Raw genomic sequence first — 71139 nt, 5'->3', positions numbered from 1 at the left:
CTTCAGAGAGAGCAGGCAGTATGCGAACAGGCAGGAAATGAAATCACGAGGCTGGTCATTTCCCTCTTTTCTTTCCTCTCCCCTCCCCTCCTCCTTGCCCCCTCCCCACCCTTGGGGCTGCTTGTCAGATGTTTCCACTGTGATGAGCAGCGCCTGTGTGGACGGTGCCATTACGTGTTATAGATTTTTGCCGTGAGCCTTCGGGCTTCTCCTTGCAGCCCTCACAAGGGAAATCCCATAATGAAGGATTTCACGGAGCTTGCCGGCTGGGCGAGGCTTTTCTTTCCATCTGTCATCTTACTTCACGCCTTGACCTTTCTGTTCCCACGTAGGGTGGTACCAGGAAGAAGCTTGGGCCGAGGAGCGAATATCTGGGTTGGGCTGTGGACAGGCAGTGCTTTGGCCGTAACCAAAGCAAGTAGCCTGGGGTCAGATGACCTTGAAAGGGTGCATTAAGGACCAGAGTGCATCCTTAAGGGCTGTGGATAGAGGCAGTGGGGGAGGGGGTGGTGAGGAGAAGTGTTTAAAGAAAGGAGAGAGGCTCAGGTGAGAAGGAGGTCCTCCGTGGAAGTGGGACCACAGAAGAGCCTAAGAGCCCCTGTCCGGCCTCCCTGGCCAGACACCCAGGGATGCCACTTTTACCAAAGAAGCTGAGGCTTTGGGCTCCCCCAGATCTGGGTTTAAATGCTGGCTCCTGGGAGACTGGGATTGACATATACACAGTACTACATATGAAATAGATAACTAATGAGAACCGACTGTATAGCACAGGGAATTCTACTCAATGCTCTGTGGTGACCTAAATGAGAAGGAAATCCAAAAAAGAGGGGATACATGTATACATATAGCTGATTCACTTTGCTGTACAGCAGAAACTAACATAACATTGTAAAGCACATATACTAAAAAAAAAAAGATGATGCAAATAAGTAAGTAAGTAAGTAAGTAAGTAAATAAATAAATAAATAAATAAATAAATGCTGGCTACATTCCTTGCTTGCTAGGACCTTGGACCAGTCCCTTAACTTCCCCAAGCCGCTGTTTCCTCATTTGAAAGGCAGGGGTGGGGACACGGACGTCACCAGCTGCTCTGTCTGGGGCTTAGCCTGGCACCTGCAGGTGGGCAGCATGTAACCGAGGATGCTGGGCACGCTTTGGGGGAGGACAGACCCTCAACACTTCCATCTGGAAGATCACAGAAACCAGAAAGCCCAGCCGTGGCCTCTGTGCTGACGGAACACCCGTAACCCCACCCCCAAACGGGGCCTCAGCCCCTAACAAGCAGCGGTGGGAAAGCAGCTCGGGGCTTTGATGACAGCGAAAAGGCCACCTTCCAACCAACTTTCCCATGTCAGGTCGAGACGGAGGCTGAAAAAAATCCCAGTCTCCGAGGCTCCACCACCAAATACCCACCCGGTCCGTTGCTTTGCAAAGGCCAAAGCCTTCGAGATGTACAAGGCTTGTGATTGTCTGCAATGCTGGTAACATTTCATCTTCCCAAGGACCTTGTTCATTTATCAGGGTTCTTAAAACCCTTTTGTTCCTAAGCCCGTGGTGAGCATAGAAAACATTCTATCTAATATCTGAGCACAGCTGTTCCCTGACAGACTTGGGGAGAAAGCCCTTAAAAAAAAGAAAAGGAAGGGGGGGTTCTCCCACCAGGGACAGAAACATGGGAGAAGCAGCCCGGTCAGCTGCCTGACAAGAATGCACTGTGAGGGGACTCGCGAAAAAGTCGCCTCAGCGACCGTGGACCCTCGGGGACCTCAGCACTGAGATGGAGGCTAGGCCCCAAGTCAGGGCTCCATCTCCCATAGGGTTCCTGGCAGTCATACCCGAGGCCCCAGCCAGGCCCCCTAAAAACGTCTGAAGTAGGTGTGCAGTCTTGAGTAACATCTTCTTAACGGCCAGTGTGGCTGGAAAAAAAAAAAAAAAAAGCCTAGTGGAAAACTGTCCATCCAAGGCCACAGACGACCAGGAAATATTTTCTAAAAAGGGCTTTCATTGCTCCTGAAAGCCCAAGACAGAGTAAGCAGGGCCAGGCCAAGGCGGGGTCTCCGTGACCTTAGCCATTGGCTGGGGGAGGTGGGGGCAGACAGGTCCGGAGTCTAGGGTTTATTTTCAGCTCTTAATGATTTAGTTGGGAGTCGTGTAAAACTTCATGAATTTGGATAAAGGAAAAATCACATCCGTGTTGATGAAATGTCTGAAGAGTCAAAATTGCCTTAAATGGCATTTTATTTCATAAATCAAAGCCACATTCTAAAAGGGAAAAGAGATAAAGTTAGTCAAGGTGACTTTTCAACACTGACAATCACAGTTGCCTTATAATCTATACTAGTATATGACAGAGGTGGGTTTAAATGCTGGTGCTGTGTGACCTTGAGGAAATGTCTCAGCCCCTCTGTGCCTGGGGTGCCTCAGCAGAATGAAAATGAAGGCACCTACTTCATAGGGTTGCTGAGAAGGTTATAGGAGCTTCTCTGTAAGTGTGTCAAAGAGGGTGAGACTCTTCAGCCTCCCCTTTTAAAAGCAGAGGCTAGAATTTTAATGAGATGGAGATTATCATGTTACTTTGTTGTCATCAGGAAATCGGTGGTCTCAGCTTGACCACTAATTGGATCCCATCGCATCTCCAGGCTTCGATTTCCCCTGCAGGAGGCAAATGACACTGGTGTACTCCACCTGACATGAAGGTCATGGGTCAAAGAAGCTTAGGAAGTGTAAAGGCATAGATAACCGTGATCTATAATTATTATAAAGTATCATTTTACCTGATACCTGCAACCCAACCTCCTGCTGGATCCTTATTCTAACAAATCAGTTGCAAAAGAGTAACAGATAGACAGTTGGGGAAATTGGGTATTAAGGCATTATTGTTCATTCTTCTTAGTCATGATCACTGTGTCGTATGTATATATGCGTGTATGAGAACGGTTCTTTCGTGGGTACACATGGCATGTTTATAGATGAAATTACACGATGTTTGGATTTGTTTTAAAATCATCTGTGCAGGAGGGGAGTCTGGGGCTAGGTACAGATAAAGAGGATTGGCCATATGTTAATAATTGTAGAAGCTGGATGAGAGCACGTGGGAGTTATTTATATTATATTCTCTACCTTTATGTTTGACACTTTTCCATAAAAACAGGAAAAGGTAATACAAAAAAAAAAAAAAATCCAGAAGGGAATTAATGATTAAGCATCCGGGATAGCAGCTGAGGACCAGGTAGAGAGTCCTAACGAGGGACAGTCAGGTAGTTGGAGGCAGAGAAGGCACCCAGTAACAGTAGAAAGCTGGAAACTGGATGGCCTGCTGCAGACAAAGCCTTGTGATGCCACCAAGTCACTTAATTTCTCCAGGTCACTGTGTCACCTCCTTTAAAGGGAGGAGGTAAGATGCAAGTGTCCGTTTCAGCCTGAACATGATACGATTTTCGGAGGATTTCAAAATCAAGTACACTCCACCAGATTTTCTGAATGGAACAGACAAATCTCACTTTCAAGTGACTGGAGCCATTTAAAATGTGTCCGAAATGGTCTCAATTTAAAGAAGCACTGTGGTAGAGAGTCTAGCTCGACAACAAATCTTCTGGTGAAGCATGTGCCTTCTTCCCCAATTTATTTCTGGCTTCCGATGTGCTTGTTACGGTAAGAGGTCCAATAACCAACACCTAGAGAGTTTGGAGAAGTTCTTCTAAACTCCACCTCTAGGAGCTGAAGGATAATTTGAAAAAAAAAATCCTTTAGGTTTCAATTCTTATTACAAAAAACCTCTCAAGGCCAGGCTTTCCTAGCTTAGCCAGCACAGAGAAACAAATGCCACCTTCTTGGTGATCTTGGCGAGAGGCTTCTTCTGGCTTGAGGTCATCACTGGGCACCAGATATCATTGCCCAGGACTGGAGATGTAGACAGAGGGGGTAGAGATCAAGTCCAGCCTACACGGATGCCTGGGCATCTTCTGGAAGGTGAATTTTCAACATCGATTCTTGTAGGAGCCAGGTTTGTCATATAGCCTCCTACAAGTGGAGGACAGAAGAGAAGAAGAGCAGTTAATAGAGTGTTCTGGATTGGCTGAGTCAATCGACTGATGTGGGCTGTCTTCCCACAACCCTCACATTTCTCTTTGCTACTATGAACTGTGTTCACTCACAGCACTTCTGACGCCAAATACGTGGGCCTTATCCCCACACCAACCAAACCTCCAACTCTCTGGACACAAACTGGGTGTCTGACAATTCGATTCAGTTCTGACGGTGATCACCTGGACTGAGTGCAGACCCCGCATGTGCAGGGCTCAGCCAACAAGACTTGCGCACCTCGGATACCAGTCCCAGTCCCAGGTCACCACCTGGACTCCTGACCAATGGGCCGTAAATTCAGGGGTTCCCATGACCCCCTCCTTGGGTTCGATCATTGCTAGAACAGCTCGTAGAAGTCAGGAACAGTTTACTTGCTATTAGCAGTTTACTATAAAGGATTTTATAGAGGATACAAATGGACAGCCGGATGAAGAGGTCCAGAGGGTGAGGCTGGAAGGACCCCGGGTACAGGACCTTCTGTCCCCATGGAGCTGGGATTCACTGCCTTTCCAGGTATGATTGATAACATCATCTGTCATTGGTGATGAACTCAACCTCCAGCCCCTCTCCCCTCTCAGGAGGTAGGGGGATGGGACACAAAGTTCCAACCCTCTGACTGTGCCTTGGTCTTCCTGTTGACTATCGACCATCCTAAAGCGTTCAAGGGACCCACCAAAAGTGGCCTCATTAGAACAAAAGACACTCCTATCACTCAAGAAATTTCAAGGGAGTGAGGAGCTCTGTGTCAGGAACCAGGGACAAAGACTGAATATATACATTTTTATGGTGTCACAGTTACCCTGAAGGCTTGAAATAAAATTTTCTAGGGCTCTGCTTACAAATCTCTCACTTCTCCCAAGAAGTACCTGGTTTTTGTCTAACAAAGATTCAACACTATTTTGTCCTCTCAAAAGCACCTAAACTCACAGATCATCAAAAAAGCAGACTAGAAACATCTTTGAACAATCAATTAGCCAACATTTCTTCCTTTCTTTTTTTTTTTTTTTGGCTGCATTGGGTCTTTGTTGCTGCGCATGGGCTTTCTCTAGTTGTGGCAAGCAGAGGCCACTCTTCGTTGTAGTGCATGGGCTTCTCATTGCGGTGGCTTCTCTTGTTGGGGAGCACGGGCTCTAGGCGCACAGGCTTCAGTAGTTGTGGTACAGGGGCTCAGTAGTTGTGGCTCACGGCCTCTAGAGCACAGGCTCAGTAGCTGTGACACATGTGCTTAGTTGCACGCGGCCTGTGGGATGTTCCTGGACCAGGGATTGAACCTGTGCATTGGCAGGCGGATTCTTAACCACTGCACCACCAGGGAAGTCCTAGCCAACATTTCTTGAGCAACCACTCTGTAGAGACACTCGCTAGGAGCTACAAGAGGTACAAAGCAGCAAGAAAGTCCTTGACATCGTCTTGTTGAGGACAAGTCAGAGACAAATCTCAGACTCTGATGCCGGCCTGGGGTTTCAACATTGTGGTCCAGTGCCAGCTAGCTCCTTAGCTGCTGAGCACTGGGGCCTCTGGTTCCTCCTCTGCAATACAGTAATAATAATAACACCGACTTATAAGGTTGTTGGGGGGATTAAATGAGAGAATCCCTGGAAGTAGTTCCTGGTACATGCTAAGTGCTCTATAAGTGTCTTGTGAGCATCTAAGAGATGCAGTTGTGCAAGAAGCTGCGATGGCCAGGAGACACCCAACCAGAGAGGCAGCAAGACATCCAATGTCCCAGGCCAGATGGCCGATAGGGAGGGTATGTCTGCTGTAAGACTGGGGTTACTGGGGAGAAGGGTCCTGGAACTGACTGGGCTGGCTTCCAGAGTATCTGAGGTTTTAACCACCCGAATGTCTGGTCTGAACCTCAGTCCACTGGGGACTCCTGCTCTGAATGAATGTGGACTGGCCTGGACCTCAGAGTACCTAGGTTTTGTACCCCTGGAACAGAACTGTGAATTCTATGGGTGTGCGGGGGAAGGTCAGTCAGGGAGGGCTTCACAGAGGAGGTGGCCATGGAGCCAAGTCTTCAAAGATAGATGGGGTCTCAGAAGGCAGAGGTCAGCTTCAGGGTGGCCCATGTCCTCTCTCTAGAGGCCCCTCCTCTGGACAAGGTCCGTGGCCACACCGCCAGGGTTGAACGCTATACACTGTCAGGGATGTATCCCTCCTTCTGCCTGAAATCCTACTGCTGCTCAAACAGAAACCTACTTTTTCTTGCCTGGCTCTTGGGAGAGCCACTCCCTACAGCCCCTCATCCACAGAACAGCCCTTCTCAGATCTGAAGGCTGAGGTCGTGTCAGCCCTTCCCCCAGGCTTTCTCTTCTCCCGAGGACCATGTTCTGCTGGTCTCCTCGAAGCCACGACTCATCTTGGTGTGCTGCCCAGCTCGGGGGTGCCAACCCACCAGTGGGCTTTGAGGTCTTCCCTGGCAAAACCCCAGGCTTGTGGCCGCTGTCTCATCACCCTCCCCACTGCTCTCCATCTCCAGAGCTGCAGGGACGTGGCCATCCCTGGCACCCCTTCCCAGTTCAGCTCAGAGACTCTATTCTCAGAACCCTGGCATCCCACCCTGGGCCCTCGCAGGAGATTTCAAGGGAAAAAACAAAACCCAAACTGAAGAGTGTCTTCCTATTTCATCACAAAATATAAGCAGTGAAACATAATCCCAGCTTTGCCACTTACCAGCCGGATGAGCATGGGCCAATGACATACCCGTTCTGTGCCTCGGTTTCACCATCTGTTAAACAGGGGTAACAGCACTCGTGTATACTGTTGTTGTGAGGACTGAACGAGTTACTATAAAAGAAGTATTTGGACAGTGCCTTGTGCAGAGTGAAGGTCCTGTTAGTATATGATGTGCTTGTGATCATGGTTAAGAGGGCAGAGGACTGAATCAGGCATCCCTGGAGACATCACTTAACCTCTCTGAGCCCCTGTTTCTTCATCTTCTTAAAATGAGGATAATCACATCACCTACTTCACCCTGCTGTTGGAGGACCAAAGGAGATGCTGCCGCTAATGGTTTTATGTTAGTGATTTAGCACCGTAATTGACATGTAGCAAGTCAGATAAAGGTTTATAGCATAAAAAGAAGAATTTTGAAGGAAAGAAAAAAAGGAAGGCTGATCAACCCTGGCTAGAAAAGTAATGACCAAACTCAAGAGAGATGTAAAAATGTCTGCAACTCAGCCCCCATCCCCTCACAGGGAGTGGCCCCCATCCCGGCATCCTCACATCCCCTCGCTGGGCTAACCCAGGGGTTTTAAAGGAAACCAGGGTTCAATGAGCAGCACATTTAAGCATGTCTACCTGACCCCCAGGAAGCCAGGGGAGTAAAAAGAATCCCTTGAAGGATTTTTCTCTACCTGGTCAACACGCAGGTCTCCTCCATCTGGGAGGCTGACTGCTGTGGGTACCACGGAGTTCGTGGACCTGCCACGTGGCTTTGAATGCTGTGGTCAGGAGCCCAGGCTTTGTTTCTGAAAGACTGTGGTTCAAGTCCATGATTCTACCAGTTACTGGTTATGGAATTTGGGTAAATTTGTTACTCCTTCCCAGCCTCGGTTTCCACCTTCCTCAAGTGGGATTTATGAAAAGTACCTCACCATGGAGCAGTGAGAAGGAAATGAATTATTCATAAGATGCCCAGCACGCTGTCTGGTAGATGTGAGTGCTTAACGAATTTGGGCCATGATTATGCACTCTGGGTTTTTCAAAGCCCTGAAGATGGCAGACCACTGCGTTCAGGAAGTATTTTTAGGGAAAATCTGCTATCTTCTTAATTTTTCTGGTTGGGGGTCAGGAGAAGAAGGGGGTGGCCTTGGCCTGAGCCCCAGGATGCTTCTGTCCAGTGTCGGCATCCCTGATCTGTGTGCGCATCTTGCTTCGGGGTCATGGTCCCCCTCTGGCTGCAACTGTCATTCCCATCACCATCAACACCGCTCCTTCTGCAGAGATGTGAGCATGCTGGCATTGTTTCTCCTGGCCAATGGCTTCTCTCTGGCCTGTGATTGGTACCCCCGAGATTCCACTGCGGTCCAGGCATGCCAGTTATGTCAGCGTGACTCCGGCTGTGTGCGTCTGACATCCACATGGCCCCGTAGAAGGCAGGCTCCAGCATAAGGTTATTTGGAATGCTGCTGAATGTTTGATGGCTGTCAGGTTATCTTTTTGGGGTTAGGCCATTAAACTTGCATCTAATGTTTTATGGAATAAAGGAGATAAACTGCATGTTGAAATTCATGGGGCTCGGAGAGAATTTTTAACGGATGCAGACACAGCGAAAAGTAGGTGGGGTTTTTTTCCCCTAAAACTTTGTAGTTTGTCTTCCACGTGGCTATTTCACTTGACTTCAAAGCAGAGACAACCCCACAAAGTGAGGCAGAGAGATGCCACAGTAATGGATTCACTAAAACTGGGCTGCAGGGTCACTTAGAAAGAACATGGACCCATCTGTCTGGTTCATTCCATCATCCTCATCAGAGAGCTGTCTGCTCTGTCCTTATACTCTCTGCTCAACCTTCAGCACGCATCTTGAAGAAAAATCCTTTTCCAGGCAAACTGAAATCCCACCTGGGTGCCTTTTAGTCCATACTCCTGACATCCTTCTATCTCTGCACTGCCTGGATGTGGCCGGTGCTCAGATGCTCCGGCCACAGCAGCCAGTATTTGGCCCTCTGAGAAACCAGGCACTTCGTCACTTTAATTCCTAGACTACGTGTCCTTTCCTCAAAGCATCCTTCCCCTCCATCCCCACTGTTATTCATCCAACCAAATGGCTTAATGAATAATCCAACCAAATGACAAGCACATTTCCAGCCCATGATAGGAAGATGAGCAGACCAAGCATCAGAGCCTTCCCATCCTCCACAACTGGACTCAAGTGCCACCTCCTCCATGCAGCCTTCCCTGTCATCCACTCACCTGAGCCCCTCAGTCGCCCTTTCCTGCACTCCCATAACATTGAGGGGATTCCTATCTCCCTCACTCATATTAAAGGGAAAGCTATGTGTGTACATGTCTGCTCCCCTATAGACCGTGAGATCATTGAAGATAGGGACTTTAAAGTGTTCGTTTTCTATCTTGGATCATTTCTGAGGCTGTGAAATCAAGATCTCCTGTGGACACCTGAATGCACAAAGAAGTAAAGCATGATGGTGCTCAATGGCACATTATTTATGAAAGCAAAAAAAGTGGTGAGGGAGGGCGCCCAAATGCCCATTAATTGTAGGCAGTGGTTAAATTATGATACACTGTAACTATTAAAAAACATTCTGCATTTACAATGAATGAAGCAGATCTATACTAACTGGCACAGAAAGACTCCGAGAGATTACTGTTCACTGAATAAAATCAAGTTACAGAACAATGTGGTTGGCATGATCCTATTTAGGTTTTTCAATTCTGATGCTCAAAAAAGGAAAACCAAAAAGTAAAGATCTCTCTGATGTGACTGCGAAGGTGGTGGGTTATCTAAAAATGTTGAGAAGGTGAGAAATTGTTAGAAAACGAATTATACATACCTAAACAGGTATTTGAAGTGAATGTACCTTTATTTACTAATCTCTTGATGTCAATTGAAAGCTGATTTTTTAGCATGGGTCTGATGATGTAGCTTTCCATCATCTTTCCTGTGTAAGCCACACCCATAAAGCATTGTCTATGATTGCCAGTTTTATTTTCTATAAAGTGGAATGAGAACTTGAAGACAGAAATGCAGTCAATTGAGTGCAGGACCCTGAATTTTGGCATGCAGAAGCTGCGTGTCCTATACAAGTTGAATAACCTCTGTAAGCCTTCATTTCTCATCTGTAACATAGCGCTGGTAATAGTAACCATCTGTAACTGAGAAGAAAAAAGATGATTCTGTGTTCAACGCCTTGTGCACAATAAGGTTTAGCTAATCTATGAAGCATTTTACTTTCCTGTTATCTTAGCACAGTAAGAAGATGAAGAAGTAGCAGGGACCACCCTACCTAGGACTCTGGCCACCTTCTGTTTCTGCTGCAAAGACACTCAAAGTGCATAGATACCTGGGGGGGGGGGGGGGCGGGGGCGGGGGGGGCGGCATGAGAATTGTGGCTTGAAGCACAGATGATGTGAGAGAACCATGCAAGGTGGCACGGCAACACAGAGCTTAGGAAGTTAGTCTCTGTTCCAAAGGACATCACAATCTAATGACAAAGGGTTGGATATACATGGGAAGGTAATAATAATAAGTATCGATTAGGATATCTTCAGTTGCAAATGATAAAATAAGCCGAACAAAGTAGCTGAAATACAACACTTTTTAATTGGCTTAAGCAATGGAAAATTCCAGAGGTCGGAGGGACTTCAGGAGATACTTGATCAGGTCTCTAGCTCTAGTTCTCTTTGATTTTTCTCAGCTCTGCCTTACTCTCTGTGTCAGCTTTGTTTCAGGCTGGCTTCCTGCTAGTAAAACAAAATGGCTATAGTAATTCCACACACATCTGAGACCACATTCTGGCCTAGTCAAGTTCATGTACCTAGGTCTCACTCAATCACTCTGCCAAGATGGATTGCATTATGTCAATCAGCTTGGGCCAGTCAGGGTTTACCCCTAGATCTGGTGATGGAATCAACTCACATTTATCCTCACAACCACCCTAGGAAGTAAGTGCTACTATCATCTCTAGTTTGTAATTGAGGAAACTGAGGCCCAGAGAGGTTAAGTAATTTTCCCAAGGTTGCACAGCTTACAAGTAATAGGGTTGGGATTCCTATTTTGGCCTTCTGACTCCAGACCCCCATTCATAACCACTAAGCCATAGCATCTCCCAAGGCGTAAGTCCCAAGGTGGTGCCTGATGTGTAGTACAGACAACATCTTCAGGGTAAATTGAGAGGAATGAGCAGCTGGCCAGGCTGAGTTGGTGGAGAAGGCAAAGCTTGAGCTAGGTCTTAAGCAAGGGTGGGAAAATTAGATCAAATGAACTGTCAGAGACAGGAATCATATTACACCAGGAATAACAAAGGCAGCGAGGCCAGAGAGCTGCCAACTCAGCCATTTATATACAAGGTGAGTGACATTTTCTAAATTATTTGACTTCTCTGAGCCCACAGGTGAAATAAGAAGCCACCAGAGTGAATCCAAGACCCATGGGGAGAATCTAAAGAGAGAAGAGGCCAGAGAATACAGTCCTGGAAATCCTGAAAGGGACCAGCAAGAGTCAAGCCAAATCCTAAAATGGAAAGTCTCTTGGGAGGGTAGAGTAGGACATTACAACTCATGGACTCACTGTAGAGACAAGTCTAGAGCAATTATTCTACAGCAACACTGCCACTGCCAGCTAGGATACAGGAAGGAGGGGATGCAGATGAACCCTCAGGAACTACAAGACTATCCTAATAGCTCCTTACAGTCATGCAATTCTTGCAGCTTGATGGGACAACGGTATATGGTATAACCTGATTATTTTACAGATAAGAAGGGAACACCTCTGAACACATATATGAGTCTTGTAGATAAAGTGCCTAGCATAGTGCCTAGTAAACAGTAGGTGCTCCATAGATAGTATTTCTTATTATTTTTTTGAAGTGACTTATCCAAGGTATTAGAAATTGGTTAGTGATCAAACAAGATGAGAATCCATGTCTCTTAATACCCAACGCAGTTCCTTCCATTATTCTCAGCTTTCTTTTTCTATAGTAAATTCAAGATGAAGGATGCCAGATACCACTAAAAGAGGGGAGAAGAAAGAAGAGTTATTTAGTCTCTCTCTCACCCAAGGCGAGCAACCCTCCTTAGTACCAAAGTGGGGGAAACTATCATGGAAGGAAGATGTTGGGATAGGCACTAGACAAGCAGTCTAGAAACCAAGATTATTGATGGACTGCCATTAATCAGCTCAATGATATAACCAGCTTGAGCCCCAGCTTACTTATCTATAAAATTAGAGGTTTGGAAAAAAATATTCTCAGTTTCCTGCCAACCCTGAAATTCTATGAAAGTAGGTTCTACGCTTGCAATTGTTCTACACTGCAGTAGATTTCTTTGTAAGAGAGCGTAATTGAGTTCTAGGGAAAATTTTATAAGGCAAAGGTCACATAAAAATTGAAACTGAGAAAATACATGAGAGCTGGCTTCAAGTATTTGGAGATCTCTCCAGACACATGGGAGTTAGACTTACTTCAGGAGGCTCCAGAGGGCAGAAAAAAGTACATGGTGTAAAAGCAACAGAGGCAGTTTCCTGCTCAATATAAAACAGATCTTTTTCATATATCTGGGGGCTCATTTATTAGGGGCACATAATGTTTACAATTGTTATGTCTTCCAGACGAATTAACCCTTTTATAAATTGTTCTTTTTGTCTCTAGTAGCAATTTTTGTCTTAAAGTCTATTTTGTCTGGTGTTAGTGTAATGGCTTTAGCTCTCTTTTGGTTAGCATTTGGATGATATATATTTTTTCATCTTTTTACTTTAAATTTATTCATGTCCTTGAATTTAAAGTTTGTCTCTTGTAGATAGCATATAGTTGGATCACGTTTTCTTTATTCTGCCAACCACTTCCTTTTTATTGAACTGTTTAGTTCATTCACATTTAATGTAATTCCTGTACAGTAGAATTGACATCTGCCATTTTGCTATTTTTTATATTATGCCTTTTTTGTTCTTCTATTTTCCATTGATGGATTCTTGTGTTGAATAGTGTTATCAAGTGTGCCATTTAAATTCTCTTATTGTTTCACTTCTTTTTTTAAAAGAAAATTATTTTCTTAGTGGGTGTCCTGGGGATTACAATTAACATCTTAACTTAAAACAATGGATTAATACCAACTTAATGTCAATAGTATGCAAAAATTTTACTCCAGTACAGCACTGTTCCCTGTCACTCCTTTGTGATATTATTGTCATACAAATTTCATCTTTAAACATTATAAGCCTATCAACAAAGTTTTATAATTATTGCTTTATGCCATTGGCTTTTAAATTGGATAGGAGAAGAAAATTGTTACCAAAAAAGAAACTACACCTATATTGTCTTTTACATTTGTCTGTGTAGTTACATTAACCTGTGCTTTTCATTTGTGTGGATTTGACGTGTATCTAGTGGCCTTTCACTTAAACCACAAGAACTCTCTTTTGTGTTTCTTGTAAAGAAAGTCTGCTAGCAACAAACTCAGTTTTTGCTTATTTGAAAACATCTTAATTGCTCCTTCATTTTTGAAGGATAATTTTATCAGATATAGAATTCCTGGTTGACAGACTTTTGCTTTCAGCACTTTGAATATGTCATCCTACTGCCTTCTGGGCTATGTGATTTCTGATGAGAAGTCAGTTGTTAAAATTACTGAGAATCCTTGGATGTGATGAGTTGCTTTTTTCTTGCTATTTTCAAGATGCTCTCTGTCTTTTGAAAGTTTGATTATTATGAGCATAGGTGTGACTATCCTTGAGTTTATACTAATTAGAGTTTATTGCGCTTTGTGTAGATTACTGTTTTAAAATAAATTTGGTAAGTTTTTGGCCAATATTTCTTCACATATTTTCCTACCCCTTTATCTCTCCCCTCTCCTTCTGGAACTCCCATTACATGTATGTTGGTATGCTTGATGGTGTCCCACAGATCTCTGAGGCTGTTCATTTTTCATCATTTTTTTTCTTTCTGTTTCTCAGACTGGATAATTTCAATTGGTTTATCTTCAAGTTAGCTGATTCTTTCTTCAGCTACTTCAAATTTGCTGTTGCACCCCCCACCAGTGAAATTTTCATTGTTATTATATTTTTCAAATTCACAATTTATATTTTGTTTTTTTAAATTGTCTCTTTATTGATATTCTCTATTTCTTTTTCCCCCCCATTCTGTGTGGCATGCAGATCTTAATTCTCTGACTAGGGATCAAACCCACACCTCCTGAAGTGGAAGGGCAGAGTCTTAACCACTGGACTGCCAGGGAAGTCCCAATATTCTCTATTTCCTATACTTTAATTATTCAGAGGTGGTTTCCTTTACTGCTTTGAACATATTCCTATTTAAATAACTGATTTAAAGTGTTTGTGTAGTAAGTGCAACATCTGGGCTGCCTCAGGGATGATTTCTATTCACTGCTTTTTTTCCCTGTGTTGAGGCAGTACTTTTCTGTTTTTCTCTGTGTTTCATAATTTTTTATTGAAAACTAGATGTTTTAAATAATTCAAGGTGCCAACTCTGCAAATCAGATTCACACACACACACACACACACACACACACACACACACACACACTGTAGGGGTTATTGTTTTTATTGCTGTTGTTGTTGCTATTTGCTTACTTAATGACTTTTCTGAACTAATTCTATAAAGTCTGTATTCTTGGTCATATATAACCACTGAAGTCTCTGTTTAGTTTGCTTCATGGTCAACTAATGATTAGACAGAGATTTCCCTAAATGCCTTGAACCAGTATGTCTCCTAGCCAAGAGACCATGTGTGTGTGTGTGTGTTTTGGGGAGCGGGGGGGGGGGGGCATGCCTTCAGCAAGTGGCAGACAGCTTTAAACTCTTAACTATCACTTTCTGTTTGCACAGAGGCTCTAGGTCTGCTGGTAGTGATTAATTAGGGCTTTCTCAGGTCTTCCCTGTGTACATGCAAAACCATGCACATGCATGTGATCTTCTAGATTCCCAAGAATATGTCAGAGCTGTTCAAAGCCCATATGGACAGCACATTTCTCAGTGTTTCCTTTTACTTTTCTTAGCCAGCCTCGTTAGCCCCAATGGGTATCACCACCTCAGGCAGTAGAATGTTAAACAATTGCCACTGATTGTTTTGGGCAAACACACTGAGGATAAGGCTGTTCACAGAAGCAAGCTCTGAGTCAGGTCAAATAATGACAACTCTGAGAAAGAAGCTTTTCCAGACAATTGATAGATAAGTCAAATAATATTTCTCGGCCCTTAAAACGGCAGAGAAGTTTGGAATGGTGAGAGGACAAAAGGAAAACCTACTGGGAGATGCAAAAGTAACAGGCAGGGTGGTCTGGTAAAAAGCAAGGCACCCAGTCCAAAAGTTCAAAGTAGGGAAAATCATTAAAACAGAAACAATGCATAACAGGAAGTATCTAAAACCATTCAGAAAACAGAATCCATTTGTGAGCCACAATAAAATACTGACAGAAGAAACAAGAAGAATGGGTAAATTGTAATGATATAGTTTAAATGAAAGAATCCATCAAAGTCTTAACTTCTTTAGTTTCAGAAGTGAGGGGTGCTATTTTAGTCCCAGAGTGCCACTGAGAGGCTGTGTGATTATGGGTATAAGTGAGATGCTCTCCCTTAGTTTTCTAAGGAAGAATTGGAGTCTATTTTCTAAATTTTAATAATTTGCATACAACCTTCCAGATGTTTTAAAACCATATCTATGTATCACTTCAACGTACTTAACTTTTTATTTATTTATTTTTTATTTTTTGGGGGGTACACCAAGTTCAATCATCTGTTTTTACACACATATCCCCGTATTCCCTCCCTCCCTCGACTCCCCCCCACCCTCCCTGTCCCAGTCCTCTAAGGCATCATCCATCCTCGAGTTGAACTCCCTTTGTTATACAGCAACTTCCCACTGGCTATCTATTTTACAGTTGGTAGTATATATATGTCTATGCTACTCTCTCACTTCGTCTCAGCTTCCCCTTCACCCCCTGCCCCTCCAAACCACGAGATCTCCAGTCCATTTTCTGCATCTGCATCCTTGTTCTTGTCTTGTCACTGAGTTCATCAGTACCAATTTTAGATTACGTATATATGAGTTAGCATACAATATTTGTCTTTCTCTTTCTGACTTACTTCACTCTGTATGACAGACTCTAGATCTATCCACCTCATTACATATAGCTCCATCTCATTCCTTTTTATAGCTGAGTAATATTCCATGTATATATATGCCACATCATCTTTATCCAACATACTTAACTTTTTTAAAATGGACTCCTTTTTTAAACTTAAACACCATCATAATATTTGTGAACCTATGAGTTTAATATATTGCATTTTTTCTGATACTCATGAAAATAAACCTCAAAGCATTTAAATACAAAATGTTCCTTCATGTACCAACTACCTCACATTGATAATGCATTCAATGTGCAAGGTTCTTTCCACTTTTATGACTGTATAGATGGGTTTTCCCTTGTTCCTTGCACAGGTTGGAAAATCACTAAGGTTGGAAGATTACCTCTGAGTACATGTCTCTCTGGGGACGAGGTAATACAAAGTTTAGAATTGACTGGTTTGAGATTAAACCATGTTGGCAGTAACTGACCAACAGTGGTATAAACAGTGGGTAGAGACTCTCCAGAGCCAAGATCTGGTACAGAAATGTCCATACAGTCACAGAATGTATGAAGTACATTAATAATTCCATGGACTCCTAGAGCTGCACTGATTCTGAGAGAACACAACACAGCAGAGTTTAACAATAACAATAACCCTGCTTATTAGCTTTATCTCAGTGCTTAATGCACGCCAGGGCACTGTGCTAAGCACACTACAAGCATTTATTCCTTACAGCCACTCTGCTAGGTAGATATTATTACCCCCATGTCACCGAGGAGCACATCTAGGCTCAGAGCCAATAAGTGACTCATCCATCCCCTTGTAACATCCCTAATGAGTTACCACTATAGGTCCTTTATATGATCACTGAAGGTAACCGTTGCTATGTTGCAGAAGAAGCTCTTTAAGTGAGCAGAAATATGCCTCCTTCTAATGTTTTATCAGAATCACTCACATTGGGCCAGAGAACAAAGGTAAGGTAAGATCATCCACAATTTAATTCACCCAATTTATAGGTAAGAAAATGGAGGGGACTTCCTAGGTGGCGCAGTGGTTAAGAATCTGCCTGCCAAAGCAGGGAACATGGGTTCGATCCCTGCTCCAGAAAGATCCCAGATGCCAAGGAGCAACGAAGCCTGTGAGCCACAACTATTGAGCCCGTGTGCCGCAACTACTGAGCCATGTGCCTAGAGTCTGTGCTCTCAACCAGAGAAGCCACCACAGTGAGGAGCCTGCACACCACAATGAAGAGTAGCCCCTGCTCACCACAATTAGAGAAAGCCCCCCTGCAGCATTGAAGACCCAAAGCAGACAATAAATAAATAAATAAATTTATTAAAAAAAAAAGAAAAAGAAAAAGGAGTGGAATTTTGGGTTTCATTAATAAAATCAGCCTCCAGGAGATGGGACAGCCGTTTTCTCTTTCCTGTCTAGACCAGTATGTCCTCAGTGGTACTGGGGGATGCCTCAGTGGTACCAGGAGAGTGGGGTGAGGGGAGCCAAAGGGGGGTCCATGGCCGTAGTGTGTTTTTCTGTGACCCCCTTGATGATCTGCAGGTTTCTGAAGTTGTTTCAAGCTGCTCTTTCTCATTAGGGACACATTAAGAAAGATACCACACTTGGAGATGGATATCAGTGAACTAGTCAGGATCCAGAGGAGGGTAGCCTGTTAGTGAGGGGCCAGCATCCAACGAAACAGCTGAAGAGAAACGGATGATGGACTGGCACCCTCAAATATCTGACCAACTGTCAGCATAAATGAGGGAGGTAGCTGGTTCTGCCTTGTCCCAGTGGCCAGAGACAGCATTTGTGGGAAGAAACTGCCAGGAAGCAGGAAGTTTTGGGCCCCTAACTACCTTTCAGTGACTTTCAGTAAGTTATCAAAGCCCTCTCTCTTTTAGGATCCTCATGGCACATGGTCCTTGGGAAGACCCTATAAGGCAAACCACTTAGCTCAAGGCCCATCAATAGTGAGCAGACACTCACCAGTGATGCTGATGGAGCATCTTGCTCAATAAGAAAGAACGTGTAAACTTAAAACAGACAATGGTGATACCTTTAGAGGACATGAGTTCCTCATCAGTAGGATGTTTGAGCAAAGACATCACCTTTATCTGTCAGGGATGCTCTAAAGGGGTTCCTCTGTGATAGATGCGGATATGGACTGGGAGACCCATGGAGTTCCCTGACACCCTTAAAACACTGTAGTCCCATAAGGGTCTTGCCCCAAGTTTCACAGCCTATGGCATAATGGGGACTAGAACCCACCTCCCCCAACCCCAAGTCTAGTGCTTTCTCCATGACCCCACATACCATATGTTTAAAAAAACTATGCAGAACACAGTCCAGAAACTCTCCCAAACGTAATGGCTTATTAATTACTACCAGTTTCTCTTTCTCAGTAGCCACATTTTTAAGAAGGAAACATGTCTACAAACACATCATTTTATAAAGCAAATAATTTACATCTATGTGGATTTCACTGGGGTACAAAGAACCCCAATGAATGAAATTTGTCACGCGTTCAAAGCAATGAAAAGTGAGGAAGAAAAGTGGGACAGAACAGAAAGCTCTCCTTGCTTACTCCTAGCTATTAGGACATGCCGAAAAGCAAGGAGAGATATCTTGTCTAAAGATTGCAATGCTGGGGAATTTGCTTTGCCTTTTCACCAGAGGGGCTACCTGACAGTCCATGAGTCCATGTAGCTCAGAATAAGCAACACTGAAAGGGACTCACAAGGCTCTGAGCTGCCACTTAGTCAGACCACCTAAAGAAGGATCTGCAAGTTAGGGTCCATCCAAAACTCTACGTCAATACATGCTGTAACGGCGGCTGTGTTTGAGTTGCAGGAATAAGCACTAGGTTAGTTTAACTTTTGTGCTGGGATTTTCTTAAGCACCCTGGAACAGCTCTATATTCCATATATTTTTACATTCCATGAAGTTTGAAGGCTGCCGTCCTATTCTATTGATGTAGGACAAGGAAAGCAGTCTCTCCATCAGCTGAAAACATGCAGCAAATGCTCATCTATATAAGGAACTGAATTTAAAAGGTTTCAACCCATATGAGTTAATATCTCCCAGATACCTAGGGAGTGAGAATACATACACCGAAATCCACAGTTTAAGAGTTTTTATGTAAAACATAAAACACATAAAAGGTGCTATAAGATACAATTCCTGTTTTGATGATGATGATAAAGCCACAGGAATTTCAGAAATTCAGGGCTAAAAAGGAACTTAATGGTCATGTACTCCAGCTAGCTAATTTTGTAGATGAGGAAGGCACATCAGAAATGGAAACATTATACACCCCAGTGTTCCCTGCAGCACCATGTACAACAGCCAGGACATGGAAGCAACCTAAATGCCCATCGACAGAGGAGTGGATAAAGACGACATGGCACATATACACAATGGAGTATTACTCAGCCATAAAGAGGAACCAAGCTGTGCCATTTGCAGAGATGTGGATGGACCTAGAGACTGTCATACAGAGTGAAGTGAGTCAGAAAGAGGAAAGCAAATATCGCAGAATGTGTGTACTCTAGAAAACATGTGGGATCTAGAAAAACCATACAGGTGACCTTATCTGCAAAGCAGAAATAGAGACACAGACATAGAGAACAAACATATGGATACCAAGGGGGGAAGGGAGGGTGGGATGAACTGGGAGATTGGGATTGACATATATACACCACTATGTATAAAATAGATAACTAATGAGAACAGACTGTAGAGCCCAGGGAACTCTACTCAATGCTCTATGGTGACCTAAATGGGAAGGAAATCCAAAAAAGAGGGGATATATGCATACATATAGCTGATTCACTTTGCTGTACAGCAGAAACCAGCGCAACATTGTAAAGCAACTATACTCTAATAAAAGTTAATTAAAAAAAAAAGAAAAGAAATGGAAACATTGAAGCTATCCCAGGTCACGGTGCTGGAACCAGAATGTGAGTATTCTGACACCTAACCTGGTGCCATTTCACCAACATGGTGCCAATGACAAGGACATGTTTTCTGCATCTATTTTAGGAGACGTCCGAGCTCATAATCAGAGGTCTACAGTCTGCTGTCAACATCTGGGTGACTCAGGACAAGTCAATGATCCACTCTGACCTCAACTTCCCTAACCAAAGGAGTGAAAGGCTAATCAATACTCTGTCAGATTCAGGGAGGATTCATTTGGACAAGAAACAGATGTTTTGGGGAAAACAGCCACTCAAAGAAAGGACTGCTCGCAGACTGATGGACCAAGAAAGGGGTTTGGCTACTTCTAAAGGACCAACCAAACCCCAGACATGTAACCCAGATATCTATCCAACAAGTTCCAATAGATTATAAGCAAATTAAGAACATAATTCAAGAAAAATAATTTTAAAACACTATGCAATCCAAGGAATACTTACTTGCCTAGACTCAATTTTAAAGAAAAGATACATTTCCATGCCCCTGCATTAATGCAGGTGGTGTTAAGATGGGTAAAAAGTGGCATCTTATTCTATGCCTTTTGTTCTATGTTTTATTATTTTCTTAAAGCATTCACGTATGGGATGTTAATTCTTTCCCAGGCGTGATCCCTAGACAAAGGGCTTGTTAGGGACAGGCACTGTATTATTCAACTCTTTTTCCTTCCTGCCAACCTTACAAAACATTCATTGAGTGTCTAACTACATACCCATGACATCCCAGATGCTTAGCACACTGTTTGGCACCTGGTAAGGACTCAGTTTGTATCAAATAAATGAAAGAATAAAACACAAAAGCCAGGGGCAATCTCCAAAGCACAGGAACCTCCGCATATTTGACTCCTTCATTAAAACCATTTAAATTCTACCTTACAAATCTGAAGCGTGCCCCCGACATGCTCTGATGTATCTGTGCACAGACCTGTGATGTTATCAGTTTAGCACATATGTGATCGCTCAGCATGAATAACCTTGATGAATACTATATAGAATTTCAACTGCAGACTCCCAGACACAGAAGGCATATTCTATGACGGGCCAAAATGTCACAAGGGTCTACCCCCGTTCCCCTGTTTCCAAGCAAAACTGCATCTAATCTGTTACAGAGAGCCAGGCTTCCCTAAATCTGAAAGAGTTCCACTGAGTGAAACATACAGGCAGCCTAGGTAAACTCTTAAGTCTCGAAATGGAAGGTCAGACCTCGATTTCCCGAGGTAAAGTATGGTTTTCATCCTAAGTGTAGCAAATTTCACTGGAGTTCGATTACCGACGTACTTAAATCATTTGCTAGATGACATAAAATTGCTGGTAATTACAAAGAGTAATTATCTGAACTTTCCTTATACAAAGGCAAGTAAATTGGAGCCTTAGTCTATATTCTGTTAGGGAAATTTTTAATTAGGTATACCATTTTATTTAAAAAAGAGAAACACTAGAAGAATATATATTCAGAAGTAGGGGGTAGGAAAACTTGCTGTTCACCAGTTTATTGGAATTATACAAAAGGGATCTCAAGGGCTGCTACTTGAAACAACTAAATTTTCTGAGTTTAAGTGATTTCAGGAAGACCCCACACACAAAACGGCCTGCCCAGATGCAATGCATGATCTAGACTTCCCTCTCTCTCAAAATATTTCCTTAAAATGATATTTCATGATCCTGAAATAACTGGTGACTGTGAGAAGCCAGATGTAAGACATTTCATCCAAAACCTTATGTAAACCCATACCATTCGCTTTAGAACATCTTCCTTGACACCAGGAAAGACTTTAGGTCCTGGGTTTGCATTTGCCTGACGGACTGCCTGGCTGCTCTCGAAAATGGAAGCATATGTGGGTACGATGAAGGAAAGGATTTGTACGTTAGGGAAAGGAATTTTCCTGTTCATTTTGGATCCTGTGCAGTTTTCTTTCTTCCCTGAAGCAACAGATCTACTAAATTTTGGTGGCTTTTTATTTTCAAAAGCACAAAATTGAGCACTTTTGGTGTTATTTCCCAGGACAAAAACTTAACTGTGCAATCCATTTCCTTATGATTTGATTACAATTTTTTAAAGAAAAACACAGCGAAGCCTCTCACACACTTATTGGAAGAGAAGGAGACAGTGGAATTATTATTATTTACGAGCATCATTATCATTATTAAATAGGGCTTGAAGGAACACACCTCTATACGTCACAAAGGAAAAATTATTTGGTTTCTAGCTGATGGGACCACAGTGAAAGTGTGATTGGAGATGGCTAACAACAGAAATAAATTAGGGTTTTCTGTTCTAATTTCATCTTCCACATTCACCCTTCTCCTCTGAATTTGTACTTTTCTAAGTTGTTTACACAATGCATAGGCACAGACTTTGTTTCAAGTTCATGTAAGAGCAGATGCCCTTACTTAAGGCTGAGCAAAGAGGAAATGCATTCCTCCTAGGAGTCTAAATCCATCCTAGCTTGGATTGTCTAGCATACTTATACAAACTGCTTGCTTTCAGGTCAATCCTAAAATAGAAAAAACATCTCTCTCCAGAGGTGCACATTTTGAAGATTATAAAATTTTAAAAACAATCTATTTCACATTTCAAATTAAAAGTGCCAACAAAAGACCATCAAAAAAATAATTTTAGGAAAATTTTCAATCTGCCACCTGAATTTTGCCACCAGGGGGAAAAAAGCCACAAACAACAACAAAAATAACCCAAAACCTCAAGAAAACTATGTCTCCGGTTTTTATTAATTAGTTTTTTAAAGTTTGGAGAATATGAATTCAGGGTGTTGTAGAGTTAGGCTATAAACTATACTAACAAATGCTGGCAATCCTTGTGTTTAAGGACTGAAAAATAAGATATGAAATAAGGACTATTTGTTAGAAATATTTTGTATTGCTTCAATTTGGTTGTAACTAATACACAGCTGAATAAAGCCACGAAATCAAAAGAATATTCAATCACACTAGGAAAGTGGATATTTTAAAGGCAAATGAACATTTCAACTTGGGCAAAATTGAAGTGTTTATAAAACAAATAAAATGACTATTACTCCAAAAAAATTTCTGGTAGGGGTAGTCTTGACATTTTACTAAGGATTTAAATCTACAAAACGTTTAATATGACCTCCCAGAACTTAAATGTCTAAAATGAAGCAGAAGTAACATTTAAAAGACATTTGTCTTTTTGGTTTTTTAAACACTGCTTTAGCTCCTTTCCTTTTCTTTTTCCTTCAATAATTTATTCTGTTTTTCTCCCTTTGTCCATACAAACCAAGTGTCCATCAAATCAGGCACCAAAAACCAAGCCCTCTTAAATATAGTTCACTCAGATTGACCTTCAACAGCAAGTATTGACATTTTCATTAATTTTAACTCTTTTTTTCCCCCAGAAGAAACAAAACAAAGTCTCTTGGGTCAGATCAGTAACCATTAAACGAAAAAGAATAAATAATAAGTTAAAAATAGAAGTAATGTGTTAAAACGAAGGAAGAATGGTCATAACCAAAGTCTGTCATCTTAAAAAAGAAACAGTTCCACACTTCACAACTGACTCAAACAGAAAGCTTCTCCTTTACATTTGAAACAAATAATTCCACCTCACATCCACATTTTCAAAGAAGCCCCTAGCTTTCTGCTTCTCATTCCTGCAATATTCTCTATACCTCATTGAGGTAAAAGCCAGTTCACACTGACTCCTTTTCTCCCAAACATTCCCACAAAGCTCCTTGTAAATTTCAGCATAAGTCCAGCATTGTCACCGTGGGTTTTAAGAATGGCACACTTCAGACATCACTCCCCAGACTGAAAGATTAAAAAGACTTCGCCGAAATGTAGGGGAAATGAAGGTGCGTGGGCTCACTCTGCAGCTGCAGTGTTTAGCTCTTGGAGTCTAAAAGGTTCTCCACGAGCACGGGCACCATGGGGGTATCCAGAGAGTGGGAGGGGAGTCGCCCTAAATGTTTGCTTATCTATTTGTGGGGCTCTTTTGACGAGTGCATTTCTAGACGGATTTGCTCCTAACACAGTCAAATTCGTCCAAAACTGCGTCTGTGCATCCTCGGGAGATGGATGTCACATGTAATCTTCACAGCGCCTGCCAATCCAGCTGGTATCGAAACAGTGGATGGGGCAGAGGGGCCAGGGAGGAATAAGTCGCGCGTGAAAAACTCCTGGTGTCAAAGTAAGTGCAGAACTCACTACCGGGGAACAGAAAGCACACCCACGTCTCGCCCACTGGAGAGACGGCGGAGAGCTAGGTGGCGGCGCGTCGCGACCAGCAATCGCGATATTCAATCTGACGTCGCCAAAGAGCGCGACTGGACCGCAACCCAAAGAAATCAGCTTTTCCCTGAGCTAAGAGCAGCTCCGGATTTCAAAGGGAGAAAATCAGCTCCTCCGGGTGGAAGCTGCGGGGGCGGGCCGGGGAGGGTCTGGGAGGGGGTCGCCGCTTGGCTCCCGGCGGGCGCGCACCGCGGGTCCCAGAGAGCCGGGCGGCCGGGGGCGCGCGGCAGGAGCGCCCCCCTCGAGGTGCCGGCCACACCGCCGCCGCCGCCGCCCGCCCCCTCCCCCGCCGCTTCCTCTCGCTCTTCCAGCCCCTTCCCCCACGTGTGGGTGACGTCAAAATTCCGCGAAAAAGCCGCGTGGTGGCTCCCCCGGCGGAGGCGCGATTCCGCCGCCCAGCGGGCCCCTCCCGGGTGCCGGGGGAAGGGCGAAGGGGCGAGCCTGCCGGTTCCCTTCCCTGCCGGAGGCCGGGCCCCACCGACGCCGCGGGCCAAACGCCCCCCGCCCCAAATCTTACTGGAAAAGTCACTTTTATAAAGCGAATGCATTTCCAGGGCTATTTTCGGCTGCGTGAGGCGTGTCCTGCAGCTGAATCAGACAGGAAGAGGGGGAAAGTTCGGGTCTCTTTACTTTTTATTTTTTTTCCAAGGGAGGGGCGAAAGATGCGAGGTGGGCGAACGGACGGCAGGCGTTCCTGACCCCTGCCTGTCGCATCTGCCGCCCGAGGCACGCGGCGCCGGTTCAAGCTCCGACCCCGGGAGGGCGGCTTAAGAGCGCAGGCCGGCCCGTCTCAATCCCCGCAGGGGCCGGGCGCCCCAGGGCCACCCCTGGCGGGGGGCGGCTGTACGGGGTCCCGGGAGCGCCCTTACACCTTGTGTTCCAGTGCCTGGTGCGGGGAGCCTCCCGGCGGCTCGTCCCCACCTACCCTCTGTCCCCGTGAGCTCCCGTTTCCGACCTTTCCCTCTTCCTTTCGCACATTTTTCTAATTTGCTTCTACTCCCTTCCCACTCCCTCCCATCCCCTCCTGCTGCACCTCCTCCGGTTTCTTCCCGGTACTCTGGGCTCCCGGAGCCGAGACTCGGACCCTTGGCCATCTACTTTCAAGTGACCATCGGGTTTTCGGTTTTGATTGCCCGTCCATCCCTAAATGGAGAAACACACCGCTCTGCCCTGGGGGGGGGGGGGGACTAGGGATGGGGGGGAGGGCCTGAGCCCGAACTCACTCCCCTCCCCCCACTCCGCCAGAGCGCCCCGAAGAGGACGAAGGTTCTAGCCGACGGCGGGATCACCTGGCTGGGCGGCATCCGCCAGGTGAGCTGGGGCGTAAGTGTGCTTAGCGTTGCAGGTTCCAGCAGAAATGTGCCTATAAACACCCTACACCTACAGGGGTTTGTACACTTTCCAACCGAAACTCCACAACGCGAGGGGTGCTGAGCCGGCCAGGGAGGGAATAAAAAAGTCCAATAAAACTGACGTTCGCTGAAGGTTATCACTGATCTTACCAAGGGTAGGAATTTTTTTTTCCCCTTGAGGGGGGAAAAAGGAAAAAGGAAGAGTCAACTTTTTTTTTTCTCCCCTATGGTGACCAATTTTGACTTAAAAGCCAAAGCAAAGGAGCCTGGATTTTTTTCCTCTAAACCTAAGTCTACACTCAAAGAAAATGCGAGGGCTTGCCCAGAAGGCAACGTGCCTCTTCCCGCGTGCGAGGCGGAGTGCTTTATAGCAAGCAAAATTAAGGTTTTAACACAGGGTCGGAGTGGCGACCAAAAGGGAAAACTCAGTATCCAGTCCAAGCCTCCCGGAGACATTCCTGCCAACCTCCGCACCCTTGCAGCCCCACCCCGAGCCTTGGAGCCTGAACCACTGGGGGACGGATTCGCCGCGAGGTTGCAGTTCGGGAACAGTCCGTAATCGGAAGGGGAAGTCAATGGGGAACTTGAAGGGGCGAGCCTGCCACGCGGGGAGCGCCCGCACTCGCGGGTCCGGGTGGACGGAGAGGGCGGCGGGGAGAGGGGCATCCGCCCGCGCCCCTCCCCTTCACAGCCGCCTGCCCCCCCGCTCCCCGCCGGAATTTCTCAGTAAAGCCAGACGGGTTGGGGGTTGGGGGGAGGGAAGGGGCGAGGGGGGCCCCTCGGCTCTCGGCTCCTGAGACTTGAGGCCTCGCCACCCAGGCTTTCTCCCCAGGGTGGGCGAGGCCGAGAGGACGACCACCCGCCTCTTCCCCGCCCCCCGCTGCCCCTCTTCAGGGGACCCGGGATGCTCTCCCAGCAGGGAGGTGGAGAGAAGACCGTGCTGGGTTACTTATCAAGCGATGTCAAGAGACTGGGAGCCCTCGCCGGCTTCTGTCCTTGCTTGTCGGGGTAGATTGATACTTTAAAAATACCTCTCTGGCCCCTACTGCCCCTCCGCTCCACCCCCATCCCTGTAAATTTCTTTGATCCGCTCAAAGGTGGCTGAGCTGAAGTTTGAGTAAGTCCTTTATGGGGCCTTAAAATGTAAGTTAACGTATTTATCCGGAGTGACTCAAGGCCTGAGTCGGGAAGTCCACGTTGACTGAAATCAATAGGTGATTGTTAGGGACCCGCTCTATTCCGAGGAGCACTGTACTCAGCCCCGACTGTCATCCGCTGCGCGGGGTTGTTTCATTTTGAGTTTGCAACTTGGGTTTTTCAGCGAGCTTTTTTCCTGCCCGAAAGCTAATGGCTTCCACCGCAATTAGACATTCTCCTCGCCCGCCCCTTCCCTCCCCTTTCTTTACATACAGTCGATTGGATACTAATTCCCGGGGCTATTGATAAGGTCGAGGGCGCCCCGGCCTCTCGCCAGCCCTCGCCCGCCCCAGTCCCCGCTCTCCCTCCGCCCTCCCTTCCTTGGCTTCCTTTTGATGTAGCGGGGAACGCGTCCTACTAAAAAAAAAAAAAAAAAAAAAAAAAAAGTAATCTGCCCGGTAACAATCAGCGCGCAGTAGCAGGAGACCCAGAGCTATTGGCTATGCAAATAGAGGGAGGGGAGACGGCGCCCCAAACTCTTGCTCACCCTTTTAAAGCGATATCCCGCTTCCACCCACCCAGCCACCCCTTCCGCCCCACCCTCGGGGAAAGGGGCTGGCCCCGGGGCCGGAGTTAATCGCTCGCACCTCTGGTTCATGCACTCCCCGCCCTCTTTATTCCACCTCCTCCTCCTTTCAGGGAACTAAGCGCGCGGCTCAGCCAGCCCGCCCCCTCCTCCCGCTCGCCCTCCGCGCCCCGGTTCGGACCCCCTTTCTCCGCGAAGGAGGTCCTGGGCCGACCTCGGTGTGTCGCGAGAACCCGGACCCACGCCGCGCTCGGCGCACGTGCCAGCTCGGCCAGCACGGCGGGGGCCCTGGGCCCACTCCCTTTCCTCCCAGAGTGAAACAGCGCGGACGGGCAGGGTGGGGGGTGGGGGGTGGCGGGAGGAAGGAGGTGAGGAAACGCCACCAGATCCCCTCTAAAAGCGGCTTTGACCCGAGGACGCATTGGCGCACGTGTCAGAGCCGACCGCGCCGGCCGCGTCTCCACCAAAGTCCCGCTCCCGGGGAGAAAGCCCTGGCTGCGAGCGAGGCGTAAACCCGCAAGATCCGTGAGGGTGCAGGCGAGGGACCCGGGATGGAAGTCTTGGGCCTCGGAGGAAAGGAAGGGGTGGTGTCGTTTGCGCCGGGGGAGAGAGGGGGAGCCAAACCTACCCCTCTCTCGCCCCCCTCCCCTCCCCCTCCCGGGCTATTTCCTAGAAAGCTGTATCAGTGTGGCCACGCTCGGCGCAGACACCTCGGGCGGCTTGTCAGCAGATGCAGGGCGAGGAAGCGGGTTTTTCCTGCGTGGCCGCTGGCCGCGGAGGAACCGCTGGTAGCCCTGCCCCCGGCCTGCGGCGGCTCGGGGCGCCTCCCCGCGTCTCCCAGTGGCGCCTCCGGCGCCCCAAGAACGGGATGGTTTCTGCTCCTGGGTCACGTTCTGTCACGTCGGAGAAGCGCCCCCTCCCTCCGGACACCCACCCCTCCCTCTTCTTCCTCTCCCCACACATCTGCGGGGAGGGGGGCGGTGGCGCGGGCGGCGTGGGGGATGCACTTCTGGTCCCTTTAATCTGATTTTGGAAACAGCTTCCAAATGATTAGGAACATAAATTTGAGGGACATAACCTTTTTCTCTGAGTATGCGAAGATGCTATTTTCTAAAATCGCCCTCCTTCTTTCTCACGTAAGGGGTCTATTTCTCAATTGTCTGAGCCCACCTCGTCTTCAAGTAATCCACCCGTCATTCCTGGACCTTAAGTACACGGGCAGGAGTGTTAGGGTCAGTTTTGAAGCAGCCAGAGCCGAGGGGCGTGTTTTGCAGGATGCACCTACAGAATGTGCGCAATTAGAGGGAATAAGTGGGAATTGGTGGGGTTTTTTGTGGGTTCCCCTCTCCGGGGCCCCTGGCTTGCGGGGCTGGATAGAGGGAGAGGGCTTCGGAGAGCTAAGGAGAGGGGGGCGGGGGGGCGGGGGACCGCGTTTGAAGTTTGGTCGGGCCAGCTGCTGTTCTCCTTAATAACAAGAGGGGAAAGGAGGGAGGGAGGGAGGGAGAGACTGAAAGAAGGAGGGGAGGGCCGGGAGGGGAGGGAAGGGGAGGAGGAACCGAAGAGGGGGGTGAGGCGAGAGGGAGGAGAAGTAACTGCCCAGCCAGTTTGCGTCACTGCCTTGCAGAGCAGAGAGCAGAGCGAGCTGGGGAGAGCAGACAAGTTTGAAGGGGAGGGCCGGCAGAGTCAGCAGCCCCCGGGGCGCTCCTCTCCCACCGCCCATCCCTTTCCTCTCTTCTTCCCCAGCTTCTCTCTCTGCCCTTCACTTTTCCCCCGAAAACCCCTTATTTAGCCAAAGGAAGGAGGGAAGGGGAATCCTCTCCCCTCCCCCCTCCAACCCCCCCCAACTTTTCCAGTCCGGAGATCGCAAGGGCGCGAGTGGGCACCCAGCTGGCCATGGAGCTGCTGTGTGGCGAGGTGGACCCGGTCCGCAGGGCCGTGCCGGACGCCAACCTGCTCCACGACGACCGCGTGTTGCAGAACTTGCTGACCATCGAGGAGCGCTACCTTCCCCAGTGCTCCTACTTCAAGTGCGTGCAGAAGGACATCCAGCCCTACATGCGCAGGATGGTGGCCACCTGGATGCTGGAGGTAGGTCTGCAGGCAGGCGCTCCGTCTGTCTCTTCCCGGACCCCCGCCCCCCACGCGGAGACCCTGAACCTGGGAGAGGGCAGCCTCCGCACCCGGCTCTCCGCTGCTGCGCCAGAGGGTACCCCGCGTCCTCGGCGAGACGCGTGGCTTCCTTTCTGTTCCTTGCGGGGTGCAAGATTCACGGGGGGAGGGGGAGAGGAGGGAGGAGGCAAATCTGTCCCGGGGCGGGGGTGGGGGAGCATCCCGCGCGCGTGTGCCTGCATGTGGCTGCCTCCTCTTCCCACCCGCCCCCCCGCCCCGACCTGTCTTTTGCGAAGCCGAGCCTGCTTTCGGTGCCTTGAAGAAGAGTAGGATCATGAACCCGGGACCCCAAAGTTAAAAAATGAGCTCCCCTCCCGCAAAGGCCAGGGCAAATTCGTCCTAGCCTCGGGTCCCCGCATGTGGTCGCGACTCCGCGTTGGCACTTAAGGGGGGAGGGGGAGGGCGGAGGGAGGCGAAAAGAAACGGGGAATTCAGGAGCCCTGGAAGTCACACTGAAAAAACGTGTGCCTTCGGGGAACCCAAAAGAACCACTTCTTTCTCCTTGCTCCGAACCCTTGCGGAGCGAGCGGTGTGCCCACGTCTGCACGGCTCCGGACCTGCCGTGGTTTCGCCATGTTGCTTTGTAAACTCGGGGTGGAGAGGCTGGAACGCGTCGTCCGCTCCCCCTCGCACCCCACTATCCCGGCCTCCCCACTTCTGATGGCGCCCTCGGTCCCTATCCTTCCGTCCCCCCCCCACCCCGCGAAGGTTACTTACGGTTCGGCCTTCAGTTTCCTGGGTGCGGAGATCTGGGTGGGGTGGGAGGGGGGAGGAGGTGTGTGCAGGGGGATAGCGGCCCCCCCCTCGAAGGAGAGGCCGGAGCCCCCCGCGCCTCTCTCCGGCGGCTCCCCGTCCTCGTCTGTCCCCCAGCTCTTCGCCACCGTCCCCGGCCTCTGCCCTTGTGGGCCGCGGCCGGACACTGCCGCCGCCGCCGCGCTCACCCCTGCAAGTTTCCCCTCGGGATCCAAAGCCCCAGGGGTCGCGGTCCAGACCTTCCCGGCACCTCAAACCTCCGTTGCGGGAAGCCTGGATCCTCTGTGGGGTTTTCACGGCGAAAGGGCTTGTCTGGGATATTTCCTCGATTTTTAATAATTTTTTGAACCCGTCTCCCCTGCTCTGACTCCGGCCGCCCAGGCTGCGCGGCGCTCGCTCCCTCCGCCCTCCCCCCGCTTCCCCACCTCTCCCCACCCACCCCCCCAAATGCGGCGCCTGGCCCGCGGGGACCACCCCCGACAATTTTTTCAATTGTCGGGAATGATAGAGCAGGGTCTGGGGGTCCGAATGAGACCAAGAACGAGACCCCCGGAGCCTCCAGAATATTTTTATTGATTTTTTGAAAAGATGACGAAATCCAAAAAAGAGAGTGAGTGAGTGCGAGTGAGCGGAGTAGCGAGCGGCCCACGGGGGCGGCGGGGCCGGCGCTGCTGCGCTCTCGGCTTCGGGGTCCTTAACCCACCTCTCCTCTGAGTTTTTAGGCTCCCTGGGAGGACCCCAGCACGGATGGCCATTTAGATTGACCCCAATTTCCTCCTCTTCATTCCGATCGCTTATTCTACTCCCCTCCCCCCCCACACACACAAATTCAGTATTTCTGTCGTTTCCCTAGGTTTTGTATTTTCTTTTTTTTTTCTCTTCTCCTGATACTATGGTCTCCCCCCCGACCCCGACCCTGTCCCACTCGTGTCATAGGTCTGTGAGGAGCAGAAGTGCGAAGAAGAGGTCTTTCCTCTGGCCATCAATTACCTGGACCGCTTTTTGGCCGGAGTCCCAACTCCCAAGACCCATCTGCAGCTTCTGGGGGCCGTGTGCATGTTCCTGGCGTCCAAGCTCAAAGAGACCATCCCGCTGACCGCTGAGAAGTTATGCATTTACACCGACAACTCCATCAAGCCTCAGGAGCTGCTGGTAATAACTGTCTCCTTCCTCCCTGCCTTTCTTCTCTCCCCTAGCCTAATATGCTTTGACCCCACTGCTCCCAGAACAAATCCTTAAGACCCCAAATTACCCATCACTGAAGTTTTCACACTTCTGAGAACCCTCTTCCTTTCATGTGAGTCCTTGTGTTCCTACTGTGTGCTGGGCTCTGTGCGAAGTACTAAGACTCCCCCTGTGAATAAGATCCTCACTCAGGGAGATTTGTGTTGGTGAGATTGATTTGCAGTGTGTGTGTGTGTGTATAGAGGAGGCATGGAACACAGTGATAATATTTTAATTAAATTCCAAAATTTCAATCACTGAATTCTGAGACAGTAATCAACCTCTCACATGATTCAAATACACTTGTGGTGTGTCTCCTAAGAACCAGGAGTTCAAAGGTAGGTCTTAGGCATCTCTTAGAGTCTCAAGATACCCGCACATAATAGCTGTTCACTAAATACTAGCTCACTGGCTTTTGAGCACAGTCCGATTTGGCCCTTTGTCAGAGGATTCAGAGGCCTAGATTCCTATCTCTGGTGGGGCTGTGACCTCGATACAGACACAGGGGTCCTGTCCTGGACTCTGGTTTTCTGCCAGCAAACCTTTTTCCCACCCAGTGGGACTCTTTGCCTCTGCAGCTTCACACTGAACACGGCCATGTGGCAGCAGTATGGCATTGGTTGGGCGGCTCCAGAGGCCCACCTTCAGTGATCTGCGCACCTATCTCCCAACTGTCTGGAAAAAGGGCCCCTTCTTCCCACCCCCTCCCCCTCCCTGCTGGCCGGGCCTGCACGAAGTCCACAGGGTTGGGACTGGCTGTCTGAACTGAGCTCTTTGTGAGAGGCCTTCCTCCCTGAGGCTGTGCTGCCACCTAGCGGCAGACATGTGCAAGGATGGGGAGGCATCTCCGAGAATGCAGAGGGGCATGAATGACCTCACCTTTGAACAGCTGCCAGATTTCAGCTGCTTCTGGTTTGGTCTGAGAGGCCCAGAAAGGTGCTTTCTTCTGGGAGATCTGCTTCCTTTAGTAATGGTACAAGTCGAGTGGTTTATACTCACATTCCCCCATGAGAAGGAGAGCTGGAATTTCAAGCCATCTTGGAAGACACCGATTGTTCAGTAGTCTATCTGGGTTTTTTTTTTATCCCCAACCTCCCGTAAAAAGCCAAGGCAGTAAAGAAGAAAATGGCTAGACTTGGGATCCAGTTATTTTTCCCACGGGAGATAGGAAAACTAATCTTCCTTTTGCTTCATTGTTTTACTATGATGGGGGTCTCAGGGATTTTTGAGAGCACCCCAGTTTTTCTAGGGCCTGTGAAGTTAATTTATATTGCTGCAGACAAATCTGCCTTTTTTCATTCTCTGTCTCTTTATCGCAGAAGTTGAGATCTGGAGGAGTCCTATTTTACCAACGAGAAAGCTAAGGCCAGGGAAGGGGAGGGAATTGGCCCAGACCACACAGCCAGCCGGGCAGCAGGCAGAGTGGGGCTCTGATGGCCGGCTTAGCCAGCGGAAGACAGTCGGGTTCTTAGGGTGAATGAGGGAGCGAGCTGCACTGGCAAGCTGGTCTCTCGTTCTTCCGATGCTGATTGATCGATAGGCCTGTTTTCCCTCTGACGGCACATATTTTTTAAGGCTTTCTCTTTGGCCCATTTCCCTTTGAGCACAATTCCCCTCAACGTATCCCAGTAAGGGAGAGAAATAAGGTTTTTCACTAGGTGGGCTGCTGGTGAGAGGTCCGCAAGAGACAGGGTTGCATCGCGCCAGCATTTGGGCTGCGGGCTTCCGTGACCTTGAACAAGCACCTTCACCCTGCCCTGAATCACCTCCAGCTGCAAAATGGGGCCGTTCGGTCCTTCAGTCATGTTAACAACGGTCTGTGAAACATTTAAGTGGAAGGGTGTTCTGTGTCTGAGTATCATTTCCTGAGATTTCTGCGTTATGTGTCCAGGGGAAAGTTTTAGCAGCAGAGAAAAAAGTGGCACTTTTTGGCACCAACTACAAGCAAGCTAACTGGTTGCCAAGGATTTGGGCCAAGAAACCTAATTTTGAGCTTTATTCTGTGTACATCATTTTTCCATGAGGATTCAGAAGACTGTTACTCCGGTGATAGATATCCAACAAATTCCTACCAAAGGGGTACAACGACCTTGGCAATATCTTATTGCAGATTTAACCTTGTGGGTGGGCAGGCAAAAGCATCCCCTGGAAGTCTGGGTTGGGTGGGGGTGGGGGAGCTGGAGAGGCAAAGAAGAAGAAAGTACCCATCTTGGCAACAGCTACCTGGGCTCTCATTATTTTCGGTGGAGCCTGACATTTGAAGCCTAAGAAGAGCCGTCACCCACTTCAAAGCTTTAGGGCCACTCTGATAAATGGCCCCCGCCTTCCAATCTAGCCGCTGTCTAATGAGCATCGTTAGGACTGGACTGGATGCCAAGCCCCCAGTCCCGGACGCCAGGTCAGCCTGTGGGTTTAAACTCTTCCCTTCCCTCCCTCCATCCCCAGGAGTGGGAGCTGGTGGTTCTGGGCAAGTTGAAGTGGAACCTGGCGGCCGTCACCCCCCATGACTTCATCGAACACATCCTGCGCAAGCTGCCTCAGCCCAGTGAGAAGCTGTCTCTGATCCGCAAGCACGCTCAGACCTTCATCGCTCTGTGCGCCACCGGTAGGAGCCACTGGAGCCCCGGGAAGCAGGGAGGGAGAGGCGCTGAGGAGGGCTTTGGGGGGGGGGGGGGATTCAAGGGGAAGGCGGACAGCAGCCCCAACTTCCAGGGGTTGGGGGGTTTCAAGGAGGGGGTCCCAAGTAATCTGGAGTTCAAGATTTCATTCCCAGGCTGTTTCTTCCTTTCTTTATCTCAGCTGGTATATTTTCTTTCTTTGCCAAACTCATAAATGGTTTATGAGGACAGGTGTGGTAAGGGGGAAAAAAAATAGTGCCTGTTAAAATATTCTTTATGGTGTCTAAAGTGCTCTTTGAAGATTATATATGCTGCTCTCTGGTCGTGTTTAAATCTTTCATCTTTGGAGGAAAAGGATGGCTTGGAGATAAGCCCAAGAGGAAATTTGGGGGAGGGTGGGGGCAAATATAGGTTAAAGGAACACTGTCAAGATAAATAGGCCTGCCCTGATAAGTGGTAAGGGAGGCCCGAGGAATTCTTTTGGCCGCAGGGCATTTATTGCCTTCCGGCTGCTCCCTCTGCTGGGTGGGGGTGAACCTTTGGGGTTCCGAGCAAGGACTGGCTTCCTGAGCCGGGGCTCTGCCCCCTCCCTCCACGTGTTGGGCTTTTGATTGCAACCTTTAACATTGCAACTGCCTTTTCATGTCAAGAGCTCTACACCCACCAGGTTGATTCCCCAATTGATACATAGTCCTTGTTGGCCCATTTGCTTTGCCATGAATTAATAAACTAAAGGCAGTGGTTTGATACAGTCTCATCGCACTGAACCTTGGCCAGTTTCCACCGGTTTTTTGTTTGTTTGTTTTCCCCTCTGATGGTAGTGGCCATGGGAGAAACTCTGGACCTGTAATTGTCCAGGGCAGAGCCTCAAGAGTTCATATTTTCACAATCAGAAGTGTTACGGTAAAAACTTGTTCGGACAGATCTACCCCCCCCCCCCACCCCTGCCACCCTGGGGGAGAGGACAGGGTTCATGGTTGCCAGGGGTAGGCACTTGAATTGCAAAGGTGGGCCTGGGGGGTGATTTCTTTCAGTATCTTGTTACATATTATTCTGGAGCCTGCAAAGGTGAGCAGGGTTGTCTGCAGCAGTGTGCGTGCCCTGTTCACAGTCAAAAAGTCAGGCTTTGCTACTTACTGCTGGGTGACCTCTCTGAACCTCAGCTTCTTCATCTGCAAAACACACCTATTGATACATGAGGATCCTACAGCCTTTTCAGCGTGGTTAGGAAAATGGACATCAGAAAAGAGATAATGTGCAAGGAGGTGCTTTGTCAGTCAGGAAAGGTGTAGGCGACGTGCCCTGGTACTAACTGTGAAAATGTCTCCAATGCTGACTCTTCCAACTGAGGCAGATACGATGACTTTCCTTTACCCTAACCCTGCTACCCCCGTCTGAGTCCAGCAGGATGCCATGCTCGCTCGGCCTTCTTGGGTTTGGGTGCAAGGTCCAGGCCCCCCCTTCCCCACCCCCACCCCCCAGCTTCCCAGATCCAGACCAGGCCTCATGGCCTGTCCGTGCCCTTCCTGCAGCCCTGGGGGGCCATTCTTGGCCCATGGATGCTTGCTGCCCTGCAGCCTGTGGCCCTTCTTCTGCTTCTTCCTCTTCTGCTGTCTGGCCTGGGTGCTAGAGGTCATCCCCTCACTGACCTGTCATTTTGTCTCCCAGGCCAGGCTGTCCCTTCCTCTCCCATTGTCGTGATTCACGGTGGGGGAGGGGTCAACCAGCCCTTTTTTTTCTGGCCCTGGGACAGCTGACCCCCGACCCTGCGCTCCCACGTTGCCCAGCTGTTGATAGCCAGAGCTCTGCTTTGACCTTGCCTCTTGACTGACGTACCTGTTGGGGTCCGTCTGCCCACTCCTCCTCCATCTCTGACTCTGTTAGGAGGGTGGGTGGAGCTACCCAGGCCAAGAGCAGATCCCCAGATTCTCTAAAGGCCCGTTCTCTAAAGTTGGGGATCCCTTCCCCCACTCCTGGCCTTCTTGGCCAGATCCTTGGGGCAGCTGCCAAGTTTGGGGCCAGAGTAGGGAGCCTGGGATTCAGGGACTGAGGACAGAGGTCTGAGGGGAGGCGGAGGAAGTTGGGAAGACTGCCTTTTGAAAGACGAACTAGTGTGGGGCAGGGGGTGGGGAAGGATGGGAGTAAGAACACCTCCAGCCAGGTCCTAAGCCCCAGATGTGGACAGCTCAGCACAGGGAGGGTCTCAGACATTTCTTGGATCTAGAAAGGATGAGCCTGTCTCGAGAGGCAGTTCTTTCCCCATCTACCCTTGAGTGTGTTTGAATGGCTGAGTCACATGGCATCCCGCTGCCTCTGCCTGGGGCTTTCAGGCCTGATGGAGTGAAAGCCAAGGGCTGCTTTTCTTGGAGGAAACACCTTCCGGGTAGATAGAGATGCCACATTCTGGGGCCAGGGTGTGACGCATGGGCGTGTGCCTAGGACAGGCCGCCAGGCAGCAGGCGCGCAGGTCTCAGGCGCGCAGGTCCTGCTCCTTCCCCCTGCGGACCCTGGACGGTCTGCCTTGGAGCTGAAGGAGCACCGGCAGCCGGGGGCTCAGCGGCCCCCGTGGGTCTGGAGGAGGAGGTGGTAAAGACCCCAGGGGCTGTGTGGCTAGTTGAGGGGAAACGCTGCTTGTGAAAGAGCTGGCGGTGGTCCCGCCGTCTGTGGAGAGTGCCTGTGTGTGAAAGGGGAAGAGGCAGCAGGAGGGAAGGGTAGGGGTGTCCGTCTTCCTTTCGGAGGCGTGAGGCTTCCCCGTGGTGGTGAGAGTGCCCTCTTTCCTCCCCTGCTCAGCCCTGAACAGCTTCTGGGGCGGAGACCCCAGCGGGTGCTGGTCCGTGGTAGCCATGGGGTGAGGGGGAGCCCTTCATCACCACCGGCTCCTGGTGTTCCCTTCCCTAGAGCTTTGGACGCTGGGCAGCAGACGGGTCCTTGGCACGCCCCCTCCCGGTGTAGTCTGGGGGCAGAGCCCCCCAGGCCTGCCAGCGAGGAGAGAGACCATTGCGATGACTCAGGACCCACGCCGGCGGGGGGAGATTCTTGACACATGATGTCATGCTCAACACATGATTCCAGTTAGTCTAGGAGAGCCAATGGCATTGAGTTCGAACTTGGTGCAGGGGTGGGGGAGAGGTGCTTGACCTCCCTACCCAGGGCACCCTGCATCGCCCTAGGAGCCCCCCACCCCACGGGGCCGCCCTCAGCGGTCGTGCACAAGAGCATCGCCCTCAGGATCTCCGCCCCGGGACCTGGGCCCCCGTGATGGTGATACCCTCGTGCTTCCCCGTCTTCCTGGCCGTACCTAGAGGTGTCTCGTAACGCTTCATCCCTGGGGTATCGCCAGACAGTGGTGGCCCAGAGAGGGTCCACGACGTGGCCCCTGATTCAGAAAGGGAGGTCTGCCCGGGTGGCTGGAAGGCAGAAGGAAGAATTGAAACCGCTTTCCGTCCGAGAGCCCCTGAGCTGCCTCCGCCCGGGAAGGGGTCACGGGGTCCAGGGGAAGTGGCCTGTTGAACAGGGAGTCTCAGTTCTTCCCTCCGTGGGGACAGGCAGCGTGACAAGGCCCATCTCACTTCCCATTTGGCTGTAAGGTGGGTGAGGAGTAGGTGGAGGGCCCTTGTCCAGCCCTGCTCCTCCACGCAGGCCTCTGGAGTTACATCGGCAGCACGGCCCCACAAGAACAAGGGTGTGCTGAACCTGCCCTGGGGGCGGCCGAGGAGGTCATTTGGCAGCCAGGGAGCACCCTGGGTTCCGGCCTTTAAACACCTCAGGTGAGCAGGTTGGAAGTGGGGGAGAGCAAGGCATCCTGGTTCTCTTCATCGCAGAGCCAGCAGCTCTCGCCCCCTAGTGGTGAACAGAAGCACAGCGTCGCACGTGCCGGTCAAAGCGGCCGTGGCCTCGGTGGTAGTCAAAACAGTGGGGATGAAACTACCCCCAGGGCCATGTAATCTGTGGTTTCAGACCTGCTTAGCTCAGAACGCTTCCTTCAGTGAAATCTTCCCAAGCTGATGAATGTGGAGCAGTGCTCCTGCCCTTGCCCAGATGAAGGAGCCCCGCGCCACCCTAGGACGTCCTTGGGAGGCGAAGCATCTCTGCAGGCTCCCGCTGTGGGCTGAGGTCACAGATGGGACCGGCGCCCTTCTCCTGGACTCCGGAGCCGGCGCTCCTTTCTTTGGGCTTTTCTCCCGTTTCTGATGGGAAAGATGACCCTCGATTCCTAGTAGGGTGTAGGAGGTGCCTTTGAGGAGCTCCTTACCTTCTGGTGAATCTCAAAGAGCACTGGCTGCAGAGTCCGAACGTCTCTCTCCATCTTAAGCCCAGGCCCAGCATCAGATGTTAGACAAGTCACTTAACCTCTCAAGATTTCATCACTTCACCCGTAAAACGGAGTGTCTTATAACAGGTGAATTGTACCTTATTTTTGGCTGATACCTTGCCGAGTCGGCAAACAGTAGGAATGCTGCCTGGGCTGGTCGGTGGAGGTGGGGTTCCCCTGAAGTGTGCCACTTGTCTCACCAGGAAGGTGGAGGTCAGGGCGGCTGGTGTGTGGGGCCTGTTCCTTGGCTCTGGGTGACCCCACCGGAATGAATAGGGTCCAACTTCTCTTTCATTCCTTGTGTTCTCGTGCCCTCTTGCCATCCCCCTGTGGGGCCTCAGTTTCTCCCACGGCTGACAAAGCAGCAGGAGGCGGTGGGGACACGATGAGGCCGGTTCTGCGACACGCACACTAGTAGTGAGAGAGCCTCCGGTGGCCAGAGCAGAGCCCCTGTGCTCCCCGGCCTCGCCGTGCGGGGCCTGCCTTTGGCACCTCTCCCCTCATCCCTGCAGACACTGAACAGAATCGCCGACAGTCAGGATGGCCCACCCCAAACCCACTGCAGGTCCCAGGGGTAGGACTAGCGGGGGTGATGACAGTTGTGTATTGTTTACCGCTCGCCAGGCACTGTTCTCTTCGTTGAATCCACAGAACTACCCTAAGAGGGTAAAATTATTATGCTTATTAGCAGGTGAGAAAACAGAGGCTCAGAGAGGTCAGGTAACGTGCCCACCTTCACGCAGCTGGTAGATGGTGAGTCACCAGCCCTCATGGCCTCCAGTTTCCAGTGCTTGGAGCTGCTTGGTTCAAACCCTTCCCACCTCCTTGGGGAGTCCTCCTAAGTGTCTCCAATGCTCCCATCCACGTGAGCACCTCCCTTCCTTGAGATGTGTCTTTAGAGGTCCCCTAGCCATTTAGAACGCACCACGCTGTGTTGTAGTCCTATGTCCCGTGTCTTGGATTCATTCATGCTGCCTGGAACAGAGCGGAACACGTTGTCATAACTCAGTGGGAAGGGGTCCCCGCCCAGCTAATTGCTTCTCCTCTACTGAGGGAGGAGTTGGGGTGGGGGTTCTTAGGAAGTCACACACACCTCACCTTTCCAGGTGGGCAGCGGAGGATGGAGATGGACGCTCACCCCTGAGTATGCCTTCGGCACCAACAGGCAGCGTGTCAGTGTTTTTGAGCAAGAGACTCAGATTTGGGGGAGGTTGTTAGTTGGTATTTTTACTTTGCTAAGTTGAAATAACGTTTCCCCCGCCTGATGAGGGGGTAATTTACCTGCCTCTGTACCCTCCTAGTTGCCCCGTGTGCATGCATGTCTGTGCATTTCTATTTATATATTTATGGTTGGTTGTAATCTTCACATGCTCGTGAAGTCTGGTTTGTTGTTTTCTTTTTTTTTCACCCCCTCTCCCAAGTAAGTACTGTGGATATTTCTCCATCCAGTTGCATAGCTGAAAGTTTAAGGTTTCCAGAGATGGCTGAGTGGGTTGGTTGGAACTTCCCAGAGGCTGAGTGCCGAGGTTCACTAACAAGAGCTAGTACAAGGATGCGACCCTTTAGATGTTTTATTCGGGTGGGTGTTCTTCTCTCTGCTGTTTCCCCTACCCTCAGAGAGGGGGTGTCCCTGGGTGTGGTCTTGGGGCAGCCCCTGAGGCCATGCAGAACGGCTCAATGGACAGAGATATCTTGTGACTCTGCTGCCTGGTGGAAGCTGTGCTGTGTTCTGTTGTTTTGTCCTTATTCATTTCCTTGGGAGTCATTTGTACTCCAGAGCCTTAAGTAAAAGCCAGTGAGAGCTGCGAGGCCCCTGGGAGATCAGCCAGCCTACCATCTTCCAACTTTTTGACCAACTTTTTGACCTAAACCATCAAGGAAGAAATACATTTTATAACACAGCTCAGGATACCCCTCAGTGTACATCAGATCGATACAAAAGTTTCTGAAAACAGTATGGACTCTCACTAGGTGAGCTACCCCCTGATACTTTCTATTCTATTTTGTTCAACTCAACAACCAAAAATGCTGGTCATGACCCACAAATGAACTTTGGGACCCAGTACTGAATTGCAAGTGGAGGTTAGAAAAACTGGTTTGCTAATCTAAATCCACCCTCCTGGTAGACAGCTGGGACTCCAGGGGCTTGGAGGGAGGAAGAGACTCACCCAGGGGCTAGACCTGGCTTTGCGGGGTTCCTGTCTCCTCCTTTGGACTAACCCGGAGGATGGCCGGCGGTGGCCCCAGCTTTAGAGGGGGTTGCTGCCCTGCTGCTCAGCGGGGCCGGCCGGGCTTCCCTGGGCCGGTCCGTGCTGCCCAGAGGCTGCCGTGTTCGTGCACCCTGTGTTCCCCAGTTCTGGTGGGGGGGTGGGCGGGGGACAGTGTTCCCCAGCATTTACCCACAAAACAAGAAGTCCTCTGGGCAACCCCAGGACCATCCATCCACACACCCGGCTTCCAGAGTTTAATTCATTTGCTGGAAGTAGGAGTTGGGTTTGCAGGCAGCAGGATGCAAAGATAGGTGTGTGGGGGCTGTGTTTCTTCCTGGGCTGAGGCCTGTGGCTGGGTGGGGGGGGGGGGGATCGTGAGGGCAGGGGGAGGCGGGGATATCCTCTTGCCCTGCCCTTTCCTGCCAGCTGCTCCCACCCCAAGCCTGGTGGGCCCAGGGCCACGCAGCCCCACCTCTGCATGGTGCATGTCCCCTGGTCAGGGGGAGCTAACGAGGTTATTGGGCAGAGAAACACTCCTGTGACCCCACGTGAAGAGACCTACAGCAGAGCAGGAGGCAGAGAGGCTGGCTTCTCACCCCATCCAGGGGACAGAGAAGGCTCTGGACGAGTTAGCCCACAGCAGGCTTGGGGTACAGTGGTGTAACAGCCATCCCTCAAGAGGTGGAGATGGTGCGCGGGCTAAGAAAAGAGGGCCAAGGAAAAAGACAGACACATGGCCAGGCCTGCCGCGTTCATGGGATTCTGCCAGGAGGGGAGGGGGCGTGTACCTGGTTGAGCGACCCGGTGAGGTTTCTAAGGATGCCACTAACCTGATATGGACAATGGGGTCACCAGTAAAAGTGCTTCCGTGGAATATGTTGATGGAATAGCAGGAGAGGGGTAATAGTAGGTTGAACTGTTTCTGTGGGTTAAACCCAGTGCTTATGCTGCGATTTGAAATGTGACCCATATCGTCCGTCTACAGCAACCCCCCTCCCCCCAGCCTTCCACCTCTACATGCAGTGAGTTCACTGAGTGATGGCAAAACTAGAGAGAGCCTTTTGTGGAAGATGCTCCCTACTCCAGGACTGCAGTTAGGAGTAGGGACGAAACTGTCGCCTCTTTTATGTATCAGAACAGGGCAGGGCGAGGGCAGTGGGAACTCAGAAGGCTCGGTCTCTCACCCCCAGCCTTAGGGGACTGATGGTACACGCCTTCCATGGTTGACGGGTGGATTACACAGGCTGTAACGTGTCAGGTCCTGGATGTGGCAGCAGGTGGGAGCACTTAGCAGCAGGAGCAGGGGTGAGGGGGGGTATCCTTACCTTCCTTCCTGGGACAGCAGTGGCTGATTTGGTTGCCAGCCCCTCTGCGGGAGCCCCACTGGAAACTGGTGTCTGGGCTCCGGGCTGGTACATAAGAGCATCCTCTGTAGTTGCTCGTGGAGAAATGGAAGATGAGGGGGTTCGAGCCCATCAGATGTATTGTCCTTTTCCATTTCTCTAGCGAACCACTCTTTTTCTCCCCCGGCAAGAAAATGGGATCCTCAGGCCCCAAAGCCATAAAATCTAAACCAAGTCATCCATCTGATTAGGACAGCTCATGGTTGGGAGCCAAATCGACTTCCTGGCCTCTCTCTCCTAATATTCTGAGGGCCCTTGGCATTGGGTCGAAGTGGGAAATTGTGTGAAACTTGCCGCCCAGCACCCGCCCGCCCCCCGGCCATGGCTGCTTCTCCCACTTTCCTTGCACGGCACGCGGGGTCTTAGTTCCCCAACCAGGGATCGAACCCGTGCCCCCTGCAGTGGAAGCACGGATTCTTAACCACTGGACTGCCGGGAAAGTCCCATCCTTTTTTTTTTTTTTAATCAAATCATCTTTTTTTTTATTTTGAGCCACCTTAGTCCTTGATGCCAGAGCATAGGGCAGAATCACATCAGGCTGTCATTCTTCCCAAGATGTACCTGCTCGTGCTTCCCATTCCCCCCACGTCTGGAGCCCTTGGCTTGTCTCACTTCTGTAGCACGTGGGCTATCTGGTCTGTACTGGTCTCAGAACTCCCTGCTCTGCTGAGTCTCCTCCTTTTTAAATCTGGAAGCCGTCACAGTCATGGGCAAGTGAAGGGCGTCTCACGAAGGAAAGATTTAGGAGAGGTTGTGTCCGTGGGGCCTGGGGCCACTCGTGCCATCCCTCTGCTGAGCATCTTCAGGCTGGGGAGTGCCTGCCTGTGACTCGTCCTGACCTTCTGCCTCTCGTCCTCGCAGACTTCAAGTTCGCCATGTACCCGCCGTCGATGATCGCCACTGGAAGCGTGGGGGCCGCCATCTGCGGGCTCCAGCAGGACGAGGACGTGAGCTCGCTCACGGGTGACGCCCTGGTGGACCTCCTGGCCAAGATCACCAACACCGACGTGGTAGGTGGCCCCCGTCCATCCTCTTGGCTAAGACCAGACGTCTCTCAGCTCAGGGAAAGAGACAGTTGGTTCGATGATGATGTGTCAGAGATTCTTTGTTGCTTTTGACAAAGTTCAGCAGGTGAGGCCTCCTCTTAAGTGTTCAGAATCCCAGGTATCATGAAATACAGAAGAGAACTTCGCAGGCAGAGACTAGAGGGGAGGGAGGCCTGCTGACTAGTTTCCTGTATGGTCCGGGCTTCCCCATGGCTCTGATTTGTTGCTTGTTTCCATTTATGTACAACCGGCAGCCTGCCTCTCCTGCAGCGTGGAGCTTTCGTGCCTGCTCACACACTGGGGCTGGCAGGCAGGACCGGGGTGAGCCCCTCCTGCACCGCAGGGCGTGGGAGACGGCGGGGCCCCACCAGGAGGAGGTGTCCACCTCCACAGATCTCTCCACCCCGCCCACCTCTCATTTCCCTTTACTTCAGTGTGATGATGGATTAAAAAGCACTTTAAAAAGAGTTAAGTGCTGTACAAATGCAAGGAACTATTATTAGCTATAGATTTTTCCATTCTGGGTGCCCTGTGGACAGTTCGGAGGCTGTAACTCTGGTTGCCAGAATTTGAAGCTCCTTAGAAGAAGAGAGGTTTGGGGGACAGCCCAGGATCAAGGGAGGCTCGGATTCAGCTGGTTGGAAATTGCAGTCCTTAGAAGGTCAGGGCCAGGGTGATTCTGCGAGGTCACAGAGGCGGAGAGCCGGGGTCAGTGGCCTGGGACCAGCACCTGGAGGCTCTGACGCCGGGCCTGGGAACCCTGCATTCCTCCCTCGCTGCAGCTCCTGGGATCTTTTTGTTTGAAAAGGGCCTTTGGTGTAAAGCAACTCGAGAGAGGGGTGTCCGCTCTGAGGCCCTCTCAAGTCACCATGGAGCGGCTCAAGAATGCAGGGGAACGCCGTGATGACCCCCTCTGGATGGTCAGGGGGATTCTGAATGCCCTGCTGTGGACAGATATTGAGTGGTAAGGGATAATGTGGTGTACAGGCCTGGGGCCGGTGCCTCCACCAGGGATGCTGGGCGAAAGGGTAAATGTCAGCGTGCCGAAGGCTGCGGGGGGCTGGCGTCCCCCACTCCCACCCCCATCCCGACCCTCCCCCTCCCCCCCCAGGTTTTGCCTTGGCCTTCATTACCATCTCAAGGAAGTGAAGGGAGGGGTTCTCCTCTGAAACAGTTCTTAGAGATGCTTTTCAAATGTTGGCTCCAAACAGGGCTTTTGAACCATGTTTTCCAAAATGTAGACTGAAAAGACCCTCCAGGGCAGCTTCCTGGGAAGAACGCTTTTCGAATCCTCTAGAGGCAGATCTTGGACGGAACTTAGCATTTATAGAAACGATATGCTTCCTTCCTTTTCTGAATATCTCCTATTAAGGCTGCCTTGCCAAAAGGACTCCCAACCAGCTTGAGGCCAGCCCATCCCCCACCCCCAGAGACAAAAATGTCAGTGACACGAGTTGGACCTCCACCCCCACCGCCGGCATTGTAACCTCCTTCAGATATTTCTAGATGTGCCCCGATGGGCTGCTTGTCCCACAGGGTCTCCAGCCTTCTTCTGCATCTCTCTGTCACCCCTTATTGGCTTCAGATGGACAGAGGTCGCCCCTGGGGTGCCACTGGACTTCGTGGGCTGTGCCTTGCTTTTGGTGTGGGCATGTCAGCCTCTCATTTCATCCTGGAGACACTGCTTACGCTTTTCAGATACTGTGTAGCCAGGCCATTCCAGTCAGCTGTTGGACTGGGCGAACTGGATACAAAATTAGCTTAAAAAAAAATTAGCTTAGAGAAAGGAGATGCATGCACTGTGCCTCTTTCACCAGTGGGCCTGGGGTTAAACATTTTAATATCAAAAACCAAGCGTGCACGTACCACTTTTTCGGAGAACAGTTGGAGAGCTCAGGAAGTTCCCAGCTTACCTCAGGTCCCCAGAGGCTCACTCCCGCTCTCCCTGGGGATGTCCTCGGTGGCTCAGCTCTTGTGTGTGCCAGACCTCGGGTGCTAAGTCCTCCCACCCGTCAGCCTGTGCTCTCTGGAGAGCTCTTGGTGCAGGCTGTTGCCTTGTGAGCAAGACACAGACCCAAGGCAGCGGAGGGGGCGGGGGGCACATGGAAAATAAAAGGTAAGGTTTCCGTCATCAAGAAACTTGGTGATTGTGTGGAGGTTACGTGATTGTAAAGCACGTAAAACCCCAGCAAATGAACGGATGCTAAGCAGTTGTTAGGAACTACACATGCAGCAGAAAATCAGCCCGCAGAAAAGAGCTCTCCTGGCCTAACTAAAATGCAGAGTAGAAACCATCACTTTTTCGTCTCTTGGTGGTAGAAAATGTCCTCAGGATGGAGAAAGACAATGTGGCATGTACATACCACGGAACATTATTCCACCTTGAAAAGAAATCCCGACACATGCTACAACATGAATGAGCCTTGGGCGTGTTATGTGAAATAAGCCAGGCACAAAAAGACAAATAGGGTTCCATTTACATGAGGTACCTAGAGCAGTCAAATCCATAGAGAGGGAAAGTGGAAATAGAGGTTCCCAGGGCCCAGGGGTGGGGGATGGGGGAGTGATTGTTTAATAGGTATGGAGTTTCCATTGGGGATGAAAAGTTCTGGAGAGGGTGGTGGTCCCCCCACACGGTGAACATATTTAATGCTGACACTGTACACTTAAAAATGCTGAAGATGGTCAGTGTTAGGTGATGTATATTTTACTACAACAAAAAGTTGTAGATACCTGCATAGACATATGATGTCCTCGGGCCACACTGAAGTGCCCAGGGGCTTGCGTTGGGCCCTCCCGCGGGGAAGCCAAGTGACCAGACCACCTTCTGCCCTATGGGCCCTGGTGCACAGACAGCTCGGAGTTGGGAGGTGCTGGCCTTTGACCCCAGAGTCCCTGCAGCTGTGTGCTAACCCCATGCAGCTTACACCTGGAGACCTGGGCCAGCTGACGGTGTCCTCTCGGTGTATTGTCAGGGATCGGACTGTGGAAAGAGGGTCTGCCTGACTCTCCGGGAACAGCAGAGCCGTGTCTCTGGCTCCCCGGCCGGCGGCGGAGAGCTTTGATAGCAGGGACCCACACGGCCCTGTGAAAGCTGCTCTCTGTTGCTTGCTCTGGTTGCCAAAATAAACCGGAACGCTTCATTCCAAAGAGAAAGCTGAGTGAGAAGCCTGACAGTTTTACAGGGAATAAAAGTCTCAGAGGGTGGTGTATTTTAAGTACTCTTTCCTTCCACCCCTAAGTGTTGCTAAAAACAGACACCAGCCAGAGAGACCATTCTGGCTTTGGGGGAACATCCACCGGGGCTTCCGTTGCCAAGGGTCTGCTTGCAAAGGGGGGACCGACTGGGCTGCTTCCCTGGCAGAATCGGGGTTCCTCTTCCGTCCCCTCGGCATCCTGCTCGCGCTCGGCGCCAGCCTTTATCTCCCTGTGCGCTTGTCTATAGACTCTTTTGAACAAGACCCAACTTTGACTCAGTCCTTTCTCCAGATCCCCTGGCAGAGTCATTGGGCAGTGATGCCGGGGAGGGCGGGGAGGAAGGAAGGGGGACAAAGGCTGGGCAGGTGGGTTTCAAGTGTGTTTCTAGAAAGTGCTTTGGTCTCCCCAGGTCTTTTGGAAAGCTAGATACGTCTTAACATTAGCGATGTATCAGGGTCCCCCGAGTTGTACCTGACTTTACCTTAGAGCAAGTCACTTTGCTTTCACATGACACCATTTTCCTAAGTCGTTAATGAACAACTAGAATGGGGGCTCACGGGCCACGAAGATGTGACGTTATCGGAAGATATTTAACAGAACAGCTATAGAGGCGAGTTGTCCGGTCGTTTTATATATATATCCTGTTCTACCTAGATTACACCAAAACTCTCTGTTGTGTTCTCTTTTTTGAGTTTTTTTTTTTTTAAGTCTTTATTGAATTTGTTGCAGTATTGCTTCTGTTTTATGCTTTGTGTTTTTTTTTTGGCCACGGGGGGATCTTAACTCCCCGACTGGGGATCGAATCTGCACCCCCTGCATTGGAAGGTGAAGTCTCAAGCACTGGACCACCAGGGAAGTCCTTCGCATTCTTAACTATTGCCCAGAGAAGACTCCAGGACCCCCCTCCCCTAGGGTCATCCTAGCATATTAGGATCCTGGCTGGCAGTGAGCAGTGCCAGGGAAGACTTGATTTTGACCGCGTGTCAAAATCCTAGGGTCCTCAGGCTTGTCTTGGTCCCCGGAGCCCTGACATCACACCTTCTCCTGAAGACCCCTGTGTTCCCAAGACTGTCCTTTGTGGACTAGACAGAGCCTGTGGTCAGGAGTCTCCAGAAGAGTCGCCGGAAGGGAAGCCAGGGGTGGGGCAGTGGAGGAAACAGCATTGGAGGCTGACGCTTCCTGCTCCTGCCTGATTTCTGCCGCGGGTCTCATTTGGTATTCAAGGAAATAAGCCCAACAGGCTGTGAAGAAAGGAAGAATGAGATAGTTTCCTAAGTTGTCTGTGCCTGAGTTGGCCGCGGGTCTGGGGCTCATTCAGCTCTTTGTGCCCCTGTTGAGTGCAGTGCGTGTGTGGTGACAATGCTGTGATGCAGTGACACTGGAGGCTGATGGTAGCAGTTCCGCAGCCCATTCAGGGAGGCCGAAGAGGGTGCGGGGCGCGGGGCTGGAGCCAGCACGCGGAGGAAGTCGGGGCCGGGGAAGGAGCCGGGCATCACAAACGCCGCTGTCAGGGCTCTGGGCCGGGGGCGGGCGGGGGAGGGGCCTAGCATCATCGGGCTGGAGGCCTGCCCGACCCCCAGCGCTGTGGAGTGCCACCTGTCCAGGCTGACAGACGAGCATTATGGCTCTCCTTCTGATCCGCTTAATTTGGGGCATCTTGACACAATGGCTGGTGCTTTTTGGAGGCTGCCGAGAAGCAGAGAGCCCAGAGCTGCGACACTTTCCGTGCACGGAGCATCATTTCATTGGAGGCGCTGTCGGGGATTTTCCAGGCCACTTGGGCTGTGTCTGCCTTGCTCAGAGAGTCTCTGCCCTGTCTTTCCTTAGAGCCTGGAAGAGGCAGAGCAGTACACAGGGAAGAGGGTTCTGGAATTGGAGGCTCGCCCTTTGAAGGCCAGGGTTAGCTTTTAACTAGATGTGACTATGGGATGAGCCAGCTTCAGCTCAGTTCTCTAGCTGCGAAGTGGCGGCAGTTGGCTGTTTGATCTCCAAAAGCCCCCCGGAGCCCCCAGTTCTCAGATCCTGTAACTATCTGTGTGTCATCTTAGAACTCCACCTGTGGACACACTCCATCACTCTTTCCAGCTTCACATCCTGTTCCCTCAGGCTCTGCAACTTGTCCCCCTTCTATTTCCTTCTCTGGGCTTGGCCTTATCCTTCCTCCAGGTGATACCCCCTACCTCGGTCCCTGGCACTCTTCTGCCCGATGGGGAGATTGGGAGCCCCTCGGGCAAGACCGGGACTGGGTGGACTGGGTGGAGGGGCATGTCTGCCGCAGGTAGGGGCACCAGCCAACGCTCCCACGAACCTCACTTTCCACCAGCTCACAGGAAATTCATACGCTCTTGGGAAGCCCGCGAAGGGCCCCTGCAGTCCTAAAGGAAGCTGTTAAAGTGCAGGGAGTGAGCGCTGTCTCCAGGAAGAGGGATGCTGATTTCCTTCCTGCCACCGTCAGAGTAGAACCTGCAACATCCTTTCCTTTATGTAAGACGAGCTCTTGCCCTTAAGTAGTTTTTCATCTAGCCAAGACAAGAGGTCCCCACAGTTGAAACTTGGATGAGGACAGCCAAGTCATGAAGTCCCCAGAGTGCTTTCCAGGAATGGGGGACACCATGGACCCCCCCCCAAGAGTTTTAGCTTCCTGCTCTGTCACAGCTGAGCCTTTGGGCTTCAGGGTCCCTCATTTCTGGGGGAACTGCTCTAGTCATCCCTTTATCTCTTTTTTTAAATTTATTTATTTATTTATTTATTGGCTGCGTTGGGTCTTTGTTCCTGCACACGGGCTTTGTCTACTTGCAGTGAGCAGGGGCTACTCTTCATTGTGGTGTGCAGGCTCCTCATTGCGGTGGCTTCTCTTGTTGGGCGGAGCATGGGCTTCAGAAGTTGCAGCACATGGGTTCCAGTAGTTGCGGCACATGGGCTCAGTAGTTGTGGCTCATGGGCTTATTTGCTCCATGGCATGTGGGATCTTCCTGGAGCAGGGATCGAACCTGCGTCCTTGTATTGGCAGGGGGATTCTTAACCACTGTGACACCTAGGCAGTCCCATCCCTTTTCTCTTGAAGTAAGAGGTATCGAAGAGGAAGAGCTGGCCATAGTCGGGAATGATTTAGGTTGAAATTACAATGGGACTGGGGAAAGGAGAGTTTGTGTTTTATGTGAAATCTTTCCTCATTTGATTTGAGAAAGCTGTTTCTGGCTGGAAGTTTGATGCCTGTGTTCTCTTGAAGTCCCATAGAAGTGACTGCCCAGTGTGCCAGCCCTCCCTGGAGGACCCTGTTCCTTTAGGGTCTCAGGCTGCTGGGAGGGAAGTCTGAATACCGGTAACAGTAGGAACACGGGTGACCCTAAGAGATACTGTCTGTGGCCGCAAGTCAGGTTCTTTAGCTCGCTGGAGCCCCGTCTCCCCGTTTGGAGGACCATCTGTCTTGGCTGCTGGTGTGGTCATGGCATCCTGAGCTGGTCACTTTATTGGGGTGGCAGATGTGGTGAGCCAGAAATAGAGCCTCGGAGGAAGGAAAATAGGGCAGGATTGGATGGGTGCTTCCCAAGGGACGAGCCAGAGGAGTTTTGACTGTCGCCAGTTTTTACCATGTTAACCTCGTTCGTTTTATTTATTTATTTATTTATTTATTTTATTCATTTTGGCTGCGCTGGGTCTTAGTTGTGGCATGCAGGATCTTCTTGCAGCAGGCAGACTCTTTAATTGCAGCATGCATGTGGGATCTAGTTCCCCAACCAGGGATCCAACCCAGGCCCCCTGCATTGGGAGCACTGAGTCTTATCCACTAGACCACCAGGGAAGTCCCTAACCGTGTTCTTTAAGATTAATTGTTAGAGATCATAAGGCTTTCGGGTCCTCAAATACCTTCCACTGAAACGCAGGTACCCTTAGAAGCATCCTGCCCTTCGCCTTCAGCACCAAGCACTTTCGTGAGTGGTGAGTGACCAGAAGCATGGCCACTGCAGGATGGGCCTTGGAGGAGGGGCACTGGATGGGCAGAGCAGGTGCCCAGCAAGGCCCATCAGTGTTCTAATCACCAGTTAGGGGGTCAGGCGGGTTAGAGGGTGTGACCGGGTGAGGCCACAGGAAAGTTTGAGAAATGTCAGTGGGTCCTCAGCAGCCAGTCCCTGGCCCTTTCTCGGGGTGGGGAACGGAGAGCTCTGGGCCGAAGTACATCTGCCCCTCCGGACACTCCATCCCCAGTGCCTTCTGCACTGCCTGCCTCACCTGTCCTGAGCAAATGCTCACTCATACCTTGTTTCAAAGAAATCTCAGGAACTCTTTCCGATTCCAGGACTGACTTCTTAGTATTCACAGTAAATGATTAACGTGGGTTGAACTTAGCACTTTGTCCAAATGATCTCAGTTGGCCCTCCCTCTGTGAGCATTTCCTTACCCTTACTTTATAAGTGGGGAAACGGAGGTCAGGAAAGGAAAATAACTTAGTGGCTTGCCGCAAGCCTGGTGGGGGGGACAGCGAATACCCGTGTCTTCTTGTCACTCTTCATTCGTTCCGGGTGAAATTTCGTATCTGCCCTTAGTGCTTGGTCTGCCGTTGCTCTTAATCTTAGTTTTCATAAAAAGCTGAAATAGATGAGAGATAGGAAAGGAACATGTGGGGGTGTGGAAATAGCGTTCCTGAGACTCCGACTTTATTTTAGATCTTTGGAAAATAGAGATAATGCTTTGAGCTTGGCAAACAGTAACCTCTGGGCGAAACAAACAAAAGGGAAACATACATTAAACTGTGGAAAGACCCAGGCAGAGTGAATTTAACATATTTTCCATATGTATATGCTGCTTACCAGAGCACAGGAAAGCAGGCTTGCCAAGGGAAGATATTGGGAAGTTGCTCCTAAGAGCAATTTCTTCAGCTTACCCCCACTTGCTAGTACCAACACCATCCCTCCCTAGTGACACCAACGAATTGCCGCTCTGTCCCATATCACCCAGCTAATAGGAGCTTCTCCCTGGGCCAGACACACTCTGAATCTTCCCTACCAAATATAGACTAATATCAAAGCAGTGCTGCATTTTTTTTTTTTTTTTTTTTTTTTTGCCTATTCCCAAATTAGATGGCTCAAGTTCCAGAATTTTGTAAATATTGTGTGTTGTATTTTCATGAGAGTTAGGGGAATGGTAAATAAGCAGAAAAACAGATTTGCTTGCTTTTAAGCATTTCCACAGTTGCTGTGAGGGTTAGTGTTATTTAATCCAGTCTTTTTTCTATCCCTCGGGTGGTCTAGTGCCGTCACACTGTCCATAGAGCTGGCCTTCCCCCTTTTCCCTCTCACCTCCCAGTGTCCCCAGGCAGGAAGCATCTCGCTGGCCCTTGGATTACAGGGTGCTGCGTGGCCCCAGAGGGCTCCTCATCTCGGCCAGTGCTGCCCAGGTTCTGTGCGTACGATTCACCTGGGCTTCTGCCAAAATGCAGATTCCAATTCGACTGGTCTGGAGAGGGCTGAGGTTCTGCATTTCTAACAGCTTCCAGATGGTGCTGATGCTGCCGGTCCGTGGACTCCACTCGGAGTCGTGAGGTTCCCCGTCACCGGAAGGATGCATCTCCTGTATATTTTAACTTTCTTTCCCCTGGGAAACTAGCATGGACTTAGGTGGGGCTTGAATCGCGTGTGTTTTCTTCATCAATTGCTCTGTGCCCTTGCTAACAAGCTCCGGTCTGGACCGTTCTCCTTCTAGGATTGCCTCAAAGCCTGCCAGGAGCAGATTGAGGTGGTGCTGCTGAACAGCCTGCAGCAGTACCGTCAGGACCAGGGCGACGGATCCAAGTCGGAGGATGAGCTGGACCAAGCCAGCACCCCTACAGACGTGCGGGATATTGACCTGTGAGGATGTCAGGCGGGCCGAATGGGAGAGATGAGTCCAATCTGCTCTCTCCTTCTCTCTGGATGTGTTTTGTTCTCTTATGTTTTAGGATGAAACTTAAAAAAAAAAATTCTGCCCCCACCTAGATCGTATTGAAAGATCTTTTAGAAGTGAAACATAAAGGTCCTATAAAAACAGAATCATTAAAAGCATTTGGTGCCTATTTGAAGTACAACAGAAGGGAATCCCTTGTATATGCGAACAGTTATTGTTTGATGATGTTAAAAGTCATAGTAAAATGCTTACAGGAAAACTTGCAGAGTAGCTAGAGAAAATGTATGCCTGCACTATGGGAACAAATTAGAGCCTTTTTTTTTTCATGTTATGAACTAGCACGTATATACCCCTGTAGGATAATGTTGAGGAACCGCAGAGGCCATTTATGGCAGGATTAGATTGCAAAGCAATGAACTCCAGAAGAAATTAGAAACACGGAGGGACAGGATGGGGAGGGAGTTAGAAAATAACCTCCGCGCGACCGAACCATTTTGGATGGAGAAGCACCTTTGCCCCCAACCACCTGTTTTTTACTACGTCAGGAGCATTGCTGGGTCTCTAATGACAACTCTTGCTGTCAACAGTAGCTGCTACCTAAAAGCAGCATTCGTTTTGCCCGTTGGACACAGGTGATTGGATCCTGGGTTTCACGTTTTTCGATATCTTTCTTCTTCTTCCAAATATGGTTCATTGCAGACACCACCCAGTTTTTATCTAAGAGGGGGCAATCTAGCTACGGGCCATCCCTCAAACTCCTATGAAATGGAGGCAGACGGAGCCCGAGGGTGGGATCTGGAATGGATGGAACCTTTTCTCCTGATGTGTTCAAGAGAGTAATGTGACCTTGGCATCCCTCATTAGGAAACAGAAGAATTTTTTGGTGCTGATTGGCATGTCTGGTCCACAGGTGAGCGTTTTAGTATAAACCATTCCATTCGAAAAGCACTTTGAAAAATTGTTCCTGAGGGATAGATGGGATGGTTTATGCAAATCGTGCAGAGTAGCCGCCTCCCTTCTCCTCCTGCGCCCCCTCCCCTCCTGCCCCCAGTCGGGCTGCTGTCCTGTATCTGACACTCTCTGGCATCCCCACCTGAACTCAAGACACACCCCCTTCCGCTGAAATCCCCATCACAACATTCCTAAAAACAAAGATGTTACCATTTTGATGGCACGGAAGGATCTTAATTCCCACCTCTATACTTCTCCTTTGGACATGGAAAAAAACATTATTGCTGGTGCAAAGACAGATAGCGGTCATCAGTGTGGCATTTTGTTCCCGTTTCCGTTTTTCGTTGATTTCATTGCAAGGTTGCATTCAGCGTACTTGAATTTTTTTTCCTCTCCACGTCTTAGAGGCATTCAGTTAGCAGAGAGGTTGAAGCACCAACTTTTTTTTTTTTTTGCACAATTATAATTGACAGGTAATGAAGCTATTAAAATATTTGCCTTTTTAAGTAAAAAAAAATGAGAACAGGGCTACGTTGAAGAATTATTTTATACACAGATTCTGCCTTGTTTCGTAGTATGAGGGTTTAAGATGGAGAAAAATCTAAGGGTCTCTTATTTTTCATTTTATTATGTTCAGTTTTTTATTATTTTTTTTGCGCTGCTAAGAAGCTAAGATCATTCATCGTTACCCATGTTAACAGTACCTAGCTGTAATGTTTCACCGAGTGTGCTGCTATTTTATAAACATTTTTATAATATATTATTTTACTGCTTAAATTTCCAAGTCCTGAAGTAGATGGTTGAGATAGGAGTTCTTCGTACTGGAAAAGCCCTTCCATACCTAGTTTGTTTCCTTCTGGTAGCGTATTCATGGTTTTTTTTTTTTTTTTTTTTTTTCCTCTCTGATCACATACTTCAAAGACAGAGTATTCTTTACCTCAGGTTTACTGGACAAAATCAATAGCTACAAAAGAAAATGGTTCACATTTTTGTTCTCATAATACCTCACAACCGTACAGTTTCTGCTTGGGAGCCCATTAGTCGGGGAAGGCGGAGCGGGGAGGAGGCTGCAGCCCCTCCCAGGTGGAAGGTGGGGGATTTGGCCCCAGGGTCTCATGCCCAGGGACCTCTTCTGTGGTGAAGGTCATCAGGCTTCCATTCTGACTCCGGTATCCTCATCATGATGGAAAAAATGCAATTGAACCAAGGGATTTCCCCTCCCCCGCAAGGCCAACACTCAGCACAGAGGTTGATGCAGTGGACTAGGTACCACTTGGGTACCAGGAATCAGGACACAGCCTAGTGAATTCCAGCAGGCTATCTAGAGAGCCTTGCCTTGCAGGCCTTTCTAAAGCAGGGCTCTCATCTTCTTCAGGTCCTTTCATCTGGAAAGTTTCCCCTCTCTCTGGCCCCTTCCTGGTCACAGGCAGCCCCCGTTCAGGATGATCTCAGAGGGCTTCCTAGGTCTGAACCTGCAGCAGGCAGGGTTGCCACAGCAACTGCTCCCACCTGTCTGGGCTGCGGCAGGCAGGTGAAGCCAGGTCCTCGCTAAGTGGCACTAAATGGTTTTCAGGTTTTAAATCGTGTGTTGAATTGGCATGATTGGAGAAACGGGTTGGGTGAGTATTGGGTTGGTAGTCGAAGGGAGGTGGGGAGGCTGCTTCTCTCCAGAGATGCAACCCCAGATGAGTCAGTCTCCCTTGAAGTGTGTTGTAAGGGTTCAGCACTCAGTGAGTTACATGACCCCGAAATTCTAGGGATTTCTGGTGGGCCAGTGGGTGCTGAATTCTGAGGTTTTGGAGAGGAAGGCTGAGCAGCCCGTGTTTTATCGGGAGCACACTTTGCACAGGCCGCTCTTCTGGGCTCTGAGGGGTTCCCCAGGATGGAGAAAGGCATGGGCCCTAGAGTTCTTGGGAGTCTTGGAACCTAAAGAGAAAGCCAGGTACAGATCTCTTGTACAGTGACCAGCCGCTAAGCTCAAAACGGAAGCAGCAAGTGATAGAACCTGACAAATAAGGAAGGAAAGAGGCCAACAGACTCCCCCGCGGTCTCTCACTTTCCACTTTCCCCAGGGGCCACTGGGGCCTTCTAGCTTTTTCTCCTTCCCATCCTTGGGGCCTAGTGTGATGGGAGGTGTAGGGTTACAGATGGGGAGAGTATGTAGGTAGTTTGGCTTTTCTGCCTGCTCCCTCCTCACACAAAAGAAGGAACCTGGCTCTGTTGAACTGGCTGATATCCTCTCCTTGGATCTTGGTTTCCTCGGTAGGAGCTTTTGTCCCAGAGGAGTTCAGTTCTCCCCATGCATTTTTTTCTCTTTCCTCCCACTCAAGGGGTTCCAAACCTATTTCAGTCTTTTTCTACCTTGTTGTCTTTCTGTCTCTTCTTTACTTCCTCCTCTTTATGGTTTTTGTGGGGTTTTTTTTTTTTTGGTTGGTTGTTTATATGTTTTTCTCCATCAGTGGGGGCTCAGTTGTTCCCCTAGCCTGCCAAATTTTGTTCCTTCCCCTATTTTGGCCAAATCCTAGGGGGAAAAATCCTTGTATGCCAAATATATATGCTAAGCATAATTCTTTCAGTTCCATGCGGGTTCATAACAGCCAAGAAGCCTGCAGTGGGGGTGGGAGACAGATGCCTCAGCCAAATGCCCCCCTAGGCTGAGAGAAGGGGCTTCTGTCCGAGGAGGCTGTCCTCTGGAACTGGCCCTGCCCCACTGAGCAGCCAGCCGGTGCCACAGCCTGGTCCCTGCATGCTGTATGGAGGCCCTGTTCTGCCTCTTCAGCCTCCGAGTCGGGCATGTGAGGCTCGGCAGGGAGGCCAACCCGGCTGCGGGCATTGGGGGCTTCCCTTCCGAGGGGGGCTGTGGCCCAGCTCCGAGGCTGTTGTCCATGCCACCCCGGGAGCCTTGGGACTGCCAGGTTAGCAGGATTGGATGACTTTCTCAAAGAGGGCAGGGGAATTTTCTCTCCACCGGCCACAGGGGGCAGGGCTGGGAGAAGAAATAGACTTGCACCTTATCTCATGTAAATAATGATTTTTCTAGCTCAAGAAGAGAATATTGATAGAGTGGAAATGGGAGGTAAGAATGGGGAAGAAATCTGAGTAAGCCAGTTGGCTTCTAAGCCAAAAGGATTCTTCTTTGCTTATCTTTGAGACAGTCCAACCCTGAGAATAGCTTTAAAAGGGAAATTAGTGCTGAGACGGCTAAGTCCCCTTCAGCCAACAGACGCTCTGTAGTGACAGAACGAGTGCAGGCTCCTCTGCTGTGGGCTTGGGGCCGGTCCCGTCACCCATTTGTGCAAAATACGGCCAGGAGATTCAAGAGGATGTTTATGGCTTCCTCATCCCACCCGGCTTTTCATGACCCTGGATTCTAAACAACCCAGAACAGTCCCTTCAGCCAGAACCACCGCTCTATATCCGTGTGTCTCTGCTTTTAGACTTGGCTGGGCTGTCAGACCCGATTCTTGGCTTAGGTTTCCAGAAGGCATCGGCAAACATATACACGCATGCTGGAACTGCCACATTTCTTCCTTTGCCTGCAGCCTCCTTTGGGGAAAAAAAGTGCCTTACTGACTGTAGCCATTACAGTAGCCAGTGTATTTTGACAGGTGCCTATCCTTTAAAAAAAAAAAAAAAAAGTTCTCGTTTTTTTTTTTTTTTTTTTTAATTGGTTATATTTTTTTACTGCTGGCCAATTCTGAAAGCCCCAGCAGATCACCGGGCCATTGGATTTTTTCCATTATGTTCATTACCATGTACCTCAGATCTTTCTCTCTCAGTTACAGTTTCTCGTCTTGGACTTTCTTTTATTATTATTATAAATTTTTTTTTTTTTTGCTTTAAAACGAGTGTGATGCCTTATCCAGTCAATGTTATTCTCTCACCATGTGCTCTATAAGAGGTGTGGGTGTTTTATTTGATCGGCATTCGAGCACGTGCTAAAGTAGCACGATCAGTGTACACGGGAGGTTTTTAGGAAGTATGGGAAAAAAATGTATTGGCTATGATGGTGACGTGGTATAGTCAAGCTGCCTTTTCAGAGGTCCTATCTGTTCAGTGTTAAGTGATTTTTTAAAAATAATAACCTGTTTTTCTGACTAGCTTAAAGATGGATTTGAAAATGGTTTTGGATGCAATTAGGTTATGCTCTTTGGACAATAAACTCACCTTGACCTAAATCCTCTGGCTCTTCTGACTTATTTCTAGACCAGCAATCCTCAGTGTGGAACACAACTTCCTCGCATCAGAACTCTGTTGGTGGCAGTTGGTGTTGGGGGAAAATGCAGATCCTGACCTGGAGGGTCATCGATGTGTGTTACTGCAGTGCAAGCACTGATGACCTTTTTTTTTTTTGCCCCCGCTGTTGGGTCACCCGTGCAACCATCTTATAAACCAGAAGCTTCAGGCCACCTTCAGAAGGTGGGCCAGTTGCTGCTGCCGTGACCAGACCTCAGGTGCTTAGTCCCCTGATTACTGCCAGCTGCTCACTTCCAGGTCTGAGCATCTCCTGGCTTCTGAGGTGCCATCTCTAGATTCTGGGTCGGGGGTGTTTCTGGAGAACCCGACCCCTTCAGCTTCCCCGGCTGCCTGCTGCTCTCTATGGGTCCCACCTGATTCCTGATCCTCTCTGTCTGTGTCTCTCCTTGAGGACTGGAGCACCACTGCCTTGGTGGAAGGGTGCTGAGGCAGAGCCTGGGAAAGGGGTGGCAAAGTCCACGCGTAAACAAATTGCCAATTGCTCCCTGACCTCAGCAACTCAGACCAGCCTCTTTCCCAAGAGGGGTGGATGTTACTATGAAAGTTCGTTTTCCCTATAGTTCCCTGTCTCTTTGAAAATCACTGAATGGATAAAGATGTACGTATATACAATGGAATATTACTCAGCCATAAAAAAGAATGAAATAATGCCATTGGCAGCAACATGGATGGACCTAGAGATTATGATACTAAGTGAAGTAAATTAAATACATATCACTTATATGTGGAATCTAAAATATAATACAAATGAACTTATTTACAAAACAGAAACAGACTCACAGACTTCAAAACCAAACTTATGGTTACCAAAGGGGAAAGGTGGTAGGGAGGGATACATTAGGAGGCTGGGATTAACATATACACACTACTATATATAAAGTAATCAACCAGGAACTACTCTATAGCACAGGGAACTCAATATTCTGTAATAACCTATATGGGAAAAGAATCTGGAAAATAGATACATGTATACGTACAACTGAATCACTTTGCTGTACACCTGAAACTAACACACCATTGTAAATCAACTGTACTCCAATATAAAATTTTTTAAATGTGAAAATAAAAGTATAAAATAAGTGAATTTCTATGAGTTTCCAACAATAAAATATTAGATGAAATAGAGCTATAGAGACAGAAAATAATAACCTAGTTCCTAAGGGAAAAAAAAAGTCACTGAAGGCTGTTTTCCAGAAGTTTCATTCTGACCCGAGGTGCAAGCAGGAAGATTAATACTGGTCATGGTGGGAAAGTCCAGATGAAGACATTCCCTGTTACTCCCAAGTAACTCCACTTCATAGGATGTTTCATCTTACAAGGACTCTCGAAATTCCCCTTTGTCTCCATCCCCCATTGATTTCCACTGTTCTTGGAGAAAAGCAGGGATAACTTTTTTCTTGGGTTTCTGCCTAGCGGAGTCCACTGGGCCTCTCGGGAGTTTCCAAGGCCTCTGGTTGCCGTTCTTAACCATCCTTGGAATCCTCTTCTGCACGACCTGCTGTCCAGCCAGGTCCCTCCCTCCCTCCCCTCCTGATCTGTTCACCCTGCAGTGCCGTGTCTGTTAATAACACTCCAGCGGCTCCTTCCAAGTGCCATCCAGCGGGCCGGCTTCTCCCAGCCTGGGCTGCGAGTGTTGAAGGTGGGAAGGAGGCTGACAAAGCTAGTGCTCCGTCCCACACAGCTGGCTCGGGATCAGTCCAACGGCCCCTTCACACATGCTCTCAGACCCATTTCATCTTACAGTTGGAGAATCTCAAGCTTGAGGCAAAAGGGCCCTTTCTGCAAGTAGAAGTTAGTGATGGAGCAGAGACTTCGAAATCCCAGGTCTTTTGTTTGTACTCTAGTGAGAACTTTTCTAATGACTTTGCAGAGATTGGGGACTGTAAGTCAGGACACAGAGGTCACACCAAAAGGAAACCTACCAGTTGCCTTAGTAACATTCTCGTCGCGCTGCCATGAGGCGAGCATTCAGAGCTGGGTATTCCACCAGAGCATTCTGCCCTGCTCTTATAGCAACAGCAGCAAAAATGCTGGTGACAGTGGGCGTGAAGGGTCAGCACGTCACAAAGAGCTGACTGACCACAGCCAACACGTGTGCAAGACCTGCAAGGAAGGACAAAGCAAACAAAACTCGTGCCCCCTGGTTTCAGAGGCTTTCCGTGGGTCACAACACACACAGGCCTCCAAGACTGCACAGAGCTGTGGCAGCAAACGCCCTGGGTGGCAGGGGGCGCTTTACGAGACAGGTTCCCTCAAGCAAATGAGTTTTAGGAAAACACATTTGGAAAGATGCAGTAGGGTTTGGAAACGGAGTTTGACGTTTTCCAGAAATAAGGGCGCAGGAAGTGCTTTTAAATATGAAGGGAAAATATTCATAGCTTGGAGAGCACACACAACATGATGGATTTTAAACACAATGAACACAGATGTCATCCTAATGAAACAGGATGAACACAGCCACAGGCGTCGATTTGGGATTCCTGTGTACTAATTGTTCTGAGCTGATGGCTTGGGCTTGGGGGGTGGGGGTGGGGGTGGGGTGTCTTCCACTGCCACGGAGGCGCAGATCCCATCAGGCCGGCAAGCAGAACCAGGCGGCCTGAGAACATAGCAGGACAGCCCCGCTGACTTCCCCCAGACCCTGCCTCAGCACCCCACGGGAGCTTGGTATCTATGCCTATCCAAAACACCGCTTCCATTTCAATGATGCTGACTTGCTCTGACTCTGGCTAGTGGCCCTGGTACCCCATCTCCCTCTGGCCTTGGTGAGTGTCAACAGAGAGCACTTCCTGGGAAGTCCACTAGGTGGCACTAATGCCACAAGCAGGAACAACTTACAGAGAGAACCAGGGCAGCCAGGTGTAGGGTGGCTCCTCCCTCCTGCGGGTGAGCTGGACAGGCTGCTCCCTCCCCTGCATCTCTCAGCACTGCCACATTCTGACTGCACCTGGGAGGGGCTGGTTCTCTTCTTGACTTCTTGCCAATCTTTTCAGCGTCTAATTCGGAGATGGAAACAGCAGCCTATAGACCAAATCCAGCCTGCTGGAGTGTTTAGTTTGACTCCCATCATGACTTACATGCCAACCTAACATGAGAGCTTTCCCATAAAAGTAAGGATTTTAACTGCTCTTGGGAAATACATGTCCAGGCAAAGACAGGCCTGCAAGCCAGACAGGGCTGCCACTGAGGGCAGTGTGACCCTCTCGCCTCCCCCCGTGGAACCTGCTTCCCTCACTGACATCAGCCACCTGTCCCCCAAAGAGTCTGCAGCTCTGAAGTCTGTCCCACCTCCGGCTATGAAGCACCACCCCTGTAAGCCCCAGCTGGAGCAGAGCAGGCTTGGGACCCTCCCTTTACTTTTCTACCCCAAATGAAAAAGACCTGCATTCCCCATTAGCCTTTGTCATCTCTGCTCTGTTATCTCTTCGTGGGCTTTTACTTTTCAAATAACCAGGAGCTGGGGCAGATTTCTGAAATTCCTTTGAGACCCTAGAGTCAGCCCACACGGAGGACTGCAGGTAGGCCAGGTTAAAGATTAGCTTTTTCTGTTGCTTGTTTGGGCAGTCACTTTTAGTTCTCCTGGCACCGTAATGACCCCATGAGAAGATAAACTTGTGAGATTTTTAGATCTGTTGAAAAGTACAAATCCCAAGGCTGTTTCAATTGTCCCATCCATCAACAATGATGAGTTCTCACCATCCCTTCTTACGTGTGCAGCTCTTGAGCACTGCTCATTCATTCAATAAATGAGGGCTGGTTACATGCCGGGCATCCTGCACCAAACACCCCATTCAACAGATGTTTCTCTGGCACCTAGTTTTCCAGGTATGACATCTTTGCACTCCCCGCAGAAACAGACAAAGGAGTCACAGGATGGCTGCTTTTTCATGCGGGGTCAAGAACACAAGTGCCTGCTCTGGAATCCCCTCTTCCCCTGACCCTTCTCCTCCTCCCTCCACCTGCTCACTGTGTAACCTCAGGCATCACCTAGCCCCTCCGTGACTCGGTTCTTCATCTGTGAAATGGAGTTCAACGCTCACAGTACCTCCTGAGTTACTCATTTTTGCACGTCCACACTGCCTGGCACAGACCAGAGCTTGATAAATGCTAGCCATTGTCAAGGCTAAAGAGGAGTATATGAGAGGCACCTACTTCAGTTTTCAAAAGTTCACTTTCCAGACAGGTACCGACGGTCTAGACGCTCAATACCACCAGCTTAGGCACTGAGATAAGGAAGACTTTTTAGCATCTGAGTGCAATCTTAAAAGAGCCTTCACAAGCATCTCATGTAACCTTCATGACCCCAATGAATCTGACATCTCGTCTTGTAGCCAAGTGACTCGAGGGACACACAGCTCACAGCAAGGGTCAGACTAAGACTGGGACCCAGCGAGACTGACTTCTAACACTCTGCATCTTCTGCCACACTGCGGGGGGCTCTGTCTCCATCACCCCCTCGCAGGAAATTTTCCCTCCTCCAGGCAAACGTTCCAAAGGCAGGGTTCTCTTACGGGCAGTCAGCAAGGAGTAACCAGAAGGCCTCCCAATCCCACGGCCACACGGAGGGCTGTTAGAGAGATGAGGCTTGGCCGGCAGCACCCTGAGGATGAAGGCCAGGGTCCCTAGACCCTTCACTGGTCATTCAGTGGAGGGGGGAGGGTCTCTAAGACATCTAAACTGATACACATGACTTCAACAAGACCGGTGTCTAACTTGGGTTGCACGTTACCATTTTCACCAAAAAAAAATCACTTTTCCGAAATTCAGGCTGCTAATTAAAGTATCCATTCCAATCAAAATACAGATAGAAGTTCTTGTGGACTATGCTTCTCCTGATTAGGACTCCAGTGCAGCATCCTTAGACTGTCCATTCTTTTTTTTAATTTTTAATTTTTTACAATAAACTGCATATATTTAGAGTGTACAATTTGGTATCCCAATCTCCCAATTCATTCCCCCCCTCCAACCCTCCCCGCTTTCCCCACTTGGTGTCCATATGTTTGTAGACTGTCCATTCTTGATTAGAATGTGTTCCAGACTGAACATCTGTGTCCGCCCCAAAGTTATGTTGGAACCTAATCGCCAGTGAGATGGTATTTGGAGATGGAGCTTTTGGGGGGTAATTAGGTCCTGAGGGTGGAGTCCCCTTGAATGGGATGAGTGCCCTTATAAGAAGAAGGCAGAAGGCTAGCTGTCTTTTCTCTCTCTGCCATGTGAGGACACAGTGCAACCAGAAGAGGGCTCTCACCAGAACCCAACCATGCTGGCATCCTGATCTCGGACTTCCAGCCTCCAGAACTGTGAGAAATAAATTTTGACTGTTGAAGTCCCCAAGTCTACAGGTTTCTGCTACGGCAACACCAGGCAACTAAGACAGAATGATTGTAGCATCTGGGTTATAACTTACCTAAAGCACACACAGGCTGCATATTCCGAAATCTTTTAAAGATTGCAAACACTGTAACTGTGGTTTTCTCAATGACTTTTCTGCTACTTCTGGATGTAAAGGAAACATTCTGCTCCTCCCACACCAGGCTTGGGCCTGGAGACAGAAGATTACCGCAGGCTCTGTCTAGGGCGCTGCAAAGCCACTGCTTCTGCAGGGTCTTACCACCTCCTCCAGGGGCGCTCTGCCTGGGAAGGGGCAGAGGTTCTGCTCTCCTCCCAAACTCCCAAATGTATGTCATTAAAAAAAAAATCACACCTTTAGTTTGTTCCTATTCCTCTGGGACCCACCAACATCTGTCCTCTCATCATTTCCCCTCCCCCACTCAGCCCAGAGAATCTTTCTGGTCCCGGGGGCAGGGAAGACCTCATCACAGTCTCTCAAACCTTTGCTTATGCCAAGATTACTTTCTTTATCCTCCAGGTGGTCACTTCCCTGGCTCTCTGTCACCTTCCCTTCCCTGAAAAGGGGACATGGGATGAAGGGCCAAAAATGCAAAGGAAAAATACTGGTTACTATTTCAAAAAATGTTATCCCACCATGGATACAATAACCGGAACCCTGCAAGGGCTCCTGCTGTTCTCAGCAAAGGGTCGCCCAGCGATGGAGGCATCACGTGGGGAGAGAGCTCTCGGCTTGCGTTGGTTTCCATTCGTGGCTGTGCTCAATGGGTCTGGACACCTCAGTCAGTACCTTCCTGGAAAGTTGATGTCTCAGCTCTTTTCACAGCAGTCATTCACTTCTGTCTCCCATGTGCCCCTGTAGATCAGAAAGAAGAGTCTACGGAAGGTTTGCTTTGAGAGGGCACAGCCTATGGCCTTACTTGCTTCACATCCTAAATCTTTCCAGATACTAGGGCCAGAACAGGATTCTAGGGTTTTCCTTAGCACTCGGTCAGGGATCTGGGGGAATCCTCTCCATCAGTACTCCCCAGTGCTTGCTATCTGCCTAGAGTGTTACTCACAGTACTGTACATTTATCTGTTACATACAAATAGTCACAAATGTGGTGACAGGGAGAGTCAGGCTGCCATAGTGGAGGGGAATTTCACTGAAGCAAGATCTGTGTTTGAATCCCAGGGCTGCTGCTTGTCAGCTGTAAAATGAGAAACCCTGCTGGATTATTAAACAGGTTAAATGAGGTACTCTATGTACAGCGCCTAATACATTGGAAGCTTCAGTGAGAATCTGAATACAGTCCTTCCACATCCTCAGGCTCAACCAAAGATGGAAAATGTCTGAGAAAAAATTCCACAAAGTTGCAAGAAGCAAAGCCTGATCTGCAGAGTACTGAAAACTATTTCCATAACTTTTACCTTGTGTGAGGTTTTCTAAATAACCTAGAGATGATTTAAAGTATACAGGAGAATGTGCACAGGTTACATGCAAATACTGTGCCACCGTATGTAAGGGACTCAGGCATCCACGGATTGTGGTATCCCAGGAAGGTCCTGGAACCAACACCCAGCAGACACTGACTGTATCTGCAGACACATCAAATCCTCGTTAATTATTTTTAAAGGCGTTATTAATGCAAATGTTAATTGTCCAAAAAGGCAGGGGTGGCGGGGGAGGGGGGTATTGTTTTCCTGCGGATCCTGATGGAAGAGATTGCTCTGATCCTCAGCAGTAAAACCATAAGCATTTACAACTTCCATACTATCCCCTTCATTCTGCTGCCATTCTCCAAACAGCAATGAACTTGGGCTTAGGGAAAGTTCTTTTCCCCACGAAGTGACAGGCTATAAAGCAAGGCATGAAAAGGGATTATCGGATACATGTATTCGAATAAAGGGGAGTTCCCCAGAAGCCGGCTGACAAGTCCTCCTTCCACCGTCCGTCAGTAGGAAAGCTGTTTGACTGGCAGATATGATTTTTTGGAACCAGCAATAATGGGGAACTCTGGGTGACAGATGTCAGATGTTGGGGGAGCGGCTGCCAAAACAAATCTCCCTCCACCTTCAGACATCAAGCTGCTGGAGGACTGGGCACAGTTGGACTGGCAGCCCCTTCCCGCCTGAATCACTGCTCACATTATTATTTCTCAGTCACTGGACAAAGCAGATGGTTTACCGTGTATTTGTGAGGTTTTGTTGGCCTAGAAATTCTGTTCTTCCATCAGGGTACAGCATGTAATCAATTATGACAGTGGGTGGTGTAAGAAAATCCCTCCCAATAAGAGTCCAAGACTTTCTCTTTTATTAAATTTGCATAAACCACTACAATTTCCAACTTAAAAGCAATAGGAGGAAAAAGCAAAGTCATGGTGAAATAACTTGGGTAATTGCACAACCACAATGCTCAGTTGGTCCTGAAGACTCTTGTTAGTTTACACTAATATCTGATGTCAGTTCTGTCTGTCCATTTTCAGTCTTAAATTAAAAATCTTGTCTCTGTCCTAGTGAGTCTTAAAGAGCTTTATCTTAGAATCATAGCATAACAATCAGAAGTAAACAGAGCAAATACCAGGAACACACATGCCCACCAACTCAGATTTCTTTTTGAACATTCAGAGTTTTACTCTATTAAGTGGTAGACTAGAAGGTTGGCTTGCCTTAGTATGTATGAGTGACCACACACATAGAATACATGTTCTCGCCTATCCGCCCTTTAGGTAATTGTCTTTATGAAAAACATCCTAATTATACACATATAGCTGAAAAATTCTTTAATAGTAGAATAGCGGAAGCATTTTTAACATTATAAAATATCACCTAGAAAAACGCTTCACACAAACTATATGTTTCTTCTTATCTTGTTATAATGTATGTATTTTTTCTTATAAAATCAGGCTCATAGTGAATAGTTCTCTCTCCTACTTTTTTTCCTTTTTTTTTTTTCCATTTAACCACTCATCAGTATCATTAAATATTCTTTAGGAACACAATTTCTATGGATGAAAAATATTGATCGGGCTTCTAAATATGACCGTCACCATTCCAAGGCACTAAAGACCTGTAAGAGAACAAGAGTCCCTTCCTTCAAAAAAACCCTACATTCCAGCAGAGAGACAGGCAATAAACCTGTGAAAACAGTAAATAAATGATATAATTTCAGACCTAAGTACTCTAAGATAGGATGATACAGTGACTGTGAAGGCTACTTAGCTAGAAGGAAGGCCTTAACTTTTGAGTTAAGATCTGAAGGCTAGAAGGAGGTAGCCATGCAAGTATCCATTGTCGGCAGAAGGAACAGAAAATGCAAAGGCCCTGAGGCAGGAAGGAGCACAACCCGGTCCAGGAACAGAGGGAATCCGTTATGGCTGGAGCTCAGTGAAGAGGGGCCGTGAGGAGGGAAGTGGAACCAGAGACCCAGAGAGGGGCCGAGTCACCTCAGCCTTGGAGGATTTGGGACCTTATTCTAGTTGCAATGAGAATCCGTGAGAGAATTTTCCAGTGGGGGGTGGGGGGTGGGGTGGCATGAAATGATTATAGAGACATCGCTTTCCTGGCTGAGGAGGGGATGGTTTATAGGGTACAAGAGTGCAGGCAGCAGAGCTATGTTAACAGACTCTCCAGACAAGCTATGTTAACAGTTGTCCAGACAAGAGATGATGGAGGCTTCATGGAGGAGGTAGTAAGGCCACACAGGGAAGTGGTGGATTTAAGACATGATTTGGTGATAGAGCCCACAGAAACTTTTTTTTAGGTTTTAGATTCCTCCCTCCCTCCTTCCTTTTTTCCTCCTTTCCTTTTCTTTCCTATTGAAGATTTGAACAACACAATTAATAAGCTTGATTCAGACACATATAGAACTCTGCACCAAATAATGAGTGAATCCACATTCTTCACAAACACATGTGAAACTGTGGACAAATTCATGGAACAGGTCATGGACACTCTTAAATAAAGATTAATCACAGTCTTCACTGAGGATGAGGCACGTGTGAAAATACCTGATCTACCTTTCAATACCTGATCTACAGGTACTGAAAATGCCTGATCTACAGGTATTGAAAATGCCTTACCTACAGGTAGATCAGGTATTTTCGCACTTGGCTCCGCCTCAGTGAAGACTGTGATCAAATATTTGTTTGAAAATAAAAGTGAAAGTCCAGCACTCACTGTACTGTTGAACCTACAGAAATTTGTGTTGACACTGATGGAGAATGTAAGGTTACGGTGAAGTCAAGGATTATGTGAGCAACTGGGTATAGAGGTATTGCCACTTCTTAAGATGAGAAAGACCTGAAGAGGAGTGAGCAGGCTTTGGAGGCAAAAGTCAAACGTTCTGTATGGATAAAGTTAGCTTGAGATCCCAGGGAAGATGCTGAGCAGCTCACTGGATAAATGAATGGGCAGAGGAGAGAGCAGCCAAGATGGGGGAGTAGGAAGACCCTGAGCTCACCTTCTCCCACAAGCACACCAAAATTACAACTATTTACAGAGCAACTATTGATGAGAAAGACTGGAGACTACAGAAAAGATCTTCTACAACTGAAGATTTTTAAAAAGGAACCAGAACAAAATGGGTAGGAGGGGCAGAGATGTAGTACAGTCAGGACCCATGTACCTGGAAGGGAGTGACCCACAAACTAGAGGATAATTACAACTGCAGAGGTTCTCCCCAAGGGGGCAAGTGGTCCGAGCCCTACATCAGGCTCCCCAGCCCAGGGTTCCTGCACCAGGAAGATGAGGCCCCGGAATGTTTGGCAACACAGACAATGGCAGCACCATCTGGGATGCCCCAGGCCAAGCAGCTAGCCAGGTGACGCCACCAGCCCTAGGAGCCACTGGGCCCTGGCCCCACCCCTCAGGAGGCCAACCCCAGCTCTGGAACCCCAAGTCCCGCAGTCAGAGTCTCTAGGACCTATCCTCCTCAAACTATTCCAAAAAAACTGCAGAGGAAGGAATGCTTCTGAACTCATTCTAAGGCCAGTATCACCCTGATACCAAAACCAGAAAAAAAGAAAAAAGGACATTACAGGCCAATATCACTGATGAACATCAATGCAAAAATCCTCAAGAAAATATTAGCAAACTGAATTCAGCAATACATTAAAAGGATCATAAACCATGATCAAGTGGCATTTATCCCAGGGATGCAAGGATGGTTCAAGATCCACAAATCAACTGATGTGGTACACATTAATAAATTGAATAGTAAAAATCATACAATCATCTCAATAGATGCAAAAAAACCTTTTGACAAAGTTCAACATCAATTTGATAAAAACTCTCAACAAAGTGGGTTGAAAACAGAGAGAGAACAGACCTCAACATTTAATGAAAGCCATATATGATGAGCCCACATCTAATATCATACTCCAGGGCAAAAAGCTGAAAGCATTTCCTCTAAGATCAGGAACAAGATAAGGATGCCCACTCTCCACACTTTTATTCAACATAGTATTGAAAGCCCTAGCCAGAGCAGTCAGACAAGAAAAAGAAATAAGATGAACCCAAATTGGAAAGGAAAAAGTAAAACTGTCACTGTTTGCAGATTACATGATACTGTACATAGAAAATCTTAAAGACACCACCAAAAAACTACTAGAGCTCATTGATGAATTCAATAAAGTTGCAAGGATACAAAATTAATATACAGAAATCTACTGCATTTCTAGACACTAAAAATGAACTATCAGAAAGAGAAATTAACAAAACAATCCCACTTACCACTGCATCAAAAAGAATAAAATAACTAGGAATAAATCTAATCAAGGAGGTAAAAGACCTGCACTCGGAAAACTATAAGACACTGATGAAAGAAACTGAAGACAACATAGACAGATGCAAAGATATACTGTGTCCAAGAACTGGAAGAATTAATATTGTTAAAATGACCATAGTACCCAAGGCAATCTACAGATTCAGTGTAATCCATATCAAAATACCAATGGTATTTTATCATAAATCTAGAAGAAATAATTCTAAAATCTGTATTGAATCACAAAAGACCCTGAATAGCCAACCAATCTTGAGAAAGAAGAACAAAGCTGGAGGTATTATGCTCTTTGATTTCAAACTATACTACAAAGCATGAGTAATCAAAACAGTATGATCTGGAACAAACACCCACACATGGATCAATGGAACAGAACAGAGAGCTCAGAAATGAACCCAGACTTATGTGCACAATTAATCTATGACAAAGGAGGCAAGAATAGACATAGGGAAAAGATGGTTTCTTCGATAAATAGTGCTGGGTAAACTGAATATCTACATGCAAAAGAAGCAAACTGGACTATTCTCTCCCACCATGAACAAAAATAAATTCAAAATGGATTAAATATACAACTTAATTATATGACCTGAAACCATAAAAATTCTAGAAGAAAACATAGGCAGTAGCTCTTTGAAATCAATCTTAGTAATAATTTTTATTTTTTTATTATTTTTAATGGCATTTCATTTGCAATACATTTAAAAATTATTTATTTATTTATTTAGGTTGCACTGGGTCTTAGCTGCAGCACATGGGATCTTTGTTGTGGCATGCGGGATCTTTTTTTTTAGTTGTGGTAGGTGGGCTCTTAGTTGCAGCATGCAGACTCCTTAGTTGTGGCATATGGACTCCTTAGTTGCAACATGTAGACTCTTAGTTGTTGCACATGAACTCTTAGTTGCGGCATGCATGTGGGATCTAGTTTCCTAACCAGGGATGGAACCCCGGCCCCCTGCATTGGGAGCGTGGAGTCTTACCCACTGGACCACCAGGGAAGTCCTAGTAATATTTTTTTAGATATGTCTCCTCAGGAAAGGAAAACAAAAGAAAAAATAAGCAAATGGGACTACACCAAACTAAAAAGCTTTTGCACAGCAAAGGAAACTCTCAACAAAATGAGAAAGGACATGTTCTGAATGGGAAAAGATACTTGCCAGTAATATATCCGATAGTGGGTTAATATCCAAAACACAGAAAGAACTCATACAACTCAACATCAAAAAAACCCCAAACAACCCAATTAAAATGTGCAGAGTACTTGAAGAGACATTTTTTCCAAAGAAGACATACAAGTGGTCAGTAGGCCCATGAAAAGATGCTCAACATCACTAATAATCAGGGAAATGCAGATCAAAACCACAATGAGATATCACCTCACACCTGTCACAACGACTATTATCAAAAAGACAAGTGTTGGCAAGAATGTCGAGAAACGGGAACCCTCCTATACTGTTAATGTGATATAAACTGGTATAGCCGCTATGGAAAACAGCATGGAGGTTCTTCAAAAGACTAAAACCACCGTATGATCCAGCAATTCCATTGCTGGGTATACATCTGAAGAAAATGAAAACACTAATTTGAAAAGATACATGCACCCCAATGTTCACAGCAGCACTGTTTACAATAGGCAAAATACAGAAGCAACTCAAGTGCCCATCAACAGCTGAATGGATAAAGAAAATGTAATAAATACACACACCCACACAAGCACATACGTTGGAATTGTACTCAGCCATAAAAAAAGAATGAAATCTTGCCATTTGCGACAACATGGATGGACCTAGAGGATATTATGCTAACTGAAATACGTCAGACAAAGACAAATACTGCATGATTTTGCTTATATGTGGAACAGAAACACACTGAACAAAGATAACAAAACAGAAACAGATTTATAGATACAGAGAACAAACAGGTGGTTGCTAGTGGGGAGGAGGGTGGTGGGAGGAAAGCCATAGGTGAGGGAGATTAAGAGGTACAAACTTCCAGCTGCAAAATAAATGAGTCATGGGTATGAAACGTACTGTGTGGGAAATACAGGTGACATGTTTAACCACTTATCTCGGTGATCATTCTGAAATATATAGAAATACTGAATCACTATGTTGCATAACAGGAACTAACATAGAGTTTTAGGTCAATTATACTTCAAAAGCAAACAACAAAGTCATAGAAAAAAGAGATCAGATTTGTGGTTACCAGGGTTGGGGATGGGGAGAGGGAGAATTGGATGAAGGCGGTCAACAGATACACACTTCCAGAGTTATAAGATAAATAAATACTAGGGAGGTAATGTACAACATGATAATGAACACTGCTGTATGTTATAGAGGAAAGCTGTTAAGAGAGTAAATCCTGAGTTTTTATCACAAGAAAAACAATTTTTTCGATTTCTTTAATTTTGCGTCTACAAGATGATGGATGTTCACTAAACTTTTCGTGATAGTGATTTCATGATGTATGTAAGTCAAATCACTATGCTGTACACCTTCAGCTTATACAGTGCTGCATGTCAATTATACAGCAGTAAAACTGGAAGAAAAAAAATGAGTGAGGAGATCGGGGGAAAGCTGCAGACGAGAAACACAAATAAGAGCTATACACTGGGTAAGATCACCTAGGAGACTGCATGGTAGAGGAGAGAAGAGGATCAGGGCAGAACCCTGGGAGACTCAGACACGCACAGTACGCATGGCATGGTCTACGCACTAAACAGTCATGTGTTCCGCCACTTTTCCTATCACCTTTGCAGTTAGGAGCATCACGTGAGTAGCTCTGGACAGTGAATGGAGGGAGCATCTAAGAATTGGTTTAAGACCCTCAACTGTCCACACTTCCTACCCT

At 48.4% G+C, this 71139-nt stretch overlaps 1 protein-coding gene across 2 annotated transcripts; it reads left to right on the top strand.

Annotated features, from left to right (window-relative positions):
• The first annotated feature begins 28743 nt into the window (after window positions 1-28743).
• On the top strand, window positions 28744-57093 carry CCND2 (cyclin D2). Of its 2 annotated transcripts, none has more exons than XM_057701544.1 (5): window positions 28744-29247; window positions 31018-31233; window positions 33751-33910; window positions 42710-42858; window positions 43677-43924. In XM_057701544.1, exons 1-5 carry the CDS (start codon window positions 29053-29055, stop codon window positions 43860-43862), a joined length of 906 nt encoding a protein of 301 aa, XP_057557527.1. In that variant the 5' UTR covers window positions 28744-29052; the 3' UTR covers window positions 43863-43924. The 2 variants fall into 2 exon arrangements, with proteins under 2 accessions (XP_057557527.1, XP_057557528.1); XM_057701545.1 differs by lacking the exon at window positions 43677-43924 and adding an exon at window positions 51793-57093 and having other exon boundaries at window positions 28755-29247.
• The last annotated feature ends 14046 nt before the right edge of the window (window positions 57094-71139 follow it).

This window comes from Hippopotamus amphibius, chromosome 12 (genome assembly GCF_030028045.1).
Source record: "Hippopotamus amphibius kiboko isolate mHipAmp2 chromosome 12, mHipAmp2.hap2, whole genome shotgun sequence".
NCBI classification, from domain to species: domain Eukaryota; kingdom Metazoa; phylum Chordata; class Mammalia; order Artiodactyla; family Hippopotamidae; genus Hippopotamus; species Hippopotamus amphibius.
This window is presented reverse-complemented; position numbering and strand designations above follow the sequence as displayed.

Excerpts from the sequence above, each read along its gene's own strand:
- CCND2 (XM_057701544.1), top strand. The coding sequence starts at position 29,053 with ATGGAGCTGCTGTGTGGCGAGGTGGACCCGGTCCGCAGGGCCGTGCCG. Across the intron at positions 29,248-31,017 it reads TGGCCACCTGGATGCTGGAG|GTCTGTGAGGAGCAGAAGTG; the intron begins GTAGGTCTGCAG and ends CTCGTGTCATAG. Across the intron at positions 33,911-42,709 it reads CATCGCTCTGTGCGCCACCG|ACTTCAAGTTCGCCATGTAC; the intron begins GTAGGAGCCACT and ends TCGTCCTCGCAG.